Raw genomic sequence first — 65,058 nt, 5'->3', positions numbered from 1 at the left:
ATGGGAAAATATTAAGGAAATTCTAAAGATCCAGGCAAAGGAAGTATTAGGAACCCAAAAGAAAGAGTCGAAGAAGCCTTGGATGACAGACGAAATAGTTAAGCTAATAAATGAAAGAAGAAGTTATAAAATTCAAATTAACACTCAAGAACAACAACAATACAAAAGAATACGAAATGAAGTGCAAAGGAAGATAAAAACAAGCGAATGAAAAATGGCTAGATGAGCAATGTAAGGGAATAGAAAATTTTTAAAAAAAGGAAGAACTGACCTGGCGTTTTCAGAAACCAAAAAGCTTTTTCGTGAAAGGAAACAAAACGCAGGAACCCTAGTAAACAAAAACGGCGAATTATTACTAGAAGCTGATCAAAAGGCTAAAAGATGGAAAGAATATCTGGAAGAATTATATGAAGATAATTCAACTATGATATTTGAGGAAGAAGATAATGTAGATGAGGATGATAAAGGTGATTATATCTTGCAGGCAGAATTTGATCATGCGATGGACTCCCTTAAAAACAATAAAGCGTATGGTGTAGATGAAATCCCAGCAGAGTTACTTAAATACACAGACGTAGTTGTTAAAAAAGAACTGTACAAAATATGCAATGAAATATATTTAAAGGGAAGAACCATAAGTGATTTTGAGAAGGGTATTGTGGTACTAATTCCAAAAAAGAAAGGAACACAAAAATGTGAAGAGTACAGAACATTAAACCTCATCACACATGCCGCCAAAATTATCACCAGAATAATCAAAAACAGGATAGATAAAAAGATAGAAGAAAATCTGAGTAAAGATCAATTTGGATTCAGAAAAAACATAGGAACAAGGGAGGCAATTTTAACACTGAGAGTACTAATTGAAAAACAAATTAGAAGAAACAAAGATACATTCATAGCCTTTGTCGATTTAGAGAAGGCGTTTGATAATGTAAAGTGGAGTATATTATTCGATATTCTGAATTCAATTGGAATTAAGTATTAAGACAGAAGATGCATATATAATTTACAAAAACCAAACTTTATTAATACGTATAGATGGAAAAGAAGAAATAGCAAAAATTAAAAAGGGTGTACGACAGGGCTGTAACCTATCACCCATGCTGTTTAATCTATATATTGAAGAAGTAATGAAAGAACTAAGAATAGAAGTAAAGCAAGGAGTTAGAATAGGTGGAGAAACAATTAACGCTCTGAGATTTGCTGATGACATCGCTTTCTGCGCAGAAACAGAAAATGACCTGTAAAATATTTTAACTAAGGTCAATAAAATATTATGGGACAAATATGGAATGCGATTAAATAAAAAAAAGACAAAGGTTTGTAATGAATCACATTTGTATATATTTTTTATTTATTTTACACCAAATAATACAATAGTTTCATTATTAAAATTTTACAACAAAATATTTTATACTCTTAAGAGTGTACATTAAAAATAAGGTATAGGGACTTTACATAAAAGGGGTGGGAATCATTGAACATACAACTCACGGTTTTTCTTGCGGTGCACTTCTTCGTGGTAGCTATGACTTGTAGAAGTCTGATACAGCGTGTTCCGTCACTGAATGGTGGCAATTTCTCACTTTGTAGTTATGTAGGAGGGACGGCCAATGATGGTCGTGGATAGACTGTAGCACTTCCGTGTATGCCGGTGGTGTGAATACCGGCCGGCTTGTGCAGTCTATAATGTAGCTGTTCAAGTTGTAGTGAATCGTGTCCGTGTATAACGGTGGTTTAATACCGTCCGGCTCACAATCCCACTACAATTAGCAAGGAGCAAAAGGGGGTATCGAACCAAGGTTGCTGGCTCCTATTTGTGCTATCTGTAGCCCAGATTTCCTTAGCAGTATGATGATTTCAAATTCACGAAATTAATCATTTTCTTCGATGCATATCATTATTTGATTGTGTGAATCCTATAGATTTCAATCAGTTGAATTTAACTAGATAAATAATTTAGTTCTACATTCCCGGGTTTAAAGGGGAAATCTGGTTTTCCAGTCAGGCGGCGTATGTTTCCAACGTATTTACTCTTCCGCGCTATCTATGTTGTGATTTGGAAATGTTATACGTGCGATTAGTAGTTTGCGTCGATGGTACACAAGAGCGCGCGTCGGTAGCGTTATATATATTGGTGTGTGACGAGCCAAGAGAGTTTGCCACTTGCCTTGGACACTCTGTTTGTCTCGTTACAGGTTATGGCGTGCAGCAAGACAAACCCTGCTCAACATAATATATACATAGATAACGCACGCATAGAACAAGTACAACACTTTAATTATCTAGGAAGTAAAATAACAGAAGATGGCCGTAGTAAAGATGAAATTCGAAGTAGAATAGCGCAAGCGAAGAGGGCTTTCCAGAATAAAAAACACTTACTAACCACCAATAGTATGGACTTAGAGGTAAGGAAAAGGTTCTTAAAAATATATATATGGAGTATTGCCTTATATGGCTGTGAAACCTGGAAAATCAGTGCAATAGAGAAAAGAAAACTAGAGGCCTTCGAAATGTGGTGTTATCGTAAAATGTTAAGAATTAAATGGATTGATAGAATAACGAATGAAGCAGTACTAATTAGAATAAAAGAAAAGAAAATACTATGGCATACCGTAAAAGTTAGAAGAGCTAAAATGATAGGACATCTACTACGCCATGAGAGTCTAACAAAAACCATCATATAGGGCGACGTTGAAGGCCATATAGGAAGAGGAAGACCAAGGATGGAGTATATGAAGCAATTAATGAGTGACATGGGGAAGAATAGTTATAAAAAACTAAAGGAATTGAGTAATGATAGGGAAGCATGGAGAACTGCAGCAAACCAATCTAAGGATTGAAGACTGGAAGAAGAAGAAAGATTATCCATACCTTTCTGCGTGTCCTGGTAAGTAAATTTATCAATTTAATTAAAATTAATTTATAATAAATTAACGGAAATGGTAATTCACTTTATTATTTAGATGGTATAACCGATAATTACCCCTGTGGGTGGGGATCAGAATACACCCTCGGTAGTCCATGCCTGTCGTAAGAACCGACTAAAATGGACGTAGTAGTGGGCAGCAGCGCTACTAGTATCAAGCGTAAATTATTATTTACGTTTGAGTAGTATCCCTTAGAAATAAGGTATACTTCTGCGATCAGAGAAAGCAACGAGAAACTACTCTGATTAATCCCTTCCCAAGAAAACCCATCATGATGTTGTCTGCAGTCAAATTAAATTCCGGAGTAAGTGCCCCGATCGGATCTCCGGGGGGCGCAACTACAGGCCGCGTTATGATCAACGAACCCCAGTATATTGGATCCTGGAATATCAGAGGATTACGTCAGCAAGGAAAATTATGTCAGATTGAAAGAGAAATGGAAAAGCGTAACATCAAAATTCTAGGCATATTCGTAACACACCAGAGAGATAAAGGACATTTTAAAACATCCGGCGGAAACCAGATCATGTGCTCAGGAAATGGTACCAACTCTAGGAATGGTGTGGCTGTGATTGTGGACAAAAGATGGTCCCATTCAATAATAAAATATATAGCAGTCAACGATAGAATAATCGTGGTAAAACTCAATTCCACACCAAATAAACTAAATTTGATACAAGTCTACGCTTCAACATCAGCTGCCGAGGAAGAAGTAATCGATGAATTCTACAACATTTTAGCAGAGATAGTATCACACCTCCCAAAGAGCGAAGTCACCATCATTCAGGGCGACTTCAATGCAAAAGTTAGCAGATTACACTGAAACAAATATAGCCGGAAACTTCGGGCTCGGCGTAAGGAATGGAAGGGGAGAAAAACTGATTGAATTCTGCCAGAGTACATCCATGGTCATAACTAACACCCTCTTCAAACACCATCCAAGAAGATTATACACATGGACGTCACCAAACGAAGAGTACAAGAATCAGATTGATTACTGCTTAATACCATCAAGGTGGAAATCCAGTATTGAGAACATCAAAACAAAACCAGGCGCAGATTGTGGATCAGACCACCAACTGCTGGTGACTAAGTTGCAGATTCATCTGAAAAATTGTAAGAGACCCCAGCATATAACAAGCCAACATATAAATAGCAAAAAGGAGTGGGAAAGATTTGAAACCATCCTACAGCAAAAGCTCAGACATGAAGACACCATCAACAACTGGTCCGATCTTAAACAAGTGTTTAGGACTACCAAGAATGAGGTTATAAAAGAACGGCCGAGAAATCAAAAGAATAACTGCTGGTTTTCCAAGGAAACCATTGACCTCATTGAACAGCGCCGCGAACTGAAAGTCAAAGGCCTTCATTGCACCCCTCAATACAACCAACTTTCAGCGCAGATAAGAAGGGAAATCCGTCGAGACAAAAATGAGATCATTACTACAAGACGTGCAAAAGAATTGAAGTTTATTCTGATAAGAACAATACACGTGAACTGTTCCAAGAAATTAAGAAGCTTACTGGGAATTTTAAGCTAAGGAGATCAGCTATTAAAGATGAAAATGGAAAAGTGCAGACAGACCCAATCAGCATTCTGGAATGCTGGAGGACTTACTGCCAAAAGCTGTACACAGACCCAGATGAGCACACTGGCAATGGAATCACGTATGGTGAACAAGAACCAGGAATTCTCTGCGAAGAAATTGAACAGGCAGTATCAAAGCTGAAGAATAATAAGGCACCTGGATCAGATGAAATCACTGCAGAAAATTTGAAACGATCTGGAGATAAAGGAGTAAAGATCTTATGGAAACTGTGCAATGAGGTTTGGACCACGGGAGCCTGGCCAGAAGACTGGGTAGAATCGATCTTCATACCACTTCATAAAATAGGGTCTACCGAAGAATGCAGCAACTACCGCACCATATCTCTCATCTCACACGCCTCCAAAGTCCCACTGAATGTCATTCATGCAAGACTGAGGTACTACGTAGATAGTAAAATACTGCCGGAACAAGCTGGATTTGTCAAAGGTAGAGGAACGCGCGAACAAATCTTGAATATACGCCAGCTCATAGAGAAGAGTAGAGAATTCAATCAACCGTTAATATTGTGCTTCATTGACTATAACAAAGCTTTTGACTGTGTTCAATGGAGGAAACTATGGACTGTTATGCAAGAAATGGGAGTCCCTGAACATATAATCCACTTAATCAAGAATCTATACGCTGGATCAAAGGCAGTAATCAGAGCACAAGATGCAGTATCAGATCAATTCCAACCTACCAAGGGTGATCGACAAGGGTGCATTCTATCACCTATCCTCTTTAATATCAATTGATGTAAATTCAATGCAACGTGAACAAGTGGTCAATTACGCTCTGTGTCCGCTTCTTGTTTCCTTTGGAAATAATTAACCGTTTTTTAGCTAATATTAATGTAGCTCGAGCCAAAGCAAAAAAAGCTCAAAATACATCAGACTTATCATCCCACAACGACACTGATGATCCTCTATCTTCTCAGAACCGTACTAAGCCCTTTAAAAATAAAGCACCAACTCCTATCTTTAGCAACATCAAAGGTAACTTATAAAATTAAATAATTTATAAATTATGACATTGAAATATGTATTATTTTTAATGTAATTAACTTACAACTATAGAAGATGAACATTGTGAAGCAGTGGAAGTATTGTACAGTCCTCAGAATGAATATAATTTGTTTGACGTGTTTATTATGTCATCTCAAGTGCGATGTGATGATACAATCAATTTAACTCCCAACACAAACCATAAAAAAATTAAATTAACATCTTCATCAATTACATCAGTATCACCCACAATCAAAGAAAATGAAGATAATGAAAATTCTTTAGTAAAACAACTTAAAGGTATATAATAAATAATGTTTGTTAAATGTATTCTTAGGATAATAAAAAAAGATTTATTTTAAATGAATTGAATTAATTTAATATTTTACAGATTTTCAAAAGTCAGTTAACAGGCAACTTATTGTGCAAAAACATGAAACAAAAAATATACAGGATCGCCTTGACATTATAATAAATACGCAGGAAAAAATATTTGAAAAATTATGCGATCAAACCACATATGTTTTAATGATGAGTATCTATGTGAAAATGATACAATAAAATTTATGGACATTGGACAGTGATGAAGATTTGAATGAAATGGAGGAAAAATTAATTGAAGAAACAAAGTATAGAATAAAAGTGGTAATAATACATTTTTGGTAATACATTTTACTTTGATTACCCATTATAATTTATTAATTGTTTTTATATAGATTAAAGAACTTGCTCGTTTGAGAAGGCAAAATTTATCAGAGACTGTCAGAAAAAACATGCAAGCATTATTTACCGATAAATTATTAATAGAATATTCTTATATAGGCTTTAAAGGAAAGAAAAATTTCAAAAATCTTTAAATATGCGCTATTATATTTGGTAATTATTACGTATAAAATATCTATAAAACTTGATATATTATTATGTATAGTTTTTTATAGTATTCAAACACACATTTTCAATATTGTTTTGTTCAAGAATAAAATACTTTATAATATGTCCATAAAATAGATTTTTTATATAATTTTCTAAATAGAATAAATTTTCATTGAAAATTAAATTATAACAATTAATTAGTATTAAAATAAAATTTTTTTTTAATAATAAAATGAGAATAAAATAGTAATTTAATAAATATTGAAAAAAATTGATAATATAATAGTTTAAAAAAATATAATTATAGGTAATTCATTTTTATAATAATGATATTAATTGTTCAAATAAATATTTTATGTACCCATATTAATAATAATTTGTATTTAAATAATAACTCGTTAACACCAGAGAAAAACATGTGATAATTTACGCGGTAACAACATAATATTATCAATTATATGTCTATACATCTCTTATTGTAGCAGTTGAAATCATAGATAGATTATTCTATTATCAGGTCTATGGTTGAAATGTACATATTATTTTTATTCCTGGAAAAATGTCGATACATATATCATCATCATTTCCAGCTTTAAAGGCCATTAAGGCCCATTGCTGCAAAACAAATCTCCTTCCATCTGTCTCTGTTCATAGCCGCTTCAATAATATTTTCTATCCCAAGTTGATTTAGTTCTTTTTTATTTTTGTCCATCCATCTCTGTTTTGGTCTTCCAATCGGTCTTCTTCCCTGAGGAATCCATCTTAGTACAAGCATTTGCTATTGACTTAGCCCTTAGTACATGTCCAAGCCACCTCAGTCTTTTGTGGCGTATTTCCGCTATTATGTCTGGTTTTCCGAATAAGTCCTGTAGTTCTCTGTTAGATCTTATTTCGTATGTTTGGTCTTCGTTTCTTTTTGGTCCGTAAATCTTCCTAAGGAATTTCCTCTCCATGATAGCTAGTCTATTCTCATCCCCTTGGGTCGTGAGCCATGTCTCACATGCATACATTATCACTGGTCTAGCTAGTACCATATAGAGTCGTACTTTTGATTTTTTGGACAGTAGCTTTGACCCCAATAATCCCGAGAGGGCGTAAAAACATTTGTTTCCTGATGTCATGCGTTTTTTTATTTCTTCGTGGTTGTCGTTTGTGCTAGTTAGGTTAGTGCATAAATATTTAAAATCATCTACCTCCTCAAACATATATTCTCCGACCAGTATTCCAACGGCATTTCGTCTCTGATCTTTGTTCCTACCGATTCGCATGTATTTTGATTTAGTCTCGTTAATGTTGAGTCCCCGTTTGTTTGTGCTTCGTATCAGTAATTCCGTTGATTTTTTGATGTCCTGCTCGCTTTCGCCTAATATTACCACGTCATCGGCATATGCTAGTAATGGAAGGTTTTGGCCGCAGTTAATTCCTAGGTATTCTTCTTGTACTTCCCTTATTGCCATCTCTAGTACTATGTTAAATAGTATTGGTGACAGTGCGTCACCTTGTTTTAATCCTGTTGTTGTTTGGAATTCTTCTGATTTCTCGTGACCAAATTTAACTGCGCATCTTGATCCTTCCGTGCTCACTCTTATCATCGATATTAGTTTTGAGGGGACTCCTAATAGCTTTAAGCTTCTCCATATTTCTGTTCTTTTTACGGAATCGTATGCCTGTTTAAAGTCTATAAAGATTAAATGTAGCGGTCTGTTGAACTCGTAGTACTTTTCTATTATTTGTTTAAGCGTGAAAACATGGTCTATTGTTGATCTGCCTGACATGAAACCACTCTGATATTCTCCTATGATGTTATTGGCGTATGGTCTTAATCGGTTTAGTAAAGTGTTCGATAGAATCTTGTATGCTGTGTTGAGTAAAGATATTCCCCTATAATTCTTTACATTCATGGGGTCCCCTTTTTTATATATGGGGCATATTATCGACAGGTTCCATTCCGATGGAATTCTTTCAGTTTTCCATATTTCTTTTAATAGGTACCATATTTCCTGCATTAGCTTTTGTCCACCGTTCCTCAGGAGTTCAGATATGATCGAGTCTTCTCCTGGTGCTTTGTTATTTTTAAGCATTTTAATGGCCACTTCTATTTCTTCTTTACTTGGTATTTTATCCTCTGGTTCTGCAGTTAGATATGTTATACTCTCTTCGATTGTATCCACTGTTTTTCCCAATAGCTGTTTAAACGCCTCTCTGAATTCTTCTGCAATCTTTTTTTCTTCTGTGATCAGTACGTTATTGCTATTCTTCATTATCATAGTTCTTGGTTTACGTTTTTTCGTTAGTTCGTTTGTTATCCCAAAAAAGGTACGAGAATTCAGGTATTCCTCTTCAATGGTTTTTATTTTTTGTTCTTCCCAGATTCTTTTTTCCCTTCTTTTTATCTGTTTGCATGCTCTGTGTATTTGTGCCCATATTTGCAATTTTTCTTCGGTGTTAGATCTCAATACTTCAATTCTTGCTTTGTCTCTGTCTTCTATCACCTTCTTACAGTTATCATTGAACTATTTATTTTGTCTTCTCCTGGGTTCTAGTCCAATTGTTTCTTCCGCTGTTGTTTTAATAATGGTTCTTAGATTTTCCCATTTCTTTTGAATGTCTTGTGACTATTCTACAGTATTTAACTTAGTCATCATTGTTTGTTTGTATTTTCTTACGATGCTCTCCTTTTTCATATTTTCTATGTTCAATTTTGTTTTATCTCTAGGCTTCTGCGTCCATTGTCTTGGTAGCTTTAGTCGGAGTGTCGTTTTAACTAGGAAGTGGTCTGAGTGGGCTCCTACTCCCCTGTAACTTCTTACATCCTGAATCCAATGTTTTATTATGTTATCTGTCGCTACGTGGTCAATCTGGTTTTTTGTGGTTCCGTTTGGTGACATCCATGTCTGTTTGTGTATTCTCTTATGTGGGAAAAAGGTACTACTGATCCGCATATTCTTAGATCCTGCAAATGTAATGAGTCTTATCCCGTTGTCATTGGATATTTGATGTAGGCTTTCTTGGCCGATTGTAGGTTCAAAAACTCTCTCTTTCCCTATTTTTGCATTAAAGTCCCCCATTATTATTTTCGGTATTCTTTTTGGTATGCATTCATATATGGTATCTAACTCGCTATAGAATTTTTCCTTGATCTGGTTTCTTTTTTCCTCTGTTGGTGCATAACCATTTACTAATGTCATGTTTAACCATTTACATTCGACTTGTATGTAGCACAGCCTTTCATTATACGCTATAAAATTCTTAACATATGGGAGTATATCATTCTTGATTATAAAGCCTACTCCAGCTTCGTGATTTGTGCCACAGCTGTAAAACACTGTATGGTTATTTGACCTATACTTCCTGCTCCCTTTTTCCAGTTCAAAAAACATGCATGTTTAGGTGCATCGATGTTTTTATGAGACGCTCTCTCACACGTCACGCAATATCGATTTCGGATACCAGCAAATAAAATTTTTTTGGTTTTATAACCAATTATACTAGCCTAAAATAAATAATAAAATTTAAAAAAAAACGGAATAAAAATAAAAATATTATATAATAATTTTTTTGTACCTACGTACATACAATTACCTACTGACTACTGTATATAAATGTGTTGCAATCATGGTTGAAAAAAACGCATTTTTTTTAATAAAAATAAAAAAACAACGTTTAAAACAACAAACAAAAAATCCAAAAAAACACGTTTTAAACATGTAAAAAAACCGTCTTTAAAAAACTTTTAAAACGCCGTTTTTGTTTTTTTTTGTTTTTATTAAAAAAAATGCGTTTTTTTCAAGGTTAGCAAGTGAGTCAAGTGAGTGATTGAGTGCTGTACAGTAGGTAAATTTACTAAAAATATTTTTTTTAGACACACGTTTTTCATTGATGTTTAAAACTTGTGTTTTAAACGTCTAAAACAACATCAATATGTTTTTTTCGTTTGTTTTAAACATAACAACCCTGGTTGCACTAACTTTTAATCATAATTAATATACAAATTTAATTTTTTATTATTATATTGTGCGCATTAACTTACTACTCCCGATAATGCATCATATCTCGTACTGTATATTATTCAGTTTTTTATTAAATGTCATTTAAATTTTTATACTTGGTTTCAGGTACATTACAAACATTATTCTTTTGATACTCATCCAGCCTAAAATGTGAAACACAAGATAAAACATATTTTCTGGACAAAATAATTTATAGATAGATTTTCACATAATTGTAAGTAAAATATTTTTTATGCTTATTTTTCAGTTTGTATCAAACATAATTTTATCTCATTTATTTGATTTCAGAAAAAAATATTACCTAGTTATTATTTCTATTTTGATGCTCATACTTAAATGCCCAATTGTGATCAACTTTTTAACATAGGCATCATGATTGCAGCATGATTTTAAAGTGTAAGTAGTTATACCTAATCTTATAAAAAGTACTTTAGCTTAAATACTTCAATAGATACATTTTAGTAAATTAACTTCATTGTTTTTAAAATTGAATTGTTTTTACTTGTAGAAAGGTTAAATATAATCTGGCAATGTGGATATTGTTATTATTTCACAAAAATGTTATATGTGACTACAGTGATAATTTAAAAAAAGACTACCAGGGAATTTAATCTTGTGTGTTGTTAAAATGTTAACAATATTCATGTATTATGTTTAATTTCTATATCAATGTATATTCTATTTCAAAGATATATTACCAATGGGTAATGTTTTTATGTATAATACATAAGGTAATATATTCTTTAGTTTTTATTAAATTTTATTTTAATTTTATAATTGGTTTCAGGAACATTACAAATTGAAGTCTTGTGCTTAAAATAATTTTTAGATACTATTTGCACATAGTTGTAAGTGACATATTCAAATAAGTGTCAAGTAAAACTATTTAATCCACTGTTGTAAAATCTGTTTAAATTTAAAAAAAATAATTTTGGCATTTACAAATATAATTTCATTTTCAACTAATTCTATATTTCATTTGAAGTTGTAAATCTTTTTATAAAAGCAGTTATCATATTTTAAGCTGTGCATTAATTTAAGAATCAACATTAGCATGATTTTGTGGTTTTTGGATTTAATTTTTTTAGTTAATTCATTAAAACATTTTGTTATATTATCAATTATTAACAGACCACAAACAACTTTATCTATAACTATTGAAATTGAAATAGTGTGTCACATTAAATTGTAATTAAACTGCACCGTAAGCAATAAGGTTTATATTATAGTAATAATGTGGTCACTTTTTGATGTTTAGTAGTTATAGGTTAGGTTAGTGACATTAAAGACAAGAGTTATTTATACATATACATTTTCACTAAATAAAAGATAATGCCATTTAGAATTATAATTATCTATTTACTTATATTTTATCAAATGTTCAAATTTTTGACCATTTACTTTTAAACACATTTCCATTCGTTTCAACACTTCATGGTGGGTTACTTTAAGTAACATTTCCTTGGAAATTGATTCACAGGCATGTACTATTTTTACAAGAGCTGTATGTTATTCAAGTTTCGACTAACAACAAATACACTGTCAGTTTAATTAAAAATTATTTAAATTTCAAAGTATATGTATACAATTTTTATTGATTGCTATGAATAACTATGGCCTTAGCCATGTAATTATCATTAATATTAATCATAAAAAAAAATTATTTAAAAAGTGTTAACAAATGTTTTAATGTTTTGAAAATTTGATTACTAACCTGATATGATACATTATTATGTACGTGGATTTTTATCAGAGGCGGATCTAAGATTTTTTACGCCCGGGGAAAATATTAAAATTACGCCCAATCATAGACCAAGACTGAAAATATATCATTCCCTTTAATTGTTTTCTAATAAATGGAACTAAAATTACAAACATACTTTACATACTACATACTTATTGATTTTTAAACACATAATAATGTTAACTAACATAGTTAAAAATATCAAGCTAGTTCATACTCTGATGCTCATAAGATCTTATTACTTATTACTTGTGTTACAATAATTAAACTAAATAGAAGTTATTCTGATTTTTACACTACTATTAAAGTATGCTAAAGAGTATGCTCTATCTTTTCTAACTATTAAAATAATTAATAATACACTTGTTTAATTCAATATGAAAGAACTTTTTTATTAAAACATTTTTTATTTACAAATCTGCTACTTTCATTACACTTTACATATTTAAATAAATTTAAAGCTTTATTCTTCTGGCTTTTACTTCAGCGAAGTCGTTTATAACTGAATCGAAATCGATGGAGTTTGATATTTCTTTTTCTATAGATAATAACGCAAGATTAGTCAGTTTAGTTTTATTTACTGTGGAACGTAAATAAGTTTTGATTAGTTTCAGTTTGCTGAAACTCCGTTCACACGTGGCTGTTGTGCATGGCAATGTTAAATAAAGCCGAAGCGCTATGCAAATATTTGGAAAAATACTAGCCATAGAATACTCAAAAATAAACTCTAATAGTTCTAATGGTGTTGTATTTTTAATACTGGGTAATGCACTTATGGCATGATGCTTAAAATGTATTATTTCTTCGGTTAGTTCTGAAGCGTTTAAGTCTTTATTATATTTTAAGGCTAAATCAGCTGCTGCTTTGACTAATTGGTCTGTTTCTTTTTCGAATAGTTCAGATCCAGTCAGAAAACTAAAATCTAAGGATACATTATTCAATGTTTCAAATCTCCAGCCCAAGTGTGAAAGCAAAACATCACAGACGTTTTTCAAATTAATTAAACAATTATTTTTAGCAGAAACGTTCCATTCATCGGCAGATTCATCAAAATCCATTCTTTTTGCTCTTTTTTTCCTTTTTTTCTGGAAATGAAGGGGAAATACTCATTTTTACACTTACTTGTTCAGCATCTTGGAATAATATTTGAATTCTATTATTTCTTAAGTCAGTTATTTCTTTTATTAATCCATGAATCATTTTTGCTGCTTGACATACTGTTATTGTTTTTTTTGAAGAAATACATTTACACAATCAATACTTGATAGTATAGAATTCCAAACCGTTAATAGACAAATAAATTCATGATCCACTAAATTAAGTAAATTTTTTGCAATTGGTTTTGATTCAAGATTTCCATTTTCAATAATATTAATCAAAGCACATTTCACATCAGGTAATTGTTTATAAAGGGCCTTTACCGCAGCAGCTTTAGAGGACCATCTAGTATCCGAAAAGGGTTTAAGAGTTACTTTCAATGATTTCATCAATATTTCCCAACGTAAGGTAGAACCAGAAAAAAAATTAAAAAGTTGTTGAATTTTACCGAACAATAGCTGCATTTGTTTATTTGATCCTACAGCATTTACACCTGCTAAATTCAAACAATGTGCTGTACAAGGTATAAATGTTGCTAATTGATTTTTTTCTAAAATTTTTGCTTGAACCCCATTGTACTTCCCTGCCATATTTGATCCGTTGTCATACGCTTGGCCCCTACAATTTTGAATATCTAAACTATCTAGAGATATCTGATGTAATATTTCAGTAGTCAAACCATTACCAGTTTTTTCATGAGACTCTATAAAGCCTAAGAAACTTTCTTCTACAAATACTTTACCACCAGTGACACGAACATATCTTATAACTTGACTCATTTGCTCTGTTCTAGATACATCTGGTGTGCAATCAAACATTATTGTATAATATTTAGCAGATTTAATTTGATGTATAATTTCATTTCGAACTTTTTTGGCCAACAAAGCTATAAACTCATCTTGAATTTTATGAGAAAAGTAATTTATAGAACCTTTCTTATGTGAATCAATGTGTTCCTTTAATATTAGATCATATTTACTAATCAAACTTAACAAATTAAGAAAGTGACCTGCGGATGGACTCCCAGGTATGTCTGAATGTCTCCTTAATCCTAAATTATTGTTGGCACAGTACAGTATTGCATTCAATATTGCTTTTAAAATGTGTCTCCATTTAGCTACTTGCGATTTTATTTGATTTTGTAAGCAGTCATCAATAGCTCCACCATGTTTTAATTTTTTTTCAAACATTTTCCATTCAAGGAAATTTTTAACGTGGTCTGAAGAATTTTCATGTTCCCTTAAACGTTCCATTTTTTTCCAGTTTGTAAAACCTTGTTTAGGATCTGTTAATGCACTTGATTTAGTTCCAAATAAAATACAACAAAAACAAAAAATCGCCTCATTAGGTTCAGAATACATCATCCACGTTCTGTCACACTTTTCACCGTTATTCATTTGTTTAAAAAACCAATGATTTTTGAACGGTTTAGGTGCTGTCATCCCTCGATTTGGTCCATGAAGAATAAGTATACAGCGCAGTTTATCATTAACAGGAGACCAAGAACGAGGACTGTCAAATACAATTTCAGGATAATGTGTGGCTTTAAAATGTTCATACTTATTTTGACCTTCTAAAGATACCTCAAAAGTATTCTCATTATTAACTTGATGACAATTCTCACTTATATTAAATGTTATGAGTTCTAAGTCATTGACAGTTATATTTTTTTCATTTATCTTAACATCCAAAGAATCGTCATTAGTAATTTTTTCATTTAAATTGCTATTACAACTTATCAATGGTAATGGTTCTTTTATAATCGTGTTTTCATTTTCATGTTGTTCAATATTTACTTCATTGACATCAACATCCAAAGAATCTTCAGACTTATCCACATTTTCACACTTTAACCAGTTTTTCCGCGTTTTTTCCCACTGTTTTGCTAATTGTATCTTTTCAGCTTCTATCTTCTGCTTTCTATTGCGAAAAAATGAACCTGGAGGCCGCTTTGACATTTTCGTCCTTAAATGTATTAACATTTTTTTTTGAAATTTTAAAAATTTAATAAAATCAGTCTTAAGTTCTGAGTGAAGCAAAAAATGTATTGATATTATTAAGAATTATAATTATTGAATTACTTAAATTAATATTATATTGCTTACTGTAATATAATTAAAATTATAAAATATTGAATAATTAACTACATTTACGAATTAAGGTAATATGTAGATATATTGTTACACTCTTTATTACAATTTACAATACATTATAAATTGAGGCTCATAGCACCAATAAAAATCTACAAAAAATAATCTCTCGTTTTATATTTTTTCCTTTTTTTAAGTTATCCAAAATTGGATGGAAAAATACTATTTTATAAAACAAATACGCCAATAACTTAAAGTTGCTGCTTTTTTTAAAATAATATAATATAATATAATTTAATATAATAACATATTAACATAAATCATAATATAATTTTACTAATTAAAACCACTGAAGCGATGAATGCAACTATATATCTTTATTTAGTTTATGGAATTAAAATTTTTTTACAACATTAAAAACTTAAAGTGGTTACATATTTTTTTTCGAAATAGGGTATTTAAATAGAAACTGTTTATTTTTGTTTGTATTCAGTCTGCAATAGTAAACATTAAACAATTATATAGGTATTATATTTTTATATATTTAATATTTACATAATAAACCTTAATTTAAAAAATAATTAAACATAATTTTATTTTTTCATCAATTTCAGTTTAAGGCATTAATATAAACAATAATAATATATATTATAATTAATCTATTCTGTGGACTGTGGTGTAACCAAATTTAGACTATATCAAAAAGATTCAGTTTAAAGTGATTAACAAATTTTCAATGAATCGGACTAAATAGCATAGCATTGGTATGCCTAAATATTTTTAAAAATTTGAGTGGCCTAACCCACATTAAAACTTAATCAACGTTAATTGAGTTAATGCTTGATAGTTAGTTTAAAAAGCAAGAAATTATATATAAAACGTGAGTTTATTATTTTCCTTAGAGTGGATTTTATAAGAAAAAAAAATGTTGCAAAATAATCAAAACTTGAATAGGCACCTGTCCTATATAAAAACACTTTTGCTGTTTTGGTTCTGTGTGCCTCAATTATAATAGACCTTTATAGTGAAATATAAATTCGTTTATTCTGATAAAGATACAAAAATTTAGATTTTAGGCCAATAAAAAATGTAATCAAATTATAAAAATAAAATTTTTTTTTTAAACATAAACAAATGTATAACCATCTTGGTAAATATTATAATATATAATAATATTATAAAATATTAACATAATTTTCAATAAACAGATATAATATTATATCGTACGTTGATTGATAATCTTATAAAAGTTATTGTGTAGGTATCAGACCAGACATTTTAACGAAAACACAGCATTAATAAATACCTAGTTTGACACTATCACTCAGAATCTTAATAATTATAGACTATAGTAGGTATATACTTATACGAATCTATTTATAATCTTACCTTTAACTAAAATGATGTCTATTGTCTATAACTAACTGGCTATTCCGTGCGCAGAGAGGTTCAGCCGCGCTTTCAAATGGCAAATGGCAGAATTTGTCACTGTGGTCTGTGGTAATTAATTTTGTACTATTTTTATCCGCGTCATCGCCGCGCGTCGACGATAACGTACATATTAATTATTATATTTATATTTATTATTGATAATATATGTTTATATTTAATTTGTATTATTAGTCTGTCTCTATAATCTATATGTACTGTCGACCGTCGACGTACGCCGCCGATCGCGCAGCTACGCGATCTAATAATAGAATGATTAATTATTTTACGCCATGAATGATTTTATTTTTATTTTTCATTATTAAGTGAAATAAAAATATTGTACCTAATAATACCTATTGTTTGTGTATAGATTGTAATTATATTTTAATAAAAAATTAGAAAAAAACTTCTAAAACCAAACATTAATTTAAATACCTACAAAAAAATTACGCCTATTAAAATTTTACGCCCGGGGATCAATCCCCGGCTTCCCTCCCCCTAGTTCCGCCTCTGATTTTTATATACATGTGCAAGAACCAAAATAGTATTATTCTCATCTCATTTATTACTCGCTTACATCTTATACTTTTTATGTTTTTTTTATTGAAAGAACATTATTATTACACAGCGCACAGCGTGTAACATTTAGGCATATCCATTTTTTGACATTAGAATATGACATGATTTAAATTATTATAATGAAAGTAAAAATACTTATAATATGCTTGTGATATTACTAATATTAGTACTTTTAGGAAAGAGTATCACATCATACAACTGCTAGGATGTAATTGATAATTGATATTTCTCCCAAAATCCTTAAAATAAAATGAAAATATATTTGTGTTTTGTTTAGCATGCAAATGCATTACTACTTTTGTATGTTTTATTTCACATTTATAGAAAAATACAATTGATTGTATGATAAAAAATTGTTTTCATTTGAATTATAATATTTAAATAGTAATACACACGTATCTTTTCTTGCATTATGTATACAGACTGTATTGTATATTATAAATAAACTAAATTTATTAAACTCATTATTATTATTTATTCACGCAATAAAGATAAAGAATATAAATACAGAGTACAGACAAGAGGATTTCCTTTTAATTTTAAGTGGGTTTTATTGAAAAAAATTTAATTCATTAAATATAGATGTGTCATCAGATAACGGTTTTTAATTTGTAAATAGGTAATTTCAAAATATACATATATTCATCATTATAACTAAACTACACTAGTATTGATAAGTTAATTTAAAACATTAAAACAATACGCAATATCAATAGGCCACGTGTAGTAGCTATGTAATCATAATGCCTATGTTTATTTATATTACAATATGTATTTTTAAATTCTAATTGATTATTACATATTCTAACTGGCGCAATCATAGAATCATGTACATAATATTTTACATTTGTGTTACCGACTGGACTACTGACAATTATTTAGTATTTAATTCTTGATCATAGTTATGCTATAAAAAATAAAATACCTATAGGTTATAAGATAACATACTCGATAAAATAAAAAGAAATTGTTTTATACATATTTCCTTTGCTTTGAAAATTGTCAGGTGCAATATAAATCCATAAGCATTTAGTAATACGTAGTAATTATTAACGAATATTTTGTATTGCATACCGAATTATAATTATCGAGCTCGTATCCATTTACTAAGTATTTAGTATAATAGACTATATTATCCTTATTCCTTAGTATAAAAAGTAGAATATATCCGGAATTTTTCGTTCAAATTTCGATTACAATACGTCAACATTTTCAGAAAATTTACCTGATTCACATTTTTCTTTAAAATACATATGTTCTTATTTAAAAAACCAAAGTTTGTATCGCCACAGGACATTCCTTAAATGTTTTGAAAAATCTAAATACTCGAAAATATCGTCTTTAATTACAATTAAAAATTCCAAAAATCAGAATTTGAATATATGCATAATTTAAGCATAAAACTGGGGTGAGCATACTTAAAAAATCACCCTGTATAATTGCCAGACGGAAATATTGCTTATTGCACAAAACATTCAGCTGTAAAATTAAAAATAAATCCATCAATATTGAAATAATATTATTTTTGTATTGGCCCATGAGTATTATTAGTTTGTAGTATGTAGTCATTAGTCACAAATAGGTACTTTATAAAGACCGCGTGGCTGTAAAGTTGTTTACCCCCGCACCAACTCGTCTACTACTGTCCGCGAACTATAACTATGGTCATCAGAAGTGTACCCCCCTATTGACGGCCGACTACTACAGCGCTCCATAGCGGCCGACGGCACTTGGTAGATGACTACTTTTTGGTATAGAATGGCTTATCTGTTTATTGTATAATAAATGGTGCTACATATGGTGTATTTATTTATAAGTAATAATTTTGTTAAGTTGTTCCCTATTTTATGTATAGTTTATAGAATTAGCTGCATTGACAAATTGTTCGGGTGAGAGATCATTTTCAGTTCTTAAAAGAGTAATGAACTATTTAAGATCGACGGTTAAATCGGTTAAATGTTTTTTCTTTATTATAAATGACGTGTTATACGTATTTCTATAAATATTCACATTATTATCTGATATTATTTTGTCGTAATGGACTCCATGTAATCGGTATATATAAATATTATTAATGTGGCTTGGCGTGACGCGTTGGCTGCTACCAGTCGTGGAATGCGACTGGGAGTAAGTAACGGCCACAGCTACTAGCACCCGGATAGGTGACCATTCGGGTTCTTAGTAGTTAAAAACCTTGCCACACATATACACGTGTTTGCTACCATACCGTGACAACCGTAACACAACCTACCATACCACTAAATCCCTACCACAATTCATAACCCCTACAACAGCTGATGGCCTTAGTCGCCGGGCTTAAGTTCAATATAAAAAAAAAAAAAAATATTACTAGATTAATAACCGATAATGATAATGACTTGTTTTATTATTTTTTCTATTTATAACAACCGTTGAATTGTTTTGGTTCAATCCCCACTTTATTCCGTTTATTAAAACCCGGTTTATCGTATGCTTTTAACGTGTCTCTTAAAATGGACATCGGCCATTGGGACACAACGTTCGTATTTCATAATCGTCACTTCATTATTTTGTCGTACTACCGTATGCCTGTACTACCGTACACCCGTATAACAATATTATTGTTATTACGCCACCGTATTTAGTATTTTATTATTTATTTTATTCAAAATAGCTAGAGGGTTACGTGAACATGAAATTTTTGATTTATTGGGTGATTGTTATATATCAGAATTAGATTTTTCGGACAAAGAAACGGAAGATCAGTTCGACAATGAAGAACTGCAACAATTATTAAATGATTTTGAACAATGGGAAGACCAAGACGAGCTGAATGAAACAGAAAGTGAGATAATTTCCAACCAGACTAGGATTAATTTTAATGTAACTGAAAAAAAAATATAAACCGGGATAGAGTTCCTTTTTGTCCACCTGAATTAAAATTGAAAGATTTAGAAGAAAGAAATTATCCACCAGAAATGCCTTCTATAACTGATTATTTTTATGAATATTTGAAAAAATTGTGTATTATACTAATTTATATGACATTCAAAATTCCCAAACTAGACATAAACCCACCAATTGTAATGAAATAAAAAAGTTCATTGGGATTCATTTGATAATGGGCTGTCTAAAGTATCCGCGTGTTCGTTTATATTGGGAAAATGCTACTGCTGTGAATATTATTATTAAAAATATGTCCAGAGATCGATTTTTCACATTACGTAGAAATTTTCATTTAATCGGTAATACAGAAATTCCAAAAAATAATACAGATAAATTTATAAAAGTTCGTCCTTTATACGACGAAATTAATAAAAAATGTAATAGTTTGCCGGTTGAAAGAAGGTTAAGTGTCGATGAACAAATGATTCCCTATAAAGGACATTTGCAAATGAAGCAATATGTAAAACGTAAACCCTGTCCGTGGGGTATAAAAGCATTTTTGTTATGTGGTGAAAGTGGTATGGTTTACAACATACTACTTTATCAAGGGGCTACCACTGAACTAGATACAAGTAAACAAAAACAATTTGGTCTAGGCGCTAGTGTAATATTGCATTTAACAAAACACCTTGAAAAAAATAGGCATTTCCTTTTTTTTTGATAATTTTTTTTCAACGTTTAATTTATTTGAACAGTTACAAGCTAACCAAATATACTCTGTTGATACTATTCGTACTAATAGATTCGCAAATCCACCCTAAACAATTAGCCAAAATGGGAAGAAGTACTTTGAAATTTCAACTTATATGGAGAATTGTAATTTATGTATGGTGAAATGGTATGATATAAATTATAAGGTATGTTACCTTAGTTTCCAATTATATAGGGTCCATATACATTCGGTTAGGATCTCTCTTCCCCCAGCCTCCCAATCAGTGGCGTAACTGGGAAAAAATCTAGGGGGGGCAATATAATATATTTATCATTATCAAAACCCTGATACCCCTCCCTCTCCCCAGTTAAAATATATTTTTATTATATGTATTTTGTACAGTATACTTAATTGTTTGAATTACATAAGTCATATTTTAATTCATTTTATGGTTTAGATAAACATAAATTGTAGGTAGCAGGTACTTGGTACCAATATTGTTAAATAATACCAATAAGAGTTCATTAATAAAAGGTGCTACATGTAGCTTAAAAAAGTAACTAGTATTAATATTATTTACTTATATTTCATATTTACTTAATAATTAATAATAAATAACAACTTATTGAATCATATTATTTATTAAATAAAACTTATAAAGTAAATAAAAAAAAAAATTATTTCAATGCTAGTTTTCTATTACCCCCTTCTCCTTTTGAAACAAATTCATCAATAATTTGATCAAAATCAATTGGTACTGATCGTTGAATCTGTAGAGATGCCAAGCTGCTTAAACGTACTTGGCCCATGCTGGTTCTTAAATAACTTTTCAAACGTTTTAAGCATGAAAATGTTCTTTCGCATGAACTGGTATTTGTTGGTATAGTAAAAAATATTTTTATTATTTTTGTATAGTTAATAAATCCTATTTGTATATCACCACATAACAAATATGCTATTTTATTATTGATGTTAAACTCATTATATTTTGTCTTAAACATTCGATTAAACATGGTAAGCTCAATAGTGGTTTCATCAAAATTTATTTTATATGTATCACATACTAATTTAATTGAATTCTTTTCAGATTTTTCACTAACAATAACATCCTTCATAGCTTGTAGTATATTAAGATCATTTTCTTTAAATCTGTCTTGTATTTCTTTTATAATAATATCCAAAACAGTGTTATAAATGTTGATTTTATACATATCTTGAACACTTATTATGTTTGAAGAATTAACTTGACCTCCTCCCAATTTCAGTGGAATAGTTCTTTTTCTAGGAAGTTTTGGAGAGCTAATATTGTTTTTTTTTGTTATTTCCATAGCTTTGTTCCAAGTTATATTGAATTCTGTATTTGATCTATACTTATTTAAAATATCTACTGTCTGTAGTGTCATTGTATTTACACTAGCATAATTAATATTAGGGGATTGTAAATATTTTGATAAAATATTAGTTTCTCGCATTACATTATTTAAAAAAACTATACAGAACACAAATTCAAAATTTGATATAGAAAAAAGCAACGAAGAAGCATCAGATCCATTGATTGAATCTTTTTCTGAAATGTCTTCTAGAGTTTTGAGAATGACAGTAAAATTAGAAAGAATTGAGTTTAATGCATCTATCCTGCAACTCCATCTTGTATCACTCAATCCTTTTAAAGTTTTTGGTCCAATATTATCACCTAATTTTATCCATATTTGCTCAAATATTTCATATCTTTTAGAAGAAGCACCAATAAAACTATGTAAAGCCTTTAATGTTCCAAAAGTATTTCTAACATATGATACTTGTTTTGCCAAATCAACCAAACAAAGATTAAGAATATGAGCGTGACAATGAACATAAAATGCTAATGGATTTTCAATTCGTATTTTGGCTTGAACACCATTATATGATCCTCTCATGGAAGCTGCCCCATCATAACATTGACCTCTTAAATCTTCAATTCTAAGATTATAACTATTGAGTACTACCTTTATTAAATTAGTCAAAGACTCACCATCAGTTCGGTCTGTTCTAAAAAATCCTATGAAATCTTCATGGGGATTTAAATTACTATCAACATAACGTATGATGAATGATACTTGTTCGTGCCTAGCAAGATCCTGAGTTTCGTCAATTAATAAACTATAAATACCAGCCAATTGTATGTCCTTGATTATGTTTTTTGTTACAAATGCACCCATTAAACTAATAAATTCATTAGTATGTGTACCACTTACATATCTGAAGGATTTCTCTTTTTTTAAAAAGTAACGCTCCAAAATATTATTGTCTTTTGCACGTAATTTCATCAGTTCTAAAAAATTGCCCATGTTTTCAGAATCTTCATTTTCTCTATGACCTCGAATTGGAATTCCTTGATAAGCACAGTATAAAATAGTTTCCAATAAGCATTTTATATATTCTCTATTTTCTTTTACTACTTTGTTATGATTACTATCAATTTTAGATATGATATTGCCTTGTTTAATAGCTGATTTGAAACCAGCATATTTTGTCAATGATTCTTTATGAGCAACACTTTTGGAATGATTATTAGAATATTCGTTCATTTTTTTCCAAAATTTAAAACCATTAGTTATAAATGCTTTATCACAACTGGCAAATGGTAAAGCACGACAATAAAAACAAAATACAAAATCTTTTGAAGGGCTGTATTCAAGCCATGGCAATTTCACGTACCATTCTTTTCTAAATTGTCTACCTTTAACTTTAGGAAAATTACAATTAGTTGGCTGATATGGACCAAGACCAGAACAAAGTAAATTGTATGCATTGTTAGAATTTCTAACCGGATCACGATCACAGTCAATTTCACACTTCAAATTTTCTTGTTTTTCAGGGTTTCCTTGAAATTCAATTTAAACAATTTAGTAAACATAATAAATAATCATTTTTAAAAATTATAATAAATACATAATAAAATCTTTTATTATAATATTTAATAATTAATATAATAGGTATATAACATGTATTACTTACCAATTGAACAGTCTTCATCTATAGAATTATTTATACATGTGGCAATATTTTCAAGTTTTTCTGTTTATTAAATTAATTTAATAATAATAATAAAAATAAAAATAAACAATCTAAGATTATACTAGAATTTATAGTATACTATGTATAAGAACGCCATGTGTTACAAAAAAACTTTTGTTTGAAAAATGTATTAAACATTAAGTAATACTCACTGCTTTGGGCGTTTGTAGTCTTTTTACATTTTGATGACATAAAATAAAACAATGTCAACTGCCGTTTATTGGACATTTTTTTTGTTGATATTTTGATATAATTAATAATAATTAACAAATTACAGCAGAATGAGGAAGTAAAGTCAGTATATAATATTAGAATAGTATATTCAATAGACTTTAAGTAAAGCACTAAATCACACTAGCACATAAAAATTTAATGTGGTAATGACTAACGTAAAGTACGTAGGAATAAACTATAAACAGGACAAAATAATAATTATATTATCAGTTGTTATTATTGTAATATGTTATTGATCTAAAAATAACCTCCCGTTCCTTTAGTCATAATCACGATTTCAAGATAATGTTCATACTGTCTATCACACTTTAATAGATATGTAATGGTATTATTATTATTATTGTATTATTTTTATTCCTAACCCAACTAATGCGATTATTGTAAATTGCGATGACATAATACATAATAAGAGAAACCTAAAATTAATGTTAACTTCTATGAAATAATTCAAGGAAAATTTTTTAGTCTTATAACACGTATGTTAAATTATAAAAAATTACATTTTTTCTTAACTTATGATGATTTAAATATTTGTACAGTTGGATTATCTGGGGGGGCAAAATTATACCGTTATCTCTGTAAAAATTTCCAGGGGGGTAAGTGCCCCCCCCTTGCCCCCCACAATTACGCCACTGCTATATATTATAGATATTATAATAGTTATTGTCACTTTTGATTTCTATCATTTTAAAATGATAAAAACATGACAAAACAATAATTAAAATAATCTTTTTAATATCGAAATAATTATGTAAGGAAAAAACTTTCGAGATCCAAGAGTTAGTGATAATATTTTATTATATTTAATCCAAGTTTAAACCTTTGTTATTCACATTTGTAGTGATTCAAGTTATTGTAGTGAAAAATATTCTTTCCGGGGTGGACGTCGTATTGTCGATATATTTCATATATTTCAACAAATACAAAATTTAACTACCCACACACCTGGATTAGATTGCTCATTTATGGACGTGGTGTTAATTAATGAGAAATGCAAGGGATTTGAAAGTGTTTGGACTTTTAAATGTAAAACGTGCAATTTAATTATGACTATTACATCAGAAAGTAATGAATCAAATTATTTACCATTGAATACCGCGATCGCAAGTGGAACGGTAGCAATTGGTATCGGGTATACGCAGTTGGCAGAATTTTCGGCAAGCATAGATATACCATGCATGAGTCCAAACACTTACACAAAATATATCGATAGATTGAGTGTAAATATTGAAACTACTGCATGGGATACGATGAAACTAGCCGGTATAGAAGAAAAAAGACTTGCGATAGAAGCAGGTGATATCGATGAAGACGGTACACCCATGTGTCCGGTGATCGCTGATGGACAATGGAGCAAGCGTAGCTACAAAACTAAATATGATGCGTTTTCAGGAGCGGTAAGATAAATAATTAATTTAAATTTATATTAATAATACTATTAAATTTTTAAGTAATTAATAATTATTATACGTATTATCTATGTGTCAGTAGGTATAATGAGTATTTATAATTCAATAGTTTCCATTTTTTTTTTTAAATAATCGATAAAAAAAATATGAACATCTTTATATATTTGTTTCCATTTGTTGTAGGCCACTATTATTGGTTTTCGGTCAAAAAAAATATTGTTTGTGGGTATACGAAATCGTTATTGTGTGATTTGTGAAAGGGCTAAAAATATGGGTAAAAGTTCCGAAAAACATAAATGCTTTATGAACTGGTCGAAAGGCGCAACTAGTATTGAGGCTGATGCTATTTCTGAAGGTTTTTTAAGTAGCGTAAACTTTACATGGATTAAAATACAATAAACTGATTGGTAAGAAAATAAGTAATACGAATATATTTGCAAAAAAATTTCAATTTGTTTAAATTTATAGGCGATGGTGATAGTAGTGTTACTAAACGTCTACACGAATTACTTCCGTATGGTCCACGTCTACTAGTAGAAAAAATTGAATGTAGAAACCATATTCTACGAAATTATTGTCAAAAATTAATGGCACTTACAAGAAATACAACATACCTCTGTTATATTCGTAAATTTATAATTCGAAATACAATTCGATTTCGTACAGCCATTACCAAATCTATCAAATACAGGAAAAATTTAGATCAGTCACTTTATGAAAAAATAGAAGGTGAAAATAAATAAAAATATTTAATAAATTCCTTTTATACAATTCTAAAATTTATATCCAAAAATTAAAATATAAACAAAAATCCATTCCGAATCTAAAAGTAAAATAAATATAATATTGTTAGGTCGTATCTATAATTGGTATAATTATTTCAATTACATTTTAGGATTACGTAAGGACATACTGAATGCACCTTATCATATTTTTGGTCAACATACAAAGTGTGAACAATATTTTTGTCCTGGACCAAAACAATGTAAAACAAATTTAGTCCCGGAGGTAATAAAGTGTGGTCTAATGAATCAAATTGACCATATTCTTCATCGTGTAGTGGACAACGCCAAGAGTTTACTATTCGATATTGATAATAATTATTGTAAACAATTCAACAGTATAATCAACAAATATATAGCCGGTAAAAGGTTAAATTTCGGCCAAAAACAATCCTACAACACAAGAGTTCAAGCAGCTATAGTATCATTCAATTCCGGTGGTGAACAGGGCCGTCTTTAACCTTTTTGAGACCCTGGGCAGTGGTAAAATGGGGCCCTTACAACTTGGGCAGAACAATATTTCATTAAAACAGGTAAATAGCAAGGTGAAAGAAAAGAAAAAGTCTAGATTAACTGTAAATTATTATTATTATTTTTTTTTAATTTCACATTAAATATCAGGTTGTAAACATAAATTTAAAAATAATTATAAAATAACCCGGAAATGTTGAACATTCTATTTTTATTGAAAAAATACCTTTCTAGATTTAAAATTGGCAAAATCGTCAATTACTTCTTTGAAGTCTATGTTTTTGAGCATATCACATTCTATTGACATCAACGACAAACTGTTCAATCTTTCTTGTAGCATTGTACTTCTTAATTCATTTTTAATTCGCTTCAATTTGGAAAAAGAGCGTTCTCCACTGCAGTTAGTTACCATCATGCTTAAAAATATTCTCAATGAAATTTCTACATTTGGAAATGTGTCTTCAATTTTATTTTCTTTCAAAAGATGATATATACTTAATATATTATCAGTTTCTTCATTTTCACTAACATGCTCCAAGTATTCTTTTAAATGTAAACATTCCATTTCCAACTCTGCCTCATTAACATCTTCGTAATAGATTTTTGCGAATTCTTTGCAACATTGTCTCAACGCTGTAGAACTCAGAGTTTTCAATCTGAAAAACAAACCAAACCGCTGATTAATATCCTTGTACAAACTTAACCGCTGTTTTAAATGCACACTCAGGGTATCAATTATTGGAAAAAAAGTTTCTACTTTAAATTTATCTTTTCCATACAGTTGAACAGATGATCCAGAGCCATCAAAAAAACTCTGGCGTGAGCTTTTAACTCTTTTTCTTTGAGATAGATCCTTGTAATCAGATTCCGGATTTTTTTCTTTGGCGGACGATTCGAAGTCATCAAATTTATCTCTGAGGTTATTAATATAATCATCAAGTGAAGTTAACAAATTAGTTGCAATGTCTAGTGTTATTGTTTTTTTCTGAAGATTATTGCTTGTTTTGTCTATTCTTTCCAATATGCAACTCCAAATTTCGGTTAGTATCATAAATTCTAGGTTTATAATTTTTCTGGATACACTAAAGGCTTCGTCTCTTGTTTCTCGTGGCTGTTCAGAATCCTTCGTGATAGACATCTAAGCTTCAATAATTTGTTTATGGCCGTTATGCAGGGCGCTTACTGCATCAGCCCTCGCAGACCATCTTGTTTGTGAAAGACTTTTCACAACTTTTTTTGAATCTAAATGTTCTATTAATTTATTCCATCGATACGTAGAGCCCGAAAAAAAATTATAAAGTTTCTGAATAATATCAAAAAACTTTGTTGCCTCTAATACACACCCAGCGGCATGGACACCTACCAAGTTTAGTGAATGTCCCGCACATGGTACAAAGGTTGCAAATTCACATTTATCCTTGATTCTTGCTTGTAAACCTGAATACTTCCCCGACATATTTGACACATTGTCGTAGCTTTGGCCTCTACAATCTTTGATGGGAATACCATGACTATCTAAAAAACTTAATATTATTTCCGCCAAATACTCAGAATTATGCTCTTTGATGGGTATAAATTTCAGAAATCTTTCAACGGGGACACAATCTTTTACGTAACGAATTATAAAAGTTAACTGGTCAACATGAGATAGATCGGGCGTACTGTCAACGCTAATGGAAAAATATTTTGCTAATTTAACTTCATTTACAATTTCTTTTAGAACCTGTTTTCCCATTACATTAATAAACTCGTTACAGATATTTGCAGATAAATAAGAAATATTTCCTTTTCCTGGATTACCAAATGTTTTTAAGTGATTTGCAAGTAATGGATCAAATTCACTTAATAATTCCATACATCCCAAATAATTTCCATTATTGGGAGATCCTACGATTTCATTGTCACCGCGAAATGCAAGTCCTCTCGACGCCAAAAATTTGATAACAGCTACAATTTGTTCAAGTACATTTCTCCAGTAATTCACTTCTTTTTTACGTTGAGATAATAAATCTGTATCTACTCTACCAACCGCTTTACTTCGTGCCAGATAAGTCATCATAGATTAACCATGTGCTGAGCTATTTTCATGTGATAAAATTATACTATTAATGTGCTTCCAATCATTACATCCACTTTGAGAGCATAGGCTTGTATCAGAAGGGTTAAATAAGCAACATGAAAAACAAAATACTGATTTTTTTGAAGGCGAATACAACAACCATTTTCTTTCAACACTTTCATTGTTTTTTAATTTACGAATAAATAATGCTTTATTGAAATACCTAGTTATTGATTTATTACTATTTGTTTCTTTGTAGGTTCTAGATGACTCGGAAAAGTCATAATCTTTATTTTGAAAATACGCAGGTCCTTTACAAATCAATATTTTACGATTTGCCTCCGTCAAATTTTCGTTAAAATAATCAGCGAGGTCGTGTGATATAATATGTTCTGGGGCGGAAAACTGTTGTGGTTCAACTGACACAATTATTTTTGTTGGCGAAGTCAACGAAGTTGTTGCTTTTTCGCCATAGGGACGGTCGCATTTTGCATTATCTGATTCAAGTGGAGGATTTGTTAATTTATGGCTACTTACAGAAGTTTCTTCTTTCGTCAAATATGATTCTAATTTTGGCAATTTGTCAATAAGTTTTTTCTGATGGGCGGCTTTTTTCCTTTTTTCAGATCCACTAGGATATAATCGTTTCGACATTTTATATTTCGATTCAGTATTTATAATGTTCTTTAACCAATAATACACGGAGCACACGCGCGCACGGCAGTTATTCAACGACTAGATTAAGTAGATTAGATGTTGACTTGTTAACAATCGAAGAGATACGCGTGCACCGACGGACGACAATATAAATTATTAATAAATGATTTGTTTTTGTATTAGTAACTAACAACTTTCGTTATCTAATTCATTCTTATTGACCCGACGTCCCAATAGGTCGTATCTTGTATCTGATTGTTTGTATATATATATATCTAGAGATTATGCGCATGTACCGTGCTTTCGGACGACTAACCCGCATCAATAATTGTATTATTATTGTTATTAATATTATTATTATTATTATATCTTTTAGCGATTATCCTATGATTTTTCTTTAAATAAGTTTATTAACTATCGGTAATAAAATATATCGATTATCGGTTGGTGATCTGGCAGAAGCTAGGGCTGCTAGGGGGCCCTATTGACCGTGGGGCCCTGGGCACGTGCCCAAAGTGCCCAATGGGAAAGATGTGCCTGGTGGTGAATATATTCGTATGATTCATAAAAATATAACAAAGCAAAGCCCAGGTATTTATAAAAATTATAATAAATATTAATTGAATTCATAGTTCATACAAATTATTTACATGTTATAAAGTACCTATGTACTTAAATATACAATATATTTTAATTAATCAATAGAAAAAACATAAATGATTTAGATACATTATATAAATAAAAATGTAAATCTTAATAAAATTTAATTTTGGTAACTTATATTTTTAAGTTTTTATAAGTTATTTATATTTTATCTTATTCAACAGGACTAGTTGCCAAACGTTTTATGAAATATTCAACTGACAAAAAAAAAAGTTTAAGAAATAGATGAGCCCTTTTCTTACCAAAAGGAAAGTATAAAAATAAAAATTCAACATCAAAAGGCCCGGATGAAAATTATGGACTTGCAGAACCACTCAATGATTGTATGTCTGATGAAGAATTTGAAATTAAAAAAGTACAACATATTTTATCGATCACACTTTCTAAGTCATCTAGAAAATTGATGGAAATTGAAACTAGGAATCAAGCTAATAACCAAAAGTGGTTTGAAGAAAGACGAAAACGTTTGACAGCCTCCAATTTTGGAAAAATATGTAAGATGCGACCTCATACATCATGTAAAATAATGGTACATAATAAAATTTATGGAAATGTGATTACCAACGCAACCGAATATGGTAAAATAACTGAACAAATAGCCATAAAATTCCTCACAGAAATTATTAAAAAACCAATAGCAAAATGTGGATTGTTTGTCGACAGAATGGTTCCTTACCTAGCAGCGACTCCGGGTAACAATTTTTATATTTTTTTTGATTATTGATTGTCATTATTTGTTCATACTATATTTAATAAAAATATATAAATTCAACAAAAACTTTGATTTTAGATGGGCTAATCGGAGAGGATGCGATTTGTGAAATTAAATGTCCTTATTCTGTTAAAAATTACGAAAGTTTAGAAAAAGCGGTTTTTGATAAAAAGGTAGTATTTAACATGTTGTTGTGTATTATATAATATACTCATAGATATATAATTTTAAAATGTTATATTATTGATTTAGCTACCTTATATGAAAGTTGTAAACAATATATACACTTTAAAAGAAGAAAGCCATTATTTTTATCAAATACAAGGGCAATTACATATCACTGGTCGCCAAATATGTATTTTTTTTATTTACACATCAAAATGGACTCATCTTGAAGTTATAAGGTATGACGATGTATTTTGGGCTTCAAAAATGGAAGCGCATCTCAAATTGTAAGTATTGCAGTACACATAGGACATAGGTACTTAATTTTACATTGAATCGTATATAATATTCATTCAATTTTATTTGTAGATTTTACGAAGAGTGCTTACTCAGAGAAATTATAGACCCTCAATATAGTAAAAGATTATTAAAAAGTGACATTATTGAGCCTCCACATATAATACAAAACATGAAAAATTTACAAGATAAAAAAAATATATAGTTCATATATATAACAAATTATATTTTTAGGTGTAATTATTTTAAATGGAGAAATAATACATCCACACAAACAATATATGTTTTTCTAGAAATTATTATTATTTACATTTGTTTTTTATATTAATTGTCTACCATTAGTCAATTAGTAAATTTACTACAATGTGTATTATAAATAGAATATATTAAAAAATAACAGATTAACGAGATAGACGAAACACGAAAATTTAATATTAATTCAATTGTGTTAATTTTATTTACTATATTGATTATTATTATTTTATTTTATTTTATTTGAATTAGAAGTAATAAAGGTATAAATACGAACCAAGCTATATTGTATTACAGTTTTTACGATCTATATTTTAGTGTATATACAAATGCTAGCAGTAACTTAATTTAAAAATAGAAGGTGGGTACGCGGCGCGCGGTTATCAAGAAAATAGTACATCGCGACATATAAGTATTCAGAAGAACGTTCATATAATAATAAGCGACGCTCCCGAACGAGCAGCCGTCGACTGCGAATAGTGGGCGTGGCTTAACGCCGCTTGCTTGCGGATCGCGAAAACACCTAACAGCGCATTCTCTTGGACGTTGTATACGTTTCGCTTTGGGTGACACGTCCTCTTAACAATCCAGCTTTGGAAAATACTCTCTCACTGGGAACTGAAGTTGCAGGAATACATAAATATTTTAGTTGCAGTTTATATAACTCAGGAAAAGTATGTTTATGTTGCTTCCAAAAATCTAAGCAATTTTTTCCACGTTGTAAATGAGGTAACTCTAGATATTGACGAACCATTAATGTTGCACTAATATCAGGGCGACTAACACTTCTTACTTGAGATAATTTATTATCGAAATGTTCCCACAAAGAATTTAAGGATTCGCGGGTTACAATTGGGGATGCTGGTGTTTCACTTATATTGTTTCCAATGTTTTCATCGTCGTTATTACTATATATATTCGAAGTAAGTTCTTCTATTATCCATTTTTGAGTGTTGTCTCCATTATCAGCCAATCCAAATGCAGTTTTTTTAAGTTTTGGATCTAAGAAAGTTAATTTTGCTACTATACTATTTTTTTCTAGAGATCCTAAACGCCTCGCTACTACATCTAGTAATGTATTTTGTAGCAATATACCTGCATGAGTATCTGGTTTTATATTTTTGACTGTGTACTGAAGACCTCTTATTAGTGGTATTACCAAGGACAATGTAGGATATTTTTTTCCGGATAACTCTGACGTCATGTGTTCAAATGGTTTTAAAATAGGAGCACAATCTGCTATTAAATCCCATTCTGTCGCAGTCAAACAATTTGGTGCTAGTCGGAGAGACGACATTGCAGCAGATATTGGATTTTTTATTTCAATGAACCTTTCAACCATAATTAAACATGAATTCCACCTAATGCTCACATCCTGTTTAACTTTCAACTCAGGGAGGCCCATCTGTTTTTGAAATTCACGTAATTTCTCAGTTGCAGAACTACTGTGTTTAAAGTGACCCACTATAACTCGACATGTTTTTAATACCTGGAGAAGTTCTGTGTTTTTATTTATGGCATCATTAACACTTAAGTTTAAAGTATGAGCTACACATGGGTGGTAATATTTTTTCAGATGTTCATTAATAGCATTTTTTATATTTGCTCCACTGCCAGACACTATTGTAACTATTTTATCAGTTATATTCCATTCATTAAAAATATATGATAGTGCGGAAGCAATATTTTCTCCGGTATGACTCTCGCATACTTCTCTGGTAGCAATAACTGGCGAGTATAAATTATCGTTGTAAATAAAATGGCAAGTAACAGTAATATAAGACTTTGTTGGACCAGATGTCCACATATTTGTTGTTATAGACACATCATTTACGTTGTTTAACATAGATTTGAGTTTAGAAACAATTATGTTATACTGATAAGGCAGCAACTTTGTAGTTAATAATTTCCTACTTGGAGGAGTGTAAAGCGGTTGTAATTTTTTTGTGTACTCAAAAAATCCAACATTTTCAACTATTGATAAGGGCTGATAGTCAGCCGTGATCATTTTAATTAAAGACTTATCAATATCATTCTTTTCCGTAATAGTAAGTTCAGTATGTTTAGTTGAACCGAATAATTTTAGTTGACGCGAGCGTTTAGCTGGAGGAAGAGTTAAAGATTGGTTTTGTATAATATTATGTGTACTTGTCGAAGGAGATTGAACATTTGAAAAATTGTCAATGGTCACGATATTTTGTAGATCAGAATCTGGATCTCTGTTGTAGACACAGTAATAGCAATAAACGTGGGATGTTTTCGTTTTAAGTGCTCTTTTAAAAAAATAATAAAATTAAAAAAACAATAGTTTGTTAAAAAATATAATATAGGTAAATATATAGTAGAAATTACGAATTAGTAAAGTATGTATAACTAAATAATATAATATAATAATTAATATTGTAGTATCTACCTTTTAATTTGGTTGTATTTCCATAAAACTTCCTTCTTACAATTTTTGACTTGGCAAGTTACTGTTGTTTTGTCACTATTTTTTTTTAAATGCTCCCACACTATCGAACGTTGCTTATTTCCTTGTCGCATTTTAAAAAACTCGAATTTTTGCAAAAATATATTATTATATTAGCTTTTAAATATTGTACTAGTACAGTAAATTACTTATTTAGTAACAATAGTAACTGCTAATTCGTATACGGAATTTATTTCGATAAAAGTATAAAACTAAATAATATTATGATGTTTTATGTACTATTTTTGTATTTTTGATATTGAATTTTTGTATCTTTAACAATAATCGGTTATTCTTATGAACTGTTCTTGTGTTTAGGCGATGAAGGGACTGGTGGTGAGTCAGGTGACGGCGATTCGGTGTCGGCTGAGGACTAGGGTGATAAGGATGTAGGTCAGAATATATTATGTTATAGTCGTATGTGATTGTTGTCACTAGGAGCTTTGACAACGAAAAAAAATTTGAAATAATATTTATTTGATAACATATGTGATAGATAACGCTGGGTTTGGCGGCGGCGGCGGGTCATTTGGCGAGTTAATATGTGTTGTAAATTGCCTATATTATATAATTAATACAAATTTCGGAGGTTTTTGGGATGTGGATGTATAGTTGTTGCCTATAAAAAAGTCATATGAATTTACATGTAAATTTAAGGGGGAGGTGATCCAGAATGCCCCTTTTCATACTACTAATACTGTATAATATAGTATATTCGATATGAATAGCCATAGTCACAAAACACACCCACACGCAGATATATGCCTTAGTAGTTGTCGCCTTGCAACGTAAACTCGATTTTACGTACACAGGTCCGGCTAAGTCTACACCACATTTTGCAAAGACTCTAGCAGGTTCCACTCGATAGTTTTGTCAGTATCAGTACATGGAATTGGCGTAGGTGATAAATTTTTGTATATTTTTGTAATTAATATGGTATTATATTTTCAATAATAATTAAAATATTTGGGGTACCAGCGAAAATCACAAGAATGATAAGAGCATGTGTCCAAAACTCTAAGTGTATGGTTAAATTTAACGGCCAACTATCGAAGGCATTCATGATCAACACAGGGCTGAAACAGGGAGATGCACTTTCACCAATGCTCTTCAACATTGCGTTGGAGAAGGTGGTTAGAAATGCATTAAACACAGGTATAGGAGTCAAATTGCAAGAATCTAAGACTATCAAACTAATAGCATATGCCGATGACATAGTGCTACTGTCCGAATCTGAGAGCGACCTACAGAGTATGGCAGAATCCCTCATGGATGAAAGCAAGCTAATGGGCTCAACTATAAATGAAGAAAAAACAAAGTACATGATACTATCACGGAAAAATAATATACATAATAATTTGATAGTAAGAAATATGGAGTTTGAGTTGGTCGGAAATTTCAAGTATCTAGGGGTGGAATTGAACGTGTCGGGCAATAACCACAAGGAAATACAAAACAGAATAAACTCAGCTAACAAATGCTTCTTCGGATTAAAGACAATATTAAAATCTAAACTAGTTTCAATCAAATCTAAACTAACACTGTACAAATTAATGATACGCCCGATAGCGCTATATGCGTGTGAAACCTGGGCCACGACCAAAACAGACAAGCAAAACCTAGCAAGATTTGAAAGAAAGGTGCTACGGCAAATTTTTGGCCCCAGAAGAAACCAAAACACGGGAGAATATGAGCGAAGAAAGAATGAAGAAGTGATAAACATGTTAGAGGATCCGGACATAATAGCCACTATGAAAAGCAAAAGGATAAGCTGGGCAGGGCATGTATGGCGAGGCCGAGAGCAGACAATTGGTCAAGTCACCTACTGGAAGCCGAAGAGCAAAAGACCACTCGGCCGCCCAAGACAAAGATGGGTAGATAGGGTCCATAAAGACTTGGATATGCTGGGAGTCTTGAACGGAGAAGAGCTAACCATGGATAGAGATATATGGAGGGAAGTGGTGGTTGCGGCGAAGGACCTGAACGGTCTATATTAAGCCAAAAAAAAAAAAAAAAAATTAAAATATTTGACTAATCCTATATCTATAAAAAAAATATTCTAATTAATTATTACCTCTCTATGATTTTGTAATGTAAGAAGCTAAGAATCTTGTGTTTTGTGAATAATCGCCGGTCAATGGACAATGTTAAAAATAAGAATTTATACTAAAAGAAATAATATGAAAATAATTGTCTACGAGTAACAAACATTACCAATTGGTGACTTGTTACGTAAAATTAACTATTAATTTTTTGCTATAATATAAAAATAAACGTCAAATGTCTAAATTAAACAATAACTGATAAAACCCATTATTCGAGTACATAAAAATATAATAGACTATACAACTCCCTATTTCCATAATCAATGTTAAAAAAAATTGTATTATTATGTTAATTTTGTAGTGTGTACAATTTAATTTCAGAAATCATTGATATGATTAGCGTAATACAAAACTATCTGAAGGGCCTTTCCAAGTCCGTTTTCTTTCATATCCAAACTGTTTTTGGGAATAGACTTCGTAGCTTTCAAAATGCATGGTATGATAATTATGACTGGTTGGTACAAGTAAATAACCACGAGTTTTCAGCTCTATAGTCGGGGACACGAAAAGTGGCGTGTGATCGACGCGATTCAAGTGGTTAAATCGTCTAATGGGTTCTTAAAAAGCCAATTCGCGCGCAAAATATGCCGCAAGCGCCGTGTGGTGCCACATGTTGGGAACCACCGGCCGCTGGCCGGGTGTGGGTTGGAGTACAGTTAAGGTCACACGCCACTTTTCGTGTCCCCGACTTTAGTAATCTTTCTATATTTTATACTTCATGATCATCTGGGGCACATAACATGGTATAACATTCCTGACAACATTTGGCAGGTTTTACCTCACCTTTGGTGCACGAAATATAAATGGGTTGTTTTTTAATTTCTACTTTTAATTTTTGTTATAACTGACATAACCAGTTTTGAATCCTGGCACAAAACATTTGTTAGGCATTGTTTAACAAATTAAGAAAGTACATACGAAATATTATTTAACAATCTACAAACCATTAAGGGCCATTTTATCAATCATCAGTTAAATAATCGTTTAACTAATCTCGAGTTTAGATTAACTGATAATTAAAATAATTTTCATTTTATCAATTAAATTTAATCTGAGATTAAGTAAACTGAGTTTTATAAACTGAAGATTACTATCAATTGAAGTTAGTAGCACATTAACTCAAACATGATTTCAACTTCAGATTAGTAGAATGTTTTCTGTTTTCTGTTATCATTTTAATTTGTTGTGCATTATCTTTTTTTCTATATTTAGATTACCACTTAATTAATTTATTGTTTAAAATAATTTTTATTGTTATATTTTAATTTTTTTATACATATTTTATATAATAAAATATAATGAGTTTAAAAGTTAAGCGAGAGCGCTCCACAAATTTTATTGAAAGTGAATTGAAACTTCTTGTCGACCTAGTGGTTAGACACAACAAAATATTAGAAAATAAAAAAACAGATGCTGTAACTGCAAATGTTAAAAACAAAGCATGGGAAGTATTGGTTAAAACATTCAATAGCAGAAGTCTGCGATACCGCAGCGAAAAATGTTTGAAGTTGAAATATGAAAATTTAAAGAAGACAATTAAAATTAAGTTGCGGGAAGTGAAATCAAAACCATGTCCCACTAGAGGTGGACCAGCTGCCCCACAGAAAACTATGCAAAAACTATCCTCTATTGAAGAGACTATTAGATCACTGAACCCTTTAGCTTTTAGTGGTGCAAGTTCACAGTTTGATAGTGACTGTGTTGTTGATGAAAATATGAAGGTAAATATTAACCCAAGAATTTTAACAATATGTACAGATTGTAAATCTCTAAAAAATAATTTTAGAATATAAATTGTATTTATCTTATAAATTATTAATTTATTCAGGTAACAGATGAACTACCTTTGCAAAACAATGAATATAATGACGTAAGTAATTAATGTACATAGTAATAGATGTATGAATTAAAATTTGTGAATTAGAAAATGTATTGTTCAAGATATAATATACTTATTATATATCGCGTTATTCCGAGACCAAGTTCGACGACCTTTGTATAGATTAAGCTCGGCAAGTTCAACAGTCGTCCCCTCCTCTCTTGCCTATAAGACAACCGTGGACATCCACCTACGCACAGTACGTACTGTTCTTCCGCGACCGTCGTACGAGACGTCGCCTTTGTCGCGTGTGCGGCGTTTTTTCATTGTGGGCCATTTTGTGCCATTTTTTGTGTCATTCGCGGTATCGTTGACGTAGTTTTATTAAAAACCATTTGCGGACCGTTTCTTTAATTATACCTCTTTTTTATATCCTGTCGTGCGGGATATCGCCACTGTTGTGCGTTGTGCGTGGGCGCATTTAGTCGTATTTTGGCCGTGTGAGCCGTTGATGCATGATACCGCGTATTAATGCTTATTTATTAATTGCAAGATCGCTGCATCGTCTAAGGTATTATTATTTTGTCGTTGTGCGGGACGTGGTCATTAATTTTCGTCTCGTCCCTTGCTCCATTACGAGTACGTGAAGTACGTAATAAAAATATCTCGCAAATTAGTGTGTCAATGACCTGGCGCCTGTCACCTAAAATAGAGTGATATCGGATCCAGTAATTAAACGCAGCAAGTCTGGTGGTCACACTGCGAGGGTATCAGTCGTCGGCGGAGATTAGCAGATTATTGGTATCGTTACTTTGTTTATATACTATCCGTGATAACAGTGATATCGATCACGTTCATTATTATTATTTATTATTGATTGTCAATTCTATTATTTTTCTATTTATTTTATTTGGGCGCCCGTATTTTTATTATAATATTGTGTCTGTGTATTTTATATGACGAGTGTTTCAATATATTTTTATAGCACGACGGTGCACATAAATTAATAGTTTATTTGTTATAATATTGGTCACCCACTCCATGTACGATAGCTTATTATATAATCTGGGTTTTTATTAGCTTGCCATCCTAGGCTAACCGCCTTACGTAGGAGCCTGGTGGTACATGTATTGTTATTGGATTTCTTATAGTTAATGGTAGAAGTTTTACAAGATTGCCAAGAAATTAATAATGAGGTAAATAAATACTTTTTTGTAATTTCTTTTAAAATTGTATTGGTACACAAAAATTAATTATTATAAAACGTTAAGAGGCCGTTCTGGCAGTGGCGTCATTTCAGGTTTTGAAAGGGGGGGGCAAAGTTTTGACCGGCCCATAATTAAAAAAAAAAAACCGCTCACTAACAATTACATTTTTATCTCAATACAAACAGCCTTCTTACATAGTTATATTACTTGTATTTATATACATTATACATACAAGTTGGTTATCTGAGATAACTGTGGTTACTCTAGGCATAAATAGCACACATTTTTGAAAGATAACAATGACTGTAATTAATACATAGGTATATAAAATATAATATGTAGAGGGATACCCAATATTACCTATAAGTATTTAGTATTAACTATTAAGCATTGAGTAAACAATATATACTCAATGCTATTAACTACTATATGATGACATATTTTAAGGGGAATTTTACCCCAATTTATGTCCTATTTGCACCAAATGTGGGTTAAATGGTGTTAACAAAAAATAAAACAAAACATACAGATACAATACATTATTATATATTTATCATTAATTATAGTTTTTTAAAAGTTGCTTAAAATTTAAATGCTAGGCAGTGACAGGATATCTTCTTGTTTTCATAGCTCCAAACATATCAACAGCTTGATTTAAATTTATCAGTGAAGCTGTTTCCTTCTCCACGGCTATCACTAATAAATCACTCAGTCGTTCATCGCCCATTGTCAATCTTAAATGCGTTTTAACAAGCTTAAGCGAAGAAAAGAAACGTTCATTTGAAGCAGTTGAAACGGGTAAAGTTAAGAGGATAGTTATGATTTTTAAAGTTTCTGGAAAAGCATTAGGAATTTTGTTTAAAATTTTGGAAATAGAAAAAATATCGTTGTTACTTTGGTTTGTATTAGAATTTTGTAGAAGGGCTTTAGCAGATTGAAATTCAGATTCAAGCAAGAGGCTATTAATGTTAAAATGTTGATAGTGTTTAAGGAAGGTATTTAAAAAAGAACAATTGTGATTAAAGTAATTAGGACTAGAGGAAAGAAAAACGGAACAAGTTAAAAAAATAGCATTATTACAGTCACTGAAGCGTTGACTCAACTCATTTACAAATCTAAAAACAAAAATAAGTACAAAATTATCACTAACTGCCATACATTACTGTGTAATTTTAGTTTAAAGTAACTTGAAACAGTTAAAATTATAAAAATGTTGATACGGTTGAATGTGTTAAAAGTTTATGCTTATTAAATATAAAGTATTATTTAAAGTACAAATTACCTGTCAATTGCAGTATAAAACAAATATTTTGGATTGTTTTATTGTAAATTTTCATCAGTATCAATGCACCGTTTAGAATTATGTCCTATTGTTGATTGCACAAAAAAGTCATTAAGATTTTTATTCAAAGTCAGTGGTCTTCGATTTCTTCTACTATTTTCTATAGCTATTCCATTTTTTTCAGCAATTAATTTTGCTGAGTTATTAATATTTTCCCAAAAAGTATCATTGTGCATTTGTTTAATAGACTCTTTTGTACTATTTATTAAATTAACTGCCACGGATTGTATCACATTGGAATTTTGGAGTCCTAGAGAGGCACAATGGACTGTTTGTAAAAGAGCTTCCATGGAGAGTGAGGTTAATATGAAGGGTAAAGTAGACATTTCATTTAAAATTCCAATAGCTCTTACAGTTTGATCACCTTCATTACTCAGAACTGAAAGAACTTCTAACAATTCAGAAAAACGCATATTAATTTTTTTAATTGATGTGTACCAATACGCCCATCTTGTGTCTATCAATCTTTCTAAATGAATAACATCAAGATTTTTATCTTTTTGAGCTTTAACAAAAAGCTCATACCTTATCTGGCTGTTCATTATAAATTTATATAAATCTTGTATAGTGTTAAAAAAATTACTAATATAAGGTATATTTTGAAGTGTTTGAACTAAACATAAGTTCAATCGATGGGCATAACAGTGAATATATATGGCATGAGGAACTTCTGAACGTATTCTTTCTTGAACCCCTGAAAATTCCCCACTCATCACGGAAGCACCATCATAACATTGGCCAATACAATTCATTTTGTCTAGTTTATTTGTTGATAGTATTTTAAATATTTCATTTGCTAAACTCTCAGCATTTGAATTTTTCATGTGATAGCACCCAATTGATTTTTCACAAATATTAAAGTCATTATCCACAAATCTTAACAAAAAACTCATTTGTTCTTTTTTGGATAAATCCTTTGTTTCATCAACCATAAAAGTGTAAAAACCAAATTTATTAATTGAACCTAGTATATGTTGTCTTGTTAATGTAGCAATAATTTGAATAAAATCATTTTGATATGATGGACTAGTATAGTGACCATACCGGGACTGTAACCGTAACTTCATCTCATCACTTACAAACATTTCTAATATTTCAATAAAATTGCCTTTATTTTTTGATGATACAGACTCAATGTGACCACGAAAGGCTAAACCTTGTTTAGATAAATAAAGTGCTGCCTTCAGTAAAAAGTGGACATGATTTCTATTTTCATTAATGTTTTGTTGTCTAAAATTAATTAATTGGTTTGCTACCGAATGATTACTATTTGTTTGAACTAATTGATAATCACACCAACGCTGTGTAGAAATAATATGCCTTTCATACCTGCTATGCTTAGCTAAACATTTCGTTATTTCTTTCCAGTTTTTGCATTTAGAACCATAGTTGACAAAACATTTTTGAGCTGTAGTTTGTCCAGATGCTGACAGGTTAGCAGCAAAGTGACGACATGGGAAACAAAATAACGCATCATTTGATACTGAATACTCTATCCAATTGTACTTTTCATAGAATTTACAAGAAAACCTTCGACCATTGATGGCAGGAAATATCATTTCAGGCTGTACTAGTTTATCACTTTTAGTTAATGATATGTCTTTGGGGTTTTCAGGTCCTTGTAGAATACTTGAAGGTAATTGAACCTTGAAAAGTAATTGTATTTTTCAAATGATCACTTATTTATTGTTAAGAATTTAATATGGTTATACAGAGTAAAGGTACCTCCTTAAATAAAAATTTATTAGTACCAAATATATGAAGATTTATAACAGAACATTTAAAACAGATAATTATTCAATGCAACTCTTTTTTTAAATCTGATTTTTAATAGTAAATAAGAAAATTAAAAAATGTAATAGACAATAGTTAATACAGTGGGTTCCGCTTAATGTGATCACTGGTTTATAGAATCAACCGTTTATTAGAATCAAAAATGAAAATCCCAAACCAAATTGTATGTTATACTAATGTTAAATTGACCTTTTATTAGAATCACTAGGTACCGGATAATTGAATCACTTTTATGAACAATCTTATCGTTTTTATGGTATTTCAAACAAATAAACACAAAAACATGAATATTAATTTTAATTTTATTTCATTTAATTTCAGGCTAATATGGAAATTAAATTGGTAGACTGTCAAGTAGAATCTAAAATAGATAGCTTCTTTAATTTGTTTTAAATATATTTATTTAATTTTTATTTTTATTTAAGCATAAATGTACACCTAAATATAGAACTATTAAATAAAAAAAATTTTAAATTTTATGATCAGTGATTTGTCTTATTAAATATAATATAATAAACAAATTATTTTTTTTAACATTACATACAGGGTTAGGATCATCAACTAAATATTCTTGATGATCTTCATCTGGCTGCAATTGGCTATTAGGACTAGGTTGTGTAAACTTACTACCCTATAAAAAACATTCCAAATTTTTTTATGTATAGTTTACATTATAAATTAATTATACTCTAGTTACTATATAATAATAGTACTCTAAGTTATAATAATATCAATAAGATTGGACAATATGTCCAATTGTCCTATAATAATTTATTAATATTACCTGAGGTTCAACTGGTTCAAGTTTTGAAGATTTTTTTGTTATAGCATTAAACATGCTAGAAATGTTTTGTGAACAATTATGAGCAACTTGTTCCAGTTTTAATTTCTTCCTCTCCCTAGCCTTAGCTGCACCACCAAGAGAATTCTTCATTTTCAGTCAAAATCTTATTAGGTTGTAAAAATTAATGCGGAAATGTATAAATTATAAAATTGAAAAGAACGTCAAGCGTGAATGGCTAGTCGAACAGTGAACCAATAAACAAGGAAAGTTCTTATTATTACTAATCTCTGTTAAATACCCACTCTGATAACATAAAATAATTATTTTCAATTCTATTTTTAAACTTATAACAATGAGTTGTCAACAAGCCCGGACCGGACGTATACAAGCCGGTCATGCATTTTAAATTAATCAGAAATCTGGGTTTTTATGCTGAATAATATTATATACTTATTAGTTATTCGATAATATTTTAATTAATAATATTAATAAATATATATTTTATACGAGCAGCGGCCCACAGTGAAGGCGGGAACCCGGTATCCCGCTCGTCCTGTCCACATCTGCACATACAGAATACAGACGTCAGATACCTTATAATTATTTACGTTATTTATTTTATTTAGCAATGAAATGAATGTTATGCTTATGATTTTTGAATCATGTTTGCGGGCTTGCGGATTAGACCCGATAGTAGGCCGCCAGCGGCCCGCTGATGACAAGGGGGGGGGGGGCAAATGCCCACCTTGCCCCCCCCCCAAATGACGCCACTGCGTTCTGGTAGCGAAAAATCGACCGTAAAAACATTCTTTCGTACTTCCCATTTTCCTCAGCTCTCGATAGTCGTAGAAACATGATTTATACACCAAAATAAACTTGAGAAGTCCCTCTAGATGACCTCGTTCCAGATTTTTGAATTTTTTTTCAAACCGGAGATATTTGCATTTGAAATTTTCAAAATTTTTAAAATTTTTAAAAATTCATATAAAATAGAAAAACAAAGATATCAAAAAAGTGGACCGCAGTTCTCTAGAGGAACTTCTCAAGTTTATTTTGGTGTTTAAATTATGTTTCTACGACTAACGAGAGCTGAGGAAAATGGGAAGTACGAAAACATGTTTTTGTTAAAAAAATAATAAATTTACAGTTGTCATGTGCTGCTCTGCTAAGTATAGCGGCAGCGTTCGAGAACAATGTTCATACCACCTGACCGCGCGCGACTGTAGGCGAACCACACCATAGGTCTAAACTGGTTTTCATATCGCAGTTTATAAATAAATATTGTCAATACGATAACAATTGTGTTGGTGACCGAATAATATTTTAACCGATATCGAATTTTATATTTCATGTATTATTATTCTGCACGCCGTATCAAAGATCTCACGTTATCATAAAATTATTATAATTTGATTAATAAAAGTACGATTTGAATAATTATTTTTTGAAATTTGAAGAGAATTTGATGATTTAGTTAATTTTATTTACGCTGAACCACATCTACTCGCGGTGGCGGTGGCGGTGTCGCGAGATCATACATTTTTCCTCACTCGCAAATGCTTTCTTATACGGGGTGCCCAACATGCCTAAAGAAGTTTTCACTTCAAAAACACCTTAGGTAAATACAATCTGCACGGTTACATATGAATAAATAATAGCCTGTTGAATAAGGTGACAAATGTAATCAATGTACTTACGATATAACTCGATAACTTAAAATAGTATAAATAATAAGTGATTTAAATTCCTAATTATATTAATTATTTACATAAATCAGTCAAATACTGTAATTATTTTTAATTAGTAGGTACGTCTATTACAGATTATTTATTTATTAAATTTAATAATAACAAATGAACAAATTGAAGCCAATTCAAAATATGACAAAACTAGTTGACACCAATCAATATACATTTTTTTTTAAAATTATTAATTAAATAATTATATTTACAACCAATATAATATATTATAGGTACATTTGATACGAGAATGAGAAGCACTCGAGTACAAAATAAATCGTCAAATCGTATAAAATATTTAAATAATAAAGCTATGTAGTTATAATATATCAGAATATTTTACGTATATCATAATATGATAATATATAGTAGTAATTATTGTTATAATATATATTTTTTTTTAAATATTAGAAACGGTTTTATTTATTTTTCATGTATTACTTTAATTTTTTAATTTTCGGTTTTTTTGTTTTTATATTTTCCAAAATATGTTGAGGATCTAAAATTTTGAAAATTACCAAAAAATGTGTATTTAGATATTACCTATCTCCTCCCAAAAACTCCATACCAATCTGAAGTCATTGGACTTTTAAAAAGAAACACAATGTCATATTGTAATTCACATTGACTTTTTTTATTGGCTTTTGGTAATTTTTTTTTAGAGTAATATAGGTATCACATATGAAAATTTAGTTAGGTACAAACTATAAATTCTTCGAAAACCAATTACAATATACAAATTAAACTTCATAGAAAATATAAACAAGTTAATTTGACATATTTAATTGTGCAATCAATATAAATTGATTAAATTAAAATTGAATTACTTTTTACAAAATATTAATAGTTATACAATTTATTATAAAAAAATACTTAGACACAATTTTTTTTTTAATATGTATTTGAAGTTAAGCTATACACAGGGCCGTTTTCAGCCTTTTTGAGGCCCTGGTCAGTGAATTTATTTAATTTAATTTATTCGCTAAGTAAAAATGCTAAAACAATTTAAAACAATGCTCTTTATAAGTTATTTATTTCTCAATTACGAAATATCGAAAAATGTATTTCTTCACAAACAATTTCGATATTTTGTAATACTCATTTTTTAAAATAAATAATACTCGTAAATAAATAAAATAACAGTAGGTACCTATATATGTTTACTGTTATCTATATTGTTTACTTGCTTACACGTACATAAATACTTAGATTTTTAGCTGTAAATAAATAAAACGACAAACATAATCGTAATACGACATTTTATTTTGAATTTTTTGCATATTTTTCAATAATTTTATCGTTTTATAATAGGTAATCTATTTTTCAGCAATTACAATAAATTTTTGTTACCAAATTTCGATAGGTAATGAAAAAATAAATATTTTTTTTAAATAGGATTTGATATATTTTAAATACACACCAATTTCATCTGTAGGTATCTAATATTTGAGATAAATTTATGAATACATATAGAACATTTATTTATATTATTATATTACATTTTTAATAAACAAAAATTGAAAGTAAAATCGTACCTATTATTTAAAAGGTATTTTTTTTTAATTCAATTCGATATCTTTATTTATTAAAGACATAATATCTACATGTTTTGGCGATTTTAAGTGTGTATTAGTGCATGTTTTTTTAACTAATTTTTAATACATGAATTTCCGGGTCATATATTTATAAATAAAATGTATTTTCTTAGGTTTAGTATCAGAGAATACAAAGGTATTCAATTTATAAATATTTGATAGACAAAAACATACTTGGAAAAATGGTGGAAGACAAATTTTTTAAATTATGGGGTTGGTTTACGGCGTGTTGGGGCTAATGATGGGGATATTCTTTGTTGCAATAGTTATATTAACTATACTTGTGGACACATTTTTGTATCAAACTTTTTGGCAAAACTTTTTTCTAACATTGCCTACCCATATAATTTAATACTTCGGTCTCATAAACACAGCTAGGTACTCGTACATTAAAAATCAAGAGTTTGATGCGTTGGAAATAAAAAACTTTCAGTGTCATAAAAAAAAAAAACAATAATTATCCGAATTTGTAGCATGAAATGGTTTAAAACCATCAAAATTAATAATGAATGTATTTATTTATATGAATGAATGTAGTGATTAATATATTGGTTTGTTTAATTTGTATGTACATTTATTATATTTATAACTATAAATTAAATTGTAATTATATTTTATTCATAACGTTATATTAATCAATGGCAATAAATTATAAACTATTAGTACCTATTATTAAATTGTTACTGATAGTTTTTTAAATAATAACTATGTTGTAAAATAGCTTTTATAGTTTAGTTTAAGTATTTCCATACATATTTAGGGAACAGAAACTTCAATCAATAATACGAAAAATAATATCGTAAAATTAGTTTATGAACGCACAAGCGAGCGCGCCCTTATCAAATTCAAATTTCAAATTACGCAAGTGATATTAATAAAAAATAGCATTGACGCGTAACGTTCTAGACAGCGGTCCGTGAAATAATAATGTGCCGCTCCCGAGACTATTGCGTGTAGCCCTTCTTTGGTGAAAGTGGGCGTGGTTACGAGTGACCGCCGCGGCGGCGATATGAAATTCAACGCCATCTCTTGAGCGTTTTATCGTTTCACTTTTACCAGAACGGCCTCTTAATCGTAGATAAGTCAAAAGCTGACTGAAGTAGGAGAACCAGTACCGGACCTAGGTCCGCGACGCTTTTCGCTCTCCACTCCGCCGCCTCATGGCACCAGTATAACCGCACATATATAATTTAATAATATTAATTATTATTAAAGCTATTTGTCAATCATCGCCGATGGATAGAACGATGGACAGACCTGCGTTATTGGTACCAATCATAATTACGTAATACTCAATCCGCGGGCTACACCGAAAAAAAAATCACAATCATATTGATAAAAAACTATGTTAGAATGACAATAATCTTGTTAATATAGAGCCAACAAGATTTTTGTATCAATTTAACAATACTATTGTTGCACCTTCTGGCAATGTTGAATCAATTAATAAACATTGTTAATTTGACAATTTTTTTGTCGATATAGAATCAACAAGGTTTTTTATCAATTTGACAATATTTGTTGCAACAATCTATAAAAATTGTTACTTTGACAATTGGTATGATTATATGTATAATTAGTATTGTTGAATCAATCTATATAAATTGTTGCTTTGACAATTGGAATAAATATATGTATAAATTAGTATTGTTGCCATAATTAAAAATATTGTGGATTTGACAATTTATATTATTATACATATAAATTATTATTGTTACCATAATTAAAAATATTGTGGATTTGACAATTTATATTATTATATATATAAATTATTATTGTTACCAAAATTAAAAACATTGTTGTTATTTTTCACTATTCAGTGGCGTATTTAAGTAGGGGCTATGGGTTCCGTTGCCCAGAGCGACAAATTTTTAAAGATATAGAGGGGTGGCAAATTTTTATTTCGTACTTTACACACTTACGTCAATCATTAAAATTTTTTCACCAAATGTTTACCTATCTCCCTCCCCGCTCTCGTCAAATTAATATTTTTATAATACCAAGACAACTTACCTACCTATTTACAGTTACATCGCACACCGATAACCAATTCATTGTTACATTCAACGATAAATATTAAAAATAGATGTTAATAATAATAACCCAATATTGTGATATGCCGATTAAACTATATTTAACTATCATATTATAGTTATAGACCACATCGGCATCACACACACAATGATGGTTGCTAATCGCAAAGTTATTAATAATATTAGCTATCAACTGTTACCGAGTAATACCGACAGTAACTGAGTGCTGTAATTTGTAAACACTAAACAGTGTAAACCGGATTGTCATTTGTCTCGATAATCGATAGTTGTGATCCGTGTCTCGCGAGTGCCTTTTGCCTTTATAAATCGTATACATAATGGCTATTACCTACTAATTATTATATGATTTCTATTTAGTTATGGGTCCTAGATTTAAACTTAGCGGATCAGGATATAGAAAGACTACAAAGTAAGCTTCTTTAATGGAAAAAACAACCAAAACTAATACATTTTTTTCACAAGCTTCGCAGATTAATCAATCCAAGGTTAGTACTTACTATTTGGTACTTAGTAAAACTTATAACTAATAACTAGAACTATTTTGAAATAAATAATTAAGCATGCTAGGTACAAGGAATTATAATTATTTAAAGTTTAATGCTTTTCCCACCTTATTTTAATGTAATAATATTACATTACATATTATGTACATTAAACACAGTATGGTACCTATATTTAATTTAAAAAATAATATTATATTTAATAATAAGTAACTTTAAAATTACTTGAATAATAATTTCTTGTACACATGCTTTAACTTAAAATTAACAGGAATAAGGTAAAAATTAAAAACCAGATTGAATTTACTGAATTAAAAAATTGTATATTTATATAGTTGAAAAAATTTAAAAATGCATATTATTAATTATTTAAATCTGACATTATTTGTCCAAGTGTATGACACGGAACATCAAATTTGGTATTGATGGAGAAAAAAAAATTTTGAATAAACATCCAAACTAAAACAGACTCTGAGGGATATTCTAAATTAAATAGATGAAACAATTTAAATGTTACATCTATGGCATGTAAGATGGAAAAAACTTTATATTTTATAGAGTCAAAAAATACAACAATTTCTTGTGGGTTAATAGGAGTACCAACTACCATAATAAAAGGTTGTATTGGAGATTTTTCACTATGGCGATTATTAATGTATTCTTCTATTTCGCAAACTGAGTTTTTAAATATAATAAAGCTATTCTGAGAATCTTTGATTGAATATTTTGTCTGATTTTTTTTGCTTGTGTGATCCCTTGTGACTTTTTTTGATGTTGGTATAAATATGGCATGTAATAAATAAAATATAATTGTGTTCTTCCCATCTGAAATATTTAAATTAATTTTTAACATTAAAATAATATAATGATATTTTAAATAGTACGACACATTTATAATTCCCATATATTTAGTTACTACAAAATAAGATTAAAGAAAAGTTTAACAATTATTATTATTCTCTGTTAATAATTGTATTAGGTATATGCTAATTAATTAAATTAATACTCAAGTCCAAAATCATTATTCTAGCCACTATTAGCTTTGCATTTTTTTTTATAAAAAATAAAATTGTTTATACTTTGACTTATATCTGTAGTTGAATCATTAAAACTTTCCAATAACCGTCGGCTCGATGTGTCCTTTATTTTTTCATCTAATAAATTGATGATTTTTTCTGATTTCTCTTCAAATACAGAAAATAAATTTGAGCAATTAGGATACATTGTTGTAAAATCTATGTCAACCTGAAAATATTATTTTAGTTGTTTAGTTATAATTATATTATTCTCCAGCAGATTTAAGTTATTTTTAGAGTAAGGTAGAGTGTGGTTGTAAAATTACCAGTCTGTATCCCATAGGTAATTTATAATTACTCCAGTTGTTTAGTATATCTTTGGTAGATGTTAAAGTTTGAATATTTTTTAAACGTAACTGAGTCGTTGCTTTCCAGTTATATTCCAAATCAGGGAAAGAACAATTATTGTCATGTTTGATTTGTTCAATAATATACTGTACATCATTTTCTGGTTCTGCAACATACCAATTAAATAAAGATGAGTTTCATAATTATTACAATATTACAAATATTAAATCTGAATAACATACCAAAATGGAAATTGTGTTTGCGATTAAGTGGTTTGGTCGGTGGTTTTGTATGAGTGTTACAGGATATTAGACTACTAGTTTTCAAAGTTCTCATAGAATTATAATATTTAGCGTACAGCTTACCCTTAGGATTTTTGTTTGTGTCGTATTTTAAAAAATATGTATCCTAAAAAGTTAGAAAATATGAGTAAAGTAGAATAAATATAATAATAAATAAAAATACTAACTTTTATTTCTGTTGGAAATATATCAGAAATTTGATCAGCAATGCTATTAGCTAGGCTCACAGACATTGCTTAGTTATAATATAATTAATAATAGTCCCCACCAACAATGTTCTAATATTATCATTTAATTTTTGATTTGTCTTGTAATAATTATTAATCATCAATCCGGTTGAACATGCATTTAAAATTTCTCCAAGATTTATAGGAAGGGTTGATGATTTTTGTTGAGGTAGGTTTTTGTCCAAAGTTGGAAGCAGTGGTGTTGTAGGTAATATTTTTTTTGAATTTTGCCATTTTTCTAAGTTACTAAAAAATAATATTCTAATGCCTAGTGGGTAATTTTTTAGCAGCTCATTTGTGTGGTTAACATTCATAATCGCCAAAATGTTTAAATCAATTAGTTCATCTAAAATAAGTTATGTTAATGTAAACAAACTTGTTTAATAACTGTGATTATAATTACAATATAAGTAAATTATAATATTACCAAGTAATGTTTGATATGTACATTCCAAATGCCACTCTTTTAATAAATTATGCAAAGGTTGTAAGTCTTCAACAGGATAAACATAACCTTGCAAAAATGGCATAACTATTGTGGAAAGCTGTAAATTTAATATTTTACTAGGGGATTAGTTAAAAGCTAGATAACAATTTATTTTAAAATTGTTATTTTTTTAAGATTAAAGTTTGTTAAATTATTTTGTAAGCGTGGATAAATAATACTTGCAGCATTATCAGCACAATTCAAAGCATCAGCACAATTCAAATCATCAGCAGAGTTTAAAGCATCAATACAATTTGAAGCAATAGTATAATTTGAATAATTCATTGATGTTTCAGCTGGTCTATCCATTATTATTGTAATTGGAATAATGTAATACTTATTACTGCTAAAATACTAATTAAATATTTAAAAAAAATAATATATACAATTATGAAAATAATGTTATTAATTTATTATATACATAGAATTGTGGTTGATAAAATATAAATTATTAAAAAAATTCTTTTAGACAGATCATTAATCTGCCTAATGAAGTTGGTGTAATGTTAATAGGGGGTCCACTAAATTCTTCTATTTTAAAAATCAAACAATTATTTGTAATGGTTCTATCTTTATCAACTTCGAATGATTCAAGATGTGAATTAAAATTTTCTATTTTAATCTGTTTAACTAGTACATAAATTATTAAAATGGGATTATCAATAACTACTAATTCTAATATCTCAAATAAATTAATTTCTTCAATACATTTTGTTAAATAATATCCTCTTTTGTAAACCGTCCCCTTAAACTCTATTTGATTGTAACAATTAAAAACATATGTGTCAGATGTGGTAAGAGAAATTTTGGTATGTATAATATTTGAATATAAGCTGCTCAGGGGCGTAGCGTGCATGTAAGCACTGTAAGCACTGCTTACACTTTAAATCAAAGGAATAATAAAATAGATCACAACTAATATTAAGAATATAATGTAATATTATGTAGTGATTATTATCATTATTACTATTATTATTATTATGTCTATCTATATATTATATGTTATATCTTATATGTATGGCTTGTCGTGTGTCGTGCGGACCGACCGACCGACCGATAAACCTATTTGTGTAATATTTTTGTTTGCGTCGTAGCCGTTGTCGGCATGCATCGGCCCGCCGATCCAAGCCGACCACTGCGACGACAGATTATTATTTTGTATTATTGAAAATGTTTAAAATAAGTCAGTAGTTAGTCATCACCGTAATACACGTAGACCACCTGGGTCCCCTGGAGAAAACAGGAAACAAAAACAAGTTTATTTTTGTCGTGATTGACGCATTTACAAAATTCGTAAAATTATATCCCTGTCGTAGTACAAAAACGGAAGAAGTAATAAAACATTTGCGTATTTATTTTCAAACATATTCGAAGCCGCGCAAAATAATCAGTGATCGTGGTACGTCATTTACGTCCTTAGCATTTAAAGAATTTCTGGAGAACGAATCTGTAAGCTTAGTGTTAGTTGCTGCAGGAACACCTAGGGCCAACGGCCAGGTGGAGATTGTCAATAAATCCGTTGTACCCATGTTAGCAAAATTATCCGAATCTACAAATAAATGGGACCGAGTATTAAATGTAGTCGAATTTGCAATTAATAATACCATACATAGGTCAACCGGTCGGAGTCCAAGCGTTCTATTATTTGGAGTAAACCAGGTCGGCATAGTGAACGACGAGATACGGCTAATATTAGATAACGAAATAAATACGAGTTCTGTAGACTTAGATGAAGCGAGAGCAATAGCCGTCGAATGTATCGACAGAGCACAAGAGAGTAACACAGCTCAATATAATTCTAAACGAAAGACCCCGACAGTTTACAAAGAAAATGATTACGTGATGATTACTAACGTAGACGTTACCGTAGGTCATAACAAAAAAATTAATCCCTAAGTTCCGAGGTCCGTATGTAGTACGTAAAGTTTTGAAACACGACAGATACGTTATTGGTGATATAGATGGGTTTCAGGTAACACAACGTCCATTCGAGACTATCGTTGGTCCGGACAGAATGAAAATGTGGATTAAGGTCTAACATACTTGCTTTAGCATTTTTTTTTTTTTTTTGATGTTATGTTTTTTTTCCCTTATTAATTAATTTTTTTCTTTTTTTTTACATAAGCTGGTCGATGTGATAACACGTTTTCTTCCCATTTTTATTTTATTTGTATTTGTAAACATTGTTCAAATTACTACAGTCTACAACCTTGTTCGGGACGAACAAATGTCAGGATTGGCCGAACTGTAGTGATTATTATCATTATTACTATTATTATTATTATGTCTATCTATATATTATATGTTATATCTTATATGTATGGCTTGTCGTGTGTCGTGCGGACCGACCGACCGACCGATAAACCTATTTGTGTAATATTTTTGTTTGCGTCGTAGCCGTTGTCGGCATGCATCGGCCCGCCGATCCAAGCCGACCACTGCGACGACAGATTATTATTTTGTATTATTGAAAATATTTAAAATAAGTCAGTAGTTAGTCATCACCGCCCGTCGACTGTTGAGTACGGCGTGTGTTATGTGACAATAAATTAATAATACGTATGTCTGATTCTGATTTTTTTTGGCATCACTATGTCCGATCTTTATTTATTTTAAGTTTCCACTCGCACCATCAATTATATTATTATATTATAGGTAGGTACATAATAAATGATTAAATTTTAAAATTTTATTTTTATTTATAAAATATTTAAAGTTATTGGTAGTAAATAGTGGTTATTGTTATTGTTTTGTTTGTGTCGTGTACTATATTTAGGGAAAATTATCGATTGACGGTCTATTTTTAATCCATTATGTTAACGGCATATCATAATACGATTTGTAGTGTAACACATTCTGAAATTGCTTACGCGGAACTGTTGTTTACGAATAGCCTATAACGTCATAGAGTCATAGAAGGGGTCACGTATTTAACTAACGTTTGTAAGCACATTTGATATTGCTTACGCGAGAAACAAGTAGCGACCAGCTCGTAATCCGACGCGTTGTAGACTGTAGCCGTTTTTTCTTGTTTACACAGTACACTGATTACATTCTTTTAATACCCACGCCACGCCACTGAAGCTGCTTATACAATGTTTTTGTTTCAAGACAGTGTGTAGAGTATTAATAGGTTGTAATAAAATATAAGCAAATTTATATTGACATTTTTTTGCTAATGTCAATGTAATATTTTTACGTGATGATGTGGTACGTGCATAAGTTTTAAGTTCCTTGTGTTTCCCCTCTTTCTACAACATGAAAATGTTCAATAGAGTTTAAAATTGAGTTTTTATAAATTCCAGTCTCACTGAAGTTCATTTTGGCTACATCTTGTAAGTAGTTATTAGCATTACGCATAGATGAGCCATCCTCTTCACAAAGTTTATTTGCAATAGTTTTATGAGTCTTACAAAACCGGCAGTAATAATTGGAAGAAAATGACTTGCTGAATTCAAGTATACTATTGAGCCCCAAGTTGTCCCCCAAAATTAATCCAAGAATAAAATAAACTTTAAAGTTACCATATTCAGTTGCAATAATTATTCCTTCATTAGCAAGATAATTAATTTCATTAATTATTTGCAATAAACATGGATCATTTCCGAATTCTTTAAAATCAGCTGATTTAATTAATGCAGCTAGAAATATATTTGATAGTTTACTATTATTTTCAATAAGAGAAAAACTATAGTAAATGGCTGCAATATATTGATATGTGGCATGAGATCCTAGTGGGTTATTTATCTCGAAATCATCAATGTACAAAAAGTATGGAAAAACTATTTTCCCTTCATATTGAGATATCTTTTGTTTCCAAAATTTGAGAAAGACGTTTTGTCAGTTTGGAAATTCACAAGCTTATCATAACATGTTTGGAAATTGTTACCATGTTCGAAAAATTGTTTAAATTGAAATTGTAATGGTAAGAGAGCACCTTTAGTTACTTTTTATAATACTTTAAAATAACAATATTATGAACCCAGCCCAAACGTGACACCAACCACGCTTTACTACCAAAATGTTCGTTACCGGCTATTGTCGAGCATTTGGCCGGACAACTATAATAATAAAATGTGACGGGTTTAGACGGATGAGGTGACTCAATATGAATAATAATAATACTTTATGTAATAATATAATAGCAAGGTGTATTGTAACACGGAAAATATAGAATATAAAGCTTGACTGGTGAAGACGTCTCTTCAACCAAGCACAAACCAAAACAATAATAAATAATAATCAATAATAATAATAATAATAATAATAAACGATACCGGTACGGCGGGACGGCACAGGCGCCTCGGTCCGGACAGACAATAGATATCGGCGGCGTCGGTGGTTGCAGCAGCTGATACGGCGGTGTTGATAGCGAACGGTGGCGGCGGTACTCGATAACGGCGAGTGGTCGGATTACGTAAGGCGCAACTTTACGTAATCGCGATACTGAAGGCGGCGTTACACAAATAAATACGACACAATTAATTCGCCGATCGCGGTGCGGAATACGATACGTCGGTAATTAATTATTGCGAGCAATGTGACCGTACGAACAAACGATGCAATACGGATATCACGCCTCGAAATAGTCGCGAAACACAGGGTGACAAAAAAGAACGGCCGGACACGAGGAGACGCACGGTCCGCTCAAGGTGTGCGTAGAACTGACTGAAAAAAGTTGACGGCGACGACTTTGCCGAGGTCAATGACTGCGCGATGCGCTGTCTCACGGACCGGTTGCCGCACAGCGTAATAATAGCAGCTAGAAACGGCAAGTTCGAACAGTTTTCGTTAACCGTAACATTGTGTGCCAACACGTGTGCACGGCCTACGCACAGTTATGTGTTACGCCCCGACTGACGTCGATTCATACATCAGCGTAGGAATGAAAATACTGATGTAAAAGTGTACAAATATCTTTATTATATGTTTTAAACTTGATACAAAATTACAATGTAAATAAATGTAAAAGTGATGATGAGCGGTGTTACGACCTGACTCCAAATACTGATATAAAAGACAATGAGTGGTGTTACGACCTGTCTCTGAGCACTGAGCGTCTTGGATATCCTTAACGGCTTAACCGTCTGCCGAGCTCTCGTCTTGATCACCCTTATATACAGACGGCTCACAATAGAGTGGTGGTTATGGTGGCGGATACTCCGTTTACACAAGGGCCTCGTATTAATTTTAATATTCACGTCCCTGATTTTGATATCCGTCTTATGAGTTTCGACTTTTCTACGAATTTGAGCGACGTGTGATCATCCTTTAATGTCTAAATTAAATAGTACACATTGTTCTGTAGATAACGTTCTGGCCTTCACATGTTTGTATTATTAATTTGTCAAACGGTATATGTGTCACCAATTATTACAGTATTTTATATAAGAATTTCTACATTAGAGCCATGGCTCGTAACATATGGAAGGAAAATAAAATTGTACTCACCGGTCTCCAAAGTCACAGTTATGAAAAAAAAGTGAACGAATGGGTAATAAGAACTAGAGAAATTATAAGAATTAAATAAGTAAATTAAAGTATTATTGATATACAAATACTTTTTTATTAAAATAATAATGAGTATAAATGTGCAAGTAAAACAAACAAAAACAAAAAAAAAATGCTACGAAAACTGTATTGCACGGATATTGAACGTAGCCTGCAGAATTTGGCCAACGGCTCGACCGTTAAAGCGTCCTCTCCCCCCTCACGTGTTATACATCGCGCCATCCAAAGACCAATAATACCGTAAACACGTTAACGGACATTCGAACACGGTATCGCTCATAAAGTCATAACCAACATTTTATTAAGAGGACGTGTCACCCAAAGCGAAACGTATACAACGTCCAAGAGAATGCGCTGTTAGGCATTACAGTGGATGTTCGGCATTGCCGACGCTGATGATGTAAGAAGGTATGATAGTTCGATTAACAAATTAGAGAATGATCAAAAAGATATGATACACATAGTTGAAGACCAAGTTTCTATTTTAAGGAGCAAAATAACAAATTTTAATGAAACCATAACAACATTTAATGACAATAAATTATTATTTGATAAAAATATGAAAAAAATAGGGCCGTATCTTATTTTTTATATTATTATATCATATTTTATACCATATTTGCATTTGAGTTACCTTATTTATTATAGAGTTACCTATTCGTCTTAGATTTAAGTATACACACAAACATATATACACACTTACACACCACTACACTACATAGCTCACTAGTATTTGCGCGGCGAACCCAACCAATTCTAGTTGAGCTATATACAATTTACACAATTTTACAAAGGTCGGTCGGTGTGTTAGTATAATAAGTATTAAGCGCGAAGTATTTTGGTAACCGGGCGCACGGCCTATTATTGTCCGTTCCCGGCCCATACAAAACCTATAACAAAAAATTATTAATAATAGTAATACATATTAATATTATAATACAAAATAAAATGAACTAAATAAATTTATCTTATAAATTGTTCAAAATTTCCACCATAATGTTCTAAACATGATTCAAGTCGTCTCAAAAATTCAGTCGTAGTTGCCGCCTTGATTTGCTCTTCCCTTAAAATTTCACACGCTGCCTGTATTTTATTTTTTAAGTCTGGAAGATTAACAGATGGATCTGCGTAAACCAGTCTTCAAATGTCCCCATAAAAAAAAATCCAATGGCGTTAAATCTGGAGACCGTGCCGGCCAAGGAACGACACCATAAATACCAATCCAGCGGTTCGGAAACATTTCATTTAATTTTTGTCTAACAATAATTGCATTATGGGCTGGTGCTCATCCATTGCTATAGCTCTACTTCATGAAGTATAAAAAAATATATACCTATACCTTATTTCTATAATATAAGTAACAATATGTAGGTACCTAACCTAACTTACTATTCTTATGTTGTATAAAATTAATAAATAATCTGTTTTTGTAATGCTAATAATTAATAATTTTTATACTTAATTTAAAGTTGTAATAATGTTACCTAATAAAGAATTTAATTTTGTCAACAATTTGAATTAATACTTGTTTTATTTTATTTATGTACAAAAATAAGTATAAATCTGCATAACTTTGGTTTGATACATTATTAACCTAAATTATTTTAGTTTAACTATAACTTTTATTATACTAGCAGGCAGAGCAGGATTTAGACTTAATAAGGCCCTAGGCCCCCTCAAAAAATTATATTATTATGCTAGTGCCAAATATAATTTTCAGATATCTAAAGAGATAAACCGAAATTTAAGAAGTATACATATAGATAATTGAAATAATAAATCATTAGCTTAATATTATTTTTATTTAGAACAAACTTAAAAATATAAACTTAGGTAAAACGAAACAAAAGTTTTTTGAAAGGCACAATTTACAAATATTTAATTGAAAACAATATCCTACAGCTTAATTATTTATAATATTTACACTTATCAATAGATACCTAGTATATTTAATCAGTATAATAAACAATTTTAACCTAAGATTTTATTTGAAACAAAAGAGTCACCCTCGGCTTAGATGAACCGAATAAGTTAAACTAACATGCATACTGTAAAATATATCATGTAATTTTTAAAGTTAAAATATTTTTGTAAGTATAATAAGAAATTAAATAAATTATTACTAATTAGTAAAATAAACAGCTATAATAAATTGTACTCACACAGTTTTTCAGGTAATGCCAGTTCAACGGAAAATTAAGTCGTAATAATCGCATTCCTATTTCCTTACTTTCACAGTAGATAAAACCAAATTAATTTTATTTATAATAAAAACCTACAAAATATTGTATGTATACCATAATCAACTATAGCGTTCGGTGTAAGAAGAGCCGACCAGTGTTGCCAAAATAAAATCACAAATATAAGTAAACTGTAGTGATAAAAATGCTAGAATAAGCTATTTAATATTTTTTTTTCTTAATAGCTATATACAATAAGGCATTAAGACTTAGCTATAGATAAGGTTTTTTTTTTTTTTTTTATTCTCGAAAAATGTTTCAGCACACCAAGTGCTATTACAATATATTAATTATAATAATGATACGGTTAAAAGAAATAATAGTAATAATTAAATATAAATTCTAAATTAACAATATAATATAGTCGTTAGTAGTGAATAGTGATAGACATGGTTGGTCGAAAAATAGTTTCTATTTATTTGAGATAAAATTAATGAGGATACGGTCTAAGAAAAGATAAGATTATGAAGGTATTATGAAACAGTGTGCGATAGTATTATTGGGAGATAATGTCTTTAGCTATTAGTGTGTTTAAGACTGAGGTAAGGAGGGAAATTAATGGATTAATTAAAGAGCTTAAATTAGATATGAGTTTTGAAAAGGTATTTGATATTTGCTCCGTGATTTTATTTTGGTTATTGGTGGCTTCTGCATATGATTTGGTTTTGGCTCTGGGTTGAGACTGTTGAGAGTGATGGTCAGGATCTTTGACTGGTTGAAACTTTTGAGCAGATTTTTTATATATTGACTGGAATGCTGGGCATCCTTTGAAGTTTGCGGTGTGGTCTTTGGCGCATAGTGCGCATTTGGCTGGACTATTTCGGTCCTTGGTGCACTCGATTGTCAGGTGGTTTTCACCACATTTGACACATCGAGCTTTATGACTGCAATAGTTCTTTGTTTGTCCATAGTCCTGGCAATTGTGGCATTGCGATGGGCCACGTCTTTTTTTGATTGGTTTTTCGATTTTCACTATTGTGTTGAGAAGATATGTAATATCGTGGATATCATTATTATTATCTTGCTGATGGATATCCACAAAGAAAACTGGAAGTGGGCAGTTGTTCCTGTTTTTGGCATTGTAAATACTCTTGACTGAATGTACCAGTTCAGTAAGAGCAGAAGTAATATCGGTGTGTAAGGTGGAACTATGTAAATTTTTGATGACGACTCTGTATGTGCGAAGGCTTGGGGGGGAAAACGAATGAAAGCTAGCGCTTGTTTCGTGTAAATGATCTATTATTGCATTGTAAGATCGTTTATCGGTGGGTTGTACAATGAGGTATGACGGAGTGGACTTACAGGTGTAACCATTGGGCCCGGTGATATTTTTTAAGATGGTGTTGAATGCTGAGAAGTTGGATATGTTTTTGATGTGGATAGGAGGGGCCTCGGGCATAGCGTTGTGAACTTTTTGAGGTGGTCTATCCGGATCTTTCGTGGTGCTAGCTGAGGGTGTGGTGAGTACATTGTCTTCATCGGTGTTAAGTATGGTGTAGCGGTTCGGGGTGACAAATACTTTTGTGTTTTTGTCGATTTGACTGGGCGAACTGTTTGATAGGTTTCGCTTCGTTGTTTTAGGTGTATGCGACATGGTAATGACGTAATGTTATTGTGGCAATTATATAATAGCGATATGATAACGGAGCGCGGACGATTACGACGTGCGTGTGTTCATGTTGAACGTTGCGACCGAACTGAGGTTTTTTTAAATCAGATATTTTAATATTATTATTGTTTCCTATATTTTTGGTATATAGTTGCAATTAGCAATAGGTAAAATTAAGTAGGTAATTTAGGTAATTTAATAATTACCTACTCATCATAATGATTGTTGAATGGTTAACAGTAACTAGATTTAAGGTAATTTAAATCTGAAATGTATGTGAAAATCTGAAATAAATAATAGTAATACCCAACTGGTAATAATAATATTATATTATATTATTTTCAAATATAATAATTAATCAACATAAAATAACAAACAATATAAAATAAAAAATAACTACAACCTTTGGTTTGTAGTAATAATACATAGTGTTTGTACCAACGAGCCTTTTAACAAGGTTGTCGTCGGACACACGGTCCTCCGGAGCCTTGGGAGTAATAGGTAACACTTGTTTGTAAAAATGAATATAACCAACGTTATATGTAACACGAGTGTATATATTTTACATATAAATAATCGTACGCGACTACGAGCGTGTAGCGAGATAAGGGGGCGGGGAACACCGCTCTGAGGGAACACTCGGATGATGGGCGGAACTGCCTGGACTGTACTGAGCTGCAGTCGATCTTGATTGAAGGCGGAGCTGCTATGTTTCGGATCTGAATCTGGCTGGAACACGTGGGTGACGGAGAACACCGTTATTACGCACACGCGACGTATACCTATATATTGTATCGACACACACGTAATTATTACGTATTTGATCGGGAGCGCGATGTAAGCGTAATATGGTTAATCGGAACGGATTTATAATATGCTGATAGCAATAGCAAAAGGAACAATCTTGTAGTGTGAGCACACTTTTTAGCAACAAGATGGCCGTTGACACGAGAGCACGTGAATTATAACGGCGAACGGAATGGAACGCACGTAAAAACAAGACAAAAGATCGTTGGCGGCGGCGTATGCGTCGTGCCCGAACCAGGGCGACGTACACGTCAGTGGTGCCAACTTCGCGGGTGACCGAGCGCGGTCACTTATCATACCCCTGTCCAAGACCGGCGGTAATAAGTTTTGGACAAAAGGATCGAACACATAGTTTTCAAACATAATAGTTATTAAATAAAAAATAACAAATAACTTTAACCTTTGGTTTGTTGTAATACTAATAGTTTATAAAATAATAATAATAGTTTTCAAACATAATAGTTATTAAATAAAAAATAACAAATGTTATGATAGTTAATAATCAATGTTAAAATACAATTGCACAGTCCACATCTATATCTATAAGTTCTCCTATATCTTCTACACCTTCATTACCTTGATTTTGACTAGGAGTAATATATGATTTAGTAATTGAATTTAAAACGTCTGTTGGTAACTCATACTTTGAGCAACACATCCCTTCACGTTTAAGTCCAGCTCGAATAATTAAAATTGAGTTAAGAAGTTTTGGACCTATCCTATTCCTCAATTTTGTTTTAACTATATTCATTTGGCTGAAAAGGCGTTCAACATCTGCGTTCGACCAAGGAAGGATTAAAATTTGTAATGCTACAGACGAAACATCAAAATATGGATTTAAACCACTAGCGTCTGTGTACTCAGACACTTCTTTCCAAAATTGTGTTGTAATTGTTTGTTCGATCCATTTAGTGTTAGTTAAGTTCTGCCATTGGTGGTTAATTTTATCAATTTTATTAATATCAATTTTCAAAAGTTCTAATAAGGATGTTAGAGGATCTTTAACTAATTGTAATGTGTTTCTTACCGCCATCATTGAAACTTTTTGTAGTATGGCAACATTTTTGGGCAACCACTGTTGTAACTGCTTCAATAATATTTGTAGGAACTGTACTAATCTTTCCTTCAATTGTTTTTTTTCGTCTTCTGATGAGTTGCTTTTTTTAAGTATACTTATAAATTCAAGAGGCCATTGGATGTTTGGACTTGTATAGGTATCCACGCTACAGGTCAATGGATTTTCTCTGCAGTAGGGGTTCACAAATCTTTTGGCTATTGAACATACCAAATTTGATAGATCGTTCAAAAGTTTACTATAATCTACATTGTTAGACTAGAAAGATTTATTAACAATTTGAATCTCAAGTAAAACTAGATATGCAAGGTTGTTATTATCACTATACATGTTAAATAAAATTTCAGCATTATAGCACTTTTCTTTTTGCCTAGCTATTTGAAAAATTGTCTTCAACTCAATCCACTGTTGAAGAATCCGTGAAACCGCTGTTTCGATAGACAACCACCTTGTATCACACGCCTTTACAATTTTCAATGGATTATGTCCATTATTTATAGCATTATATAAATTTTTATACTGTGCCTGCCTCAGTGTGGAATGGCTAAACCAATTGTACGTTTCTTTTATTAAATACTCTATGTTTCTAGGCAAAGGGAGGACTAGGAATAGAAAAAGACCTCTACGTGTCCGGAATGCCGTGTATTTTCGTGCTTTTTCGTGCAAGAGTACTTGCCAGTAACCACTTCGCAGATCAAATACACTAAAAATTTTCGCGCCCCTCATTTGCCTAATCATTTTATTTAGATCTGGCATCGGTTACGCTTCGGATTCGGTTACGTCGTTAAGCCGCCTGTAGTCGACACATAGGTGGGAAGTTCCGTCCTTTTTCTTTGTCAATACTACCGGAGCGGCCCACGTTGAGGTTCAACGAGCCCCTGGATTTCCATATCGCGGACCATATCATCGATATCGATTTGTTTTTGCTGTGGATGGTATGGTTTTAGCGCAATAGGTGATGGGTCTTTTAGCAAAATTTCGCGTTCAATTAGTTTGGTACGTCCTACTTTTTCACTGAATACTACCGAATATTTATTTAATATTTTGGTGAGTTTCGCGCGAGTTTCGGTGTCGTTACCGAATTCTAATTGTGATAAATCGGGACTAGTAGTGGTTGGTTGAGTTTACCCTTTCCAGCATGTCGACGTGCGAATTTGCCTACCCATGTGAATTGTACACGCGTCGCAATACAAATTATCTGGAAATTCGAGTTCGACCGCGTGGGTCGGAATTTTTCCGGGCGTGTTCGTATACCGTTATTTGCTGTATTGCCATTGGCCGAGCGGGGCAATTGGTTCTGAACCGCGATAGGGACTGTGTGATCATCGGCGTTGACCGCCATGACCACACTATCCCTCTCGACTGCCTCTGTGCTCGCCTGTGGTTCTACGTGCGCAGACTGACCTATTGCAGGAGTATGCGCGGTGTGTGTGGTCATGCCCCCGTCACCTATGTAGGTGACGGGGGCATGACACCCGTGTCTCTATTGCCTTTGTCCCTACACCTGCAGCTGCCCCATTAGCCGGTTGTTGTTGAACACACGTGTCACCGGTGAGGTGAGTGTGTTCGGTGGTAGGGTGGTGTAGGTTGGGGGTCTGTGAACGAGTGTCGATAGGCGTTGTGACGGAAAAAATTTTCGTAATCGACTGTTAATTGCGACGAACTGCCGTATTATGCGCGTGTGTATTGCGTAATATTTTTCCGGGTGTATTACCGATTATGCGTGTTGATGTGTGAGTGGATGGTGTTGAGTCGATGGGGGGGACTAGTCCCAGTCGACTCCCCCGCCGTTTCCCGGCCTGGACGGTCGGTGTGGACACCTACTGTGCCAATGGAGTTTCCCACAGAATTTGCACAGTCCCGGTGGCGTATTTCCGAACCCTAACAGAGCTGGGGCACTAGTGCCCGAATCCGGTTAGACTCCGTAGGAGGCGTCTTCACTACGTTCCCTAACTGATTTAGGGCACACTATTAAATATTCATTTAAAAGCATACTTTTGTACTTATATTAATTATATTTACATAATAATACATTGAATTACGAACCATACAATATTGTCACCATATATAATATACGTGTATATTATATATATATATAAATACTATATATATATATATATATATACAATGTGTTATTTTCTAAAATGTTATTTCGTTTTTGTTACTTTAGGAATGAACATTTTGGTACACGTGCTGTAGAATCCATGGCAGATGTTCTAAGGTCCAAAAAAAAGTTATTTGATGACAATGGTATAAATGTTATGGTGAGTGAGAATCCTTTTATCGTGACTGTAGTAACGCCAATTATGAAAAGAGTTAATCAAGAAAAAAGTGAAA

General features: G+C 31.0%; 12 protein-coding genes across 12 annotated transcripts; 4 read left to right on the top strand and 8 right to left on the bottom strand.

Annotated features, from left to right (window-relative positions):
* The first annotated feature begins 5,611 nt into the window (after window positions 1-5,611).
* LOC132923757 (uncharacterized) lies at window positions 5,612-6,168 on the top strand. Its single transcript, XM_060987715.1, has 2 exons — window positions 5,612-5,829; window positions 5,921-6,168. The coding sequence occupies exons 1-2, from the start codon at window positions 5,676-5,678 to the stop codon at window positions 6,088-6,090; spliced, it is 324 nt and encodes a 107-aa protein (XP_060843698.1). The 5' UTR covers window positions 5,612-5,675; the 3' UTR covers window positions 6,091-6,168.
* Window positions 6,169-12,611: 6,443 nt separating this feature from the next.
* On the bottom strand, window positions 12,612-13,214 carry LOC132925797 (zinc finger MYM-type protein 1-like). Its single transcript, XM_060990161.1, has one exon. The coding sequence runs from the start codon at window positions 13,212-13,214 to the stop codon at window positions 12,612-12,614; it is 603 nt and encodes a 200-aa protein (XP_060846144.1).
* Window positions 13,215-13,376: 162 nt separating this feature from the next.
* Window positions 13,377-15,212, bottom strand: LOC132925796 (zinc finger MYM-type protein 1-like). The gene has a single exon (XM_060990160.1). The coding sequence runs from the start codon at window positions 15,210-15,212 to the stop codon at window positions 13,377-13,379; it is 1,836 nt and encodes a 611-aa protein (XP_060846143.1).
* A 6,396-nt stretch (window positions 15,213-21,608) lies between these two features.
* LOC132925795 (zinc finger MYM-type protein 1-like) lies at window positions 21,609-24,216 on the bottom strand. The gene is made up of 4 exons (XM_060990159.1): window positions 24,141-24,216; window positions 22,434-23,794; window positions 22,141-22,322; window positions 21,609-21,756 (listed from the first exon to the last, which is right to left on the bottom strand). The coding sequence occupies exons 1-4, from the start codon at window positions 24,214-24,216 to the stop codon at window positions 21,609-21,611; spliced, it is 1,767 nt and encodes a 588-aa protein (XP_060846142.1).
* Window positions 24,217-25,058: 842 nt separating this feature from the next.
* On the top strand, window positions 25,059-26,873 carry LOC132925794 (uncharacterized; the record flags this gene model as incomplete). The annotated part of the gene is given in 5 exon segments (XM_060990157.1): window positions 25,059-25,619; window positions 25,815-26,006; window positions 26,008-26,038; window positions 26,100-26,360; window positions 26,527-26,873. Coding segments are annotated over 5 exon segments (1,392 nt in total), but the record flags the coding sequence as incomplete, so codon positions are not given.
* A 222-nt stretch (window positions 26,874-27,095) lies between these two features.
* On the bottom strand, window positions 27,096-28,022 carry LOC132925793 (uncharacterized). Its single transcript, XM_060990156.1, has 2 exons — window positions 27,380-28,022; window positions 27,096-27,325 (listed from the first exon to the last, which is right to left on the bottom strand). The coding sequence occupies exons 1-2, from the start codon at window positions 28,020-28,022 to the stop codon at window positions 27,096-27,098; spliced, it is 873 nt and encodes a 290-aa protein (XP_060846139.1).
* A 924-nt stretch (window positions 28,023-28,946) lies between these two features.
* LOC132925792 (zinc finger MYM-type protein 5-like) lies at window positions 28,947-29,597 on the bottom strand. The gene has a single exon (XM_060990155.1). The coding sequence runs from the start codon at window positions 29,595-29,597 to the stop codon at window positions 28,947-28,949; it is 651 nt and encodes a 216-aa protein (XP_060846138.1).
* Window positions 29,598-30,558: 961 nt separating this feature from the next.
* LOC132927199 (uncharacterized) lies at window positions 30,559-31,849 on the top strand. The gene is made up of 4 exons (XM_060991685.1): window positions 30,559-30,955; window positions 31,054-31,148; window positions 31,228-31,427; window positions 31,510-31,849. Exons 1-4 carry the CDS (start codon window positions 30,589-30,591, stop codon window positions 31,640-31,642), a joined length of 795 nt encoding a protein of 264 aa, XP_060847668.1. The 5' UTR covers window positions 30,559-30,588; the 3' UTR covers window positions 31,643-31,849.
* Window positions 31,850-32,212: 363 nt separating this feature from the next.
* LOC132925790 (zinc finger BED domain-containing protein 4-like) lies at window positions 32,213-33,697 on the bottom strand. Its single transcript, XM_060990154.1, has one exon. The coding sequence runs from the start codon at window positions 33,695-33,697 to the stop codon at window positions 32,213-32,215; it is 1,485 nt and encodes a 494-aa protein (XP_060846137.1).
* A 3,865-nt stretch (window positions 33,698-37,562) lies between these two features.
* LOC132925789 (uncharacterized) lies at window positions 37,563-38,146 on the top strand. Its single transcript, XM_060990153.1, has 2 exons — window positions 37,563-37,985; window positions 38,093-38,146. The coding sequence occupies exons 1-2, from the start codon at window positions 37,563-37,565 to the stop codon at window positions 38,144-38,146; spliced, it is 477 nt and encodes a 158-aa protein (XP_060846136.1).
* A 2,465-nt stretch (window positions 38,147-40,611) lies between these two features.
* LOC132925788 (zinc finger MYM-type protein 1-like) lies at window positions 40,612-43,361 on the bottom strand. The gene is made up of 4 exons (XM_060990152.1): window positions 43,212-43,361; window positions 42,972-43,058; window positions 41,217-42,279; window positions 40,612-41,138 (listed from the first exon to the last, which is right to left on the bottom strand). Exons 1-4 carry the CDS (start codon window positions 43,359-43,361, stop codon window positions 40,612-40,614), a joined length of 1,827 nt encoding a protein of 608 aa, XP_060846135.1.
* A 6,099-nt stretch (window positions 43,362-49,460) lies between these two features.
* On the bottom strand, window positions 49,461-51,527 carry LOC132927678 (uncharacterized). Its single transcript, XM_060992257.1, is given in 7 exon segments — window positions 49,461-49,924; window positions 50,179-50,344; window positions 50,442-50,629; window positions 50,706-50,871; window positions 50,933-51,000; window positions 51,003-51,338; window positions 51,420-51,527. Coding segments are annotated over 7 exon segments (1,491 nt in total). The 5' UTR covers window positions 51,523-51,527.
* Between the last annotated feature and the right edge of the window lie 13,531 nt (window positions 51,528-65,058).

The sequence above is a fragment of the Rhopalosiphum padi genome, chromosome 3 (genome assembly GCF_020882245.1).
Source record: "Rhopalosiphum padi isolate XX-2018 chromosome 3, ASM2088224v1, whole genome shotgun sequence".
NCBI lineage: Eukaryota > Metazoa > Arthropoda > Insecta > Hemiptera > Aphididae > Rhopalosiphum > Rhopalosiphum padi.
This window is presented reverse-complemented; position numbering and strand designations above follow the sequence as displayed.

Coding starts and splice junctions, on each gene's coding strand:
- LOC132923757 (XM_060987715.1), top strand. CDS start 5,676: ATGTCATCTCAAGTGCGATGTGATGATACAATCAATTTAACTCCCAAC. Junction 5,830..5,920: donor TTTAGTAAAACAACTTAAAG/GTATATAATAAA, acceptor AATATTTTACAG/ATTTTCAAAAGTCAGTTAAC.
- LOC132925797 (XM_060990161.1), bottom strand. CDS start 13,214: ATGGATTTTGATGAATCTGCCGATGAATGGAACGTTTCTGCTAAAAAT.
- LOC132925796 (XM_060990160.1), bottom strand. CDS start 15,212: ATGTCAAAGCGGCCTCCAGGTTCATTTTTTCGCAATAGAAAGCAGAAG.
- LOC132925795 (XM_060990159.1), bottom strand. CDS start 24,216: ATGTCCAATAAACGGCAGTTGACATTGTTTTATTTTATGTCATCAAAA. Junction 22,323..22,433: donor CTATATCAAATTTTGAATTT/GTGTTCTGTATA, acceptor ATGACACTACAG/ACAGTAGATATTTTAAATAA. Junction 21,757..22,140: donor ATAATAAGTGTTCAAGATAT/GTATAAAATCAA, acceptor ACGTTTGAAAAG/TTATTTAAGAACCAGCATGG.
- LOC132925793 (XM_060990156.1), bottom strand. CDS start 28,022: ATGTCTATCACGAAGGATTCTGAACAGCCACGAGAAACAAGAGACGAA. Junction 27,326..27,379: donor AGAAACTGATAATATATTAA/GTATATATCATC, acceptor TTCCAAATGTAG/AAATTTCATTGAGAATATTT.
- LOC132925792 (XM_060990155.1), bottom strand. CDS start 29,597: ATGTCGAAACGATTATATCCTAGTGGATCTGAAAAAAGGAAAAAAGCC.
- LOC132927199 (XM_060991685.1), top strand. CDS start 30,589: ATGTCTGATGAAGAATTTGAAATTAAAAAAGTACAACATATTTTATCG. Junction 30,956..31,053: donor TTACCTAGCAGCGACTCCGG/GTAACAATTTTT, acceptor CTTTGATTTTAG/ATGGGCTAATCGGAGAGGAT. Junction 31,428..31,509: donor ATGGAAGCGCATCTCAAATT/GTAAGTATTGCA, acceptor TTTTATTTGTAG/ATTTTACGAAGAGTGCTTAC.
- LOC132925790 (XM_060990154.1), bottom strand. CDS start 33,697: ATGATCACGGCTGACTATCAGCCCTTATCAATAGTTGAAAATGTTGGA.
- LOC132925789 (XM_060990153.1), top strand. CDS start 37,563: ATGAGTTTAAAAGTTAAGCGAGAGCGCTCCACAAATTTTATTGAAAGT. Junction 37,986..38,092: donor TTGTTGATGAAAATATGAAG/GTAAATATTAAC, acceptor TAATTTATTCAG/GTAACAGATGAACTACCTTT.
- LOC132925788 (XM_060990152.1), bottom strand. CDS start 43,361: ATGAAGAATTCTCTTGGTGGTGCAGCTAAGGCTAGGGAGAGGAAGAAA. Junction 42,280..42,971: donor TAGTTGATGATCCTAACCCT/GTATGTAATGTT, acceptor TTACTTTTCAAG/GTTCAATTACCTTCAAGTAT. Junction 41,139..41,216: donor TCAAAATATACCTTATATTA/GTAATTTTTTTA, acceptor TTTTTGTTAAAG/CTCAAAAAGATAAAAATCTT.